We start from the raw sequence: 72,089 nt of genomic DNA, 5'->3' as shown, positions 1-72,089 counted from the left end.
GTAATAGTGTAGATCGTTATACCTCATTACATAATAGTATATAACGTTATACGTTATAAGGCAATACTACATAACGATAAACGTCATATGGTAATACTACATAACGTTATACGTCATTACGTAATAGTATATAACTTTATACGTCATAACGTATTAGTTTATAACGTTATACGTGCTAGCGTAATAGTATATAACGTTATATGTTATAAGGTAATACTACATAATGTTTTACGTTATAATGTAATAGTATATAACGTTATACGTTAGTACGTAATAGGATATAACGTTGTACGTCATACGGTAATACTATATAACGTTATACGTCAGTACGTAATAACATATGACGTTATTCGTCATAACGTAATAGCTAATAACGTTATACGTCATAACGTAATGGTATATAACGTTATACGTTAGTACGTAGTAGTATATAACGTTATCCGTTAGTACGTAATAGTATATAACGTTAGACGTTATAAGGTAATACTACATAACGTTATACGTCATATGGTAATACTACATAACGTTATAAATCATTACGTAATAGTATATAACGTTATACTTTATAAGGCAATACTACACAACGTTAACGTCATAAGGTAATACTACATTACGTTATACGTCATACGGTAATACTATATAACGTTATACGTCATCACGTAATAGTATGTAACGTTATACGTTAGTACGTAGTAGTATATAACGTTATACGTTATTACGTAATAATGTAGTACGTTATACGTTATAACGTAATAGTATATAACGTTATACGTCATAGCGTAATAGTATATAACGTAATACGTTACTAGGTAATACTACATAATGTTTTACGTTATATCGTAATAGTATATAACGTTATACGTTAGTACGTAATAGGATATAACGTTGTACGTCATACGGTAATACTATATAACGTTATACGTCAGTACGTAGTAGTATATAACGTTATACGTTAGTACGTAATAGTGTAGATCGTTATACGTCATTACGTAATAGTAAATAACGTTATACGTTAGTACGTAGTAGTATATAACATTATACGTTAGTACGTACTAGTGTAGATCGTTATACCTCATTACATAATAGTATATAACGTTATACGTTATAAGGCAATACTACATAACGTTAAACGTCATATGGTAATACTACATAACGTTATACGTCATTACGTAATAGTATATAACGTTATACGTCATAACGTTATAGTATATAACGTTATACGTTATAAGATAATACTACATAACGTTATACGTCATCAGCTAATACTACATAACGTTATACGTCATTACGTAATAGTATATAATGTTATACGTTATAAGGCAATACTACATATCGTTAAACGTCATATGGTAATACTACATAACGGTATACGTCATTACGTAAAAATATATAACGTTATACGTTAGTACGTAGTAGGATATAACGTTGTACGTCATACGGTAATACTATATAACGTTATCCGTCATTACGTAATAGTATATAACGTTATACGTTAGTACGTAGTAGTATATAACGTTATACGTTAGTACGTAATAGTGTAGATCGTTATACGTCATTACGTAATAGTATATAACGTTATACGTTAGTACGTAGTAGTATATAACATTATACGTTAGTACGTAATAGTGTAGATCGATATACCTCATTACATAATAGTATATAACGTTATACGTTATAAGGCAATACTACATAACGTTAAACGTCATATGGTAATACTACATAACGTTATACGTCATTACGTAATAGTATATAACTTTATACGTCATAACGTATTAGTTTATAACGTTATACGTGCTAGCGTAATAGTATATAACGTTATATGTTATAAGGTAATACTACATAATGTTTTACGTTATAACGTAATAGTATATAACGTTATACGTTAGTACGTAATAGGATATAACGTTGTACGTCATACGGTAATACTATATAACGTTATACGTCAGTACGTAATAACATATGACGTTATTCGTCATAACGTAATAGCTAATAACGTTATACGTCATAACGTAATGGTATATAACGTTATACGTTAGTACGTAGTAGTATATAACGTTATCCGTTAGTACGTAATAGTATATAACGTTAGACGTTATAAGGTAATACTACATAACGTTATACCTCATATGGTAATACTACATAACGTTATAAATCATTACGTAATAGTATATAACGTTATACTTTATAAGGCAATACTACACAACGTTAACGTCATAAGGTAATAATACATTACGTTATACGTCATACGGTAATACTATATAACGTTATACGTCATCACGTAATAGTATGTAACGTTATACGTTAGTACGTAGTAGTATATAACGTAATACGTTACTAGGTAATACTACATAATGTTTTACGTTATAACGTAATAGTATATAACGTTATACGATAGTACGTAATAGGATATAACGTTGTACGTCATACGGTAATACTATATAACGTTATACGTCAGTACGTAATAGTATATAACGTTATACGTTAGTACGTAGTAGTCTATAACGTTATACGTTATTACGTAATAATGTAGAACGTTATACGTTATAACGTAATAGTATATAACGTTATACGTCATAGCGTAATAGTATATAACGTAATACGTTACTAGGTAATACTACATAATGTTTTACGTTATAACGTAATAGTATATAACGTTATACGATAGTACGTAATAGGATATAACGTTGTACGTCATACGGTAATACTATATAACGTTATACGTCAGTACGTAATAGTATATAACGTTATACGTTAGTACGTAATAGTATATAACGTTAGACGTTATAAGGTAATACTACATAACGTTATACGTCATATGGTAATACTACATAACGTTCTACGCCATTGCGTAATAGTATATAAGGTTATACGTTAAAAGGCAATACTACATAACGTTAAACGTCATATGGTAATACTACATAACGTTATACGTCATTACGTAATAGTATATAATGTTATACGTTATAAAATAATACTACTTAACGTTATACGTCATAAGGTAATACTACATAACGTTATACGTCATTACGTAATAGTATATAACGTTATACGTCATAACGTAATAGTATATAACGTTATACGTTATAAGATAATACTACATAACGTTATACGTCATCAGCTAATACTACATAACGTTATACGTCATTACGTAATAGTATATAATGTTATACGTTATAAGGCAATACTACATATCGTTAAACGTCATATGGTAATACTACATAACGTTATACGTCATTACGTAAAAATATATAGCGTTATACGTTAGTACGTAGTAGGATATAACGTTGTACGTCATACGGTAATACTATATAACGTTATACGTCAGTACGTAATAGTATATAACGTTATACGTTAGTACGTAATAGTATATAACGTTAGACGTTATAAGGTAATACTACATAACGTTATACGTCATATGGTAATACTAGATAACGTTATAAATCATTACGTAATAGTATATAACGTTATACTTTATAAGGCAATACTACACAACGTTAACGTCATAAGGTAATACTACATTACGTTATACGTCATACGGTAATACTATATAACGTTATACGTCATCACGTAATAGTATGTAACGTTATACGTTAGTACGTAGTAGTATATAACGTTATACGTTATTACGTAATAATGTAGAACGTTATACGTTATAACGTACTAGTATATAACGTTATACGTCATAGCGTAATAGTATATAACGTAATACGTTACTAGGTAATACTACATAATGTTTTACGTTATAACGTAATAGTATATAACGTTATACGTTAGTACGTAATAGGATATAACGTTGTACGTCATACGGTAATACTACATAACGTTATACGTCAGTACGTAATAGTATATAACGTTGTACGTTAGTACGTAATAGTATATAACGTTAGACGTTATAACGTAATACTACATAAAGTTATACGTCATATGGTAATACTACATAACGTTCTACGCCATTGCGTAATAGTATATAAGGTTATACTTTATAAGGCAATACTACATAACGTTATACGTCATAAGGTAATACTACATTACGTTATACGTCATTACGTATTAGAATATAACGTTATCCGTCATTACGTAATAGTATATAACGTTATACGTTAGTACGTAGTAGTATATAACGTTATACGTTAGTACGTAATACTATATAACGTTTTGCGTTATAACGTAATAGTATATAACGTTATTCGTTAGTACGTAGTAGTATATAACATTATATATTAGAACGTAATAGTGTAGATCGTTATACCTCATTACATAATAGTATATAACGTTATACGTTATAAGGCAATACTACATAACGTTATACGTCATTACGTAATAGTATATAACGTTATACGTCATAACGTATTAGTTTATAACGTTATACGTGCTAGCGTAATAGTATATAACGTTATATGTTATAAGGTAATACTACATAATGTTTTACGTTATAACGTAATAGTATATAACGTTATACGTTAGTACGTAATAGGATATAACGTTGTACGTCATACGGTAATACTATATAACGTTATACGTCAGTACGTAATAACATATGACGTTATTCGTCATAACGTAATAGCTAATAACGTTATACGTCATAACGTAATGGTATATAACGTTATACGTTAGTACGTAGTAGTATATAACGTTATCCGTTAGTACGTAATAGTATATAACGTTATACGTTATAAGGTAATACTACATAACGTTATACGTCATAAGGTAATACTACATTACGTTATACGTCATTACGTATTAGAATATAACGTTATCCGTCATTACGTAATAGTATATAACGTTATACGTTAGTACGTAGTAGTATATAACATTATACGTTAGTACGTAATAGTGTAGATCGTTATACCTCATTACATAATAGTATATAACGTTATACGTTATAAGGCAATACTACATAACGTTAAACGTCATATGGTAATACTACATAACGTTATACGTCATTACGTAATAGTATATAACGTTATACGTCATAACGTAATAGTATATAACGTTATACGTTATAAGGTAATACTACATAACGTTATACGTCATATGGTAATACTACATAACGTTCTACGCCATTGCGTAATAGTATATAAGGTTATACTTTATAAGGCAATACTACATAACGTTATACGTCATAAGGTAATACTACATTACGTTATACGTCATTACGTATTAGAATATAACGTTATCCGTCATTACGTAATAGTATATAACGTTATACGTTAGTACGTAGTAGTATATAACGTTATACGTTAGTACGTAATACTATATAATGTTTTGCGTTATAACGTAATAGTATATAACGTTATACGTTAGTACGTAGTAGTATATAACGTTATACGTTAGTACGTAATAGTGAGGATCGTTATACGTCATTACGTAATAGTAAATAACGTTATACGTTAGTACGTAGTAGTATATAACATTATACGTTAGTACGTAATAGTGTAGATCGTTATACCTCATTACATAATAGTATATAACGTTATACGTTATAAGGCAATACTACATAACGTTAAACGTCATATGGTAATACTACATAACGTTATACGTCATTACGTAATAGTATATAACGTTATACGTCATAACGTAATAGTATATAACGTTATACGTTATAAGGTAATACTACATAACGTTATACGTCATATGGTAATACTACATAACGTTCTACGCCATTGCGTAATAGTATATAAGGTTATACTTTATAAGGCAATACTACATAACGTTATACGTCATAAGGTAATACTACATTACGTTATTCGTCATTACGTATTAGAATATAACGTTATCCGTCATTACGTAATAGTATATAACGTTATACGTTAGTACGTAGTAGTATATAACATTATACGTTAGTACGTAATAGTGTAGATCGTTATACCTCATTACATAATAGTATATAACGTTATACGTTATAAGGCAATACTACATAACGTTATACGTCATTACGTAATAGTATATAACGTTATACGTCATAACGTAGTAGTTTATAACGTTATACGTGCTAGCGTAATAGTATATAACGTTATATGTTATAAGGTAATACTACATAATGTTTTACGTTATAACGTAATAGTATATAACGTTATACGTTAGTACGTAATAGGATATAACGTTGTACGTCATACGGTGATACTATATAACGTTATACGTCAGTACGTAATAACATTTGACGTTATTCGTCATAACGTAATAGCTAATAACGTTATACGTCATCACGTAATAGTATATAATGTTATACGTTATAAGATAATACTACATAACGTTATACGTCATAAGGTAATACCACATAACGTTATACGTCATTACGTAATAGTATATAACGTTATACGTCATAACGTAATAGTATATAACGTTATACGTTATAAGATAATACTACATAACGTTATACGTCATCAGCTAATACTACATAACGTTATACGTCATAAGGTAATACTACATTACGTTATACGTCATTACGTATTAGAATATAACGTTATCCGTCATTACGTAATAGTATATAACGTTATACGTTAGTACGTAGTAGTATATAACGTTATACGTTAGTACGTAATACTATATAACGTTTTGCGTTATAACGTAATAGTATATAACGTTATACGTTAGTACGTAATAGTGTAGATCGTTATACGTCATTACGTAATAGTAAATAACGTTATACGTTAGTACGTAGTAGTATATAACATTATACGTTAGTACGTAATAGTGTAGATCGTTATACCTCATTACATAATAGTATATAACGTTATACGTTATAAGGCAATACTACATAACGTTAAACGTCATATGGTAATACTACATAACGTTATACGTCATTACGTAATAGTATATAACGTTATACGTCATAACGTAATAGTATATAACGTTATACGTTATAAGGTAATACTACATAACGTTATACGTCATATGGTAATACTACATAACGTTCTACGCCATTGCGTAATAGTATATAAGGTTATACTTTATAAGGCAATACTACATAACGTTATACGTCATAAGGTAATACTACATTACGTTATACGTCATTACGTATTAGAATATAACGTTATCCGTCATTACGTAATAGTATATAACGTTATACGTTAGTAGGTAGTAGTATATAACGTTATACGTTAGTACGTAATACTATATAACGTTTTGCGTTATAACGTAATAGTATATAACGTTATACGTTAGTACGTAGTAGTATATAACATTATACGTTAGAACGTAATAGTGTAGATCGTTATACCTCATTACATAATAGTATATAACGTTATACGTTATAAGGCAATACTACATAACGTTATACGTCATTACGTAATAGTATATAACGTTATACGTCATAACGTATTAGTTTATAACGTTATACGTGCTAGCGTAATAGTATATAACGTTATATGTTATAAGGTAATACTACATAATGTTTTACGTTATAACGTAATAGTATATAACGTTATATGTTAGTACGTAATAGGATATAACGTTGTACGTCATACGGTAATACTATATAACGTTATACGTTAGTACGTAGTAGTATATAACGTTATCCGTTAGTACGTAATAGTATATAACGTTATACGTTATAAGGTAATACTACATAACGTTATACGGCATATGGTAATAGTATATAACGTTATACGTTATAAGGCAATACTACATATCGTTAAACGTCATATGGTAATACTACATAACGTTATACGTCATCACGTAATAGTATATAATGTTATACGTTATAAGATAATACTACATAACGTTATACGTCATAAGGTAATACCACATAACGTTATACGTCATTACGTAATAGTATATAACGTTATACGTCATAACGTAATAGTATATAACGTTATACGTTATAAGATAATACTACATAACGTTATACGTCATCAGCTAATACTACATAACGTTATACGTCATAAGGTAATACTACATTACGTTATACGTCATTACGTATTAGAATATAACGTTATCCGTCATTACGTAATAGTATATAACGTTATACGTTAGTACGTAGTAGTATATAACGTTATACGTTAGTACGTAATACTATATAACGTTTTGCGTTATAACGTAATAGTATATAACGTTATACGTTAGTACGTAATAGTGTAGATCGTTATACGTCATTACGTAAGAGTAAATAACGTTATACGTTAGTACGTAGTAGGATATAACGTTGTACGTCATACGGTAATACTATATAACGTTATACGTCAGTACGTAATATTATATAACGTTATACGTTAGTACGTAATATTATATAACGTTATACGTTATAAGGCAATACTACATATGGTTATACGTCATATGGTAATACTACATAACGTTATAAATCATTACGTAATAGTATATAACGTTATACTTTATAAGGCAATACTACATAACGTTATACGTCATATGGTAATACTACATAACGTTATAAATCATTACGTAATAGTATATAACGTTATACTATATAAGGCAATACTACATAACGTTATACGTCATATGGTAATACTACATAACGTTATAAATCATTACGTAATAGTATATAATGTTATACGTTATAAGGCAATACTACATATCGTTAAACGTCATATGGTAATACTACATAACGGTATACGTCATTACGTAAAAATATATAACGTTATACGTTAGTACGTAGTAGGATATAACGTTGTACGTCATACGGTAATACTATATAACGTTATACGTCAGTACGTAATAGTATATAACGTTATATGTTATAAGGTAATACTACATAACGTTAAACGTTATAAGGCAACACTACAGAACGTTATACGTCATAAGCTAATACTATATAACGTTATACGTCATTACATAATTCTATATAACGTTATACGTTACAAGGCAATACTACATAACGTTAAACGTCATATGGTAATACTACATAACGTTATACGTCATAACGTAATATTATATAACGTTATACGTTAGTACGTAGTAGTATATAACGTTATACGTTAGTACGTAATACTATATAACGTTTTGCGTTATAACGTAATAGTATATAACGTTATACGTTAGTACGTTATAGTATATAACGTTATACGTTAGTACGTAATAGTGTAGATCGTTATACGTCATTACGTAATAGTATATAATGTTATACGTTAGTACGTAGTAGTATATAACATTATACGTTAGTACGTAATAGTGTAGATCGTTATACGTCATTACATAATAGTATATAACGTTAAACGTTATAAGGCAATACTACATAACGTTAAACGTCATATGGTAATACTACATAATGTTATACGTCATAACGTAATAGTATATAACGTTATACGTCATAACGTATTAGTTTATAACGTTATACGTGCTAGCGTAATAGTGTATAACGTTATATGTTATAAGGTAATACTACATAACGTTAAACGTTATAAGGCAACACTACAGAACGTTATACGTTATAAGATAATACTACATAACGTTATACGTCATAAGGTAATACTACATAACGTTATACGTCATTACGTAATAGTATATAACGTTATACATCATGACGTAATAGTATATAACGTTATACGTTATAAGATAATACTACATAACGTTATACGTCATCAGCTAATACTACATAACGTTATACGTCATTACGTAATAGTATATAATGTTATACGTTATAAGGCAATACTACATATCGTTAAACGTCATATGGTAATACTACATAACGGTATACGTCATTACGTAAAAATATATAACGTTATACGTTAGTACGTAGTAGGATATAACGTTGTACGTCATACGGTAATACTATATAACGTTATACGTCAGTACGTAATAGTATATAACGTTATACGTTAGTACGTAATAGTATATAACCTTAGACGTTATAAGGTAATACTACATAACGTTATACGTCATATGGTAATACTACATAACGTTATAAATCATTACGTAATAGTATATAACGTTATACTTTATAAGGCAATACTACATAACGTTATACGTCATAAGGTAATACTACATTACGTTATACGTCATTACGTATTAGAATATAACGTTATCCGACATTACGTAATAGTATATAACGTTATACGTTAGTACGTAGTAGTATATAACGTTATACGTTAGTACGTATTACTATATAACGTTTTGCGTTATAACGTAATAGTATATAACGTTATACGTTAGTACGTAGTAGTATATAACATTATACGTTAGTACGTAATAGTGTAGATCGTTATACCTCATTACATAATAGTATATAACGTTATACGTTATAAGGCAATACTACATAACGTTAAACGTCATATGGTAATACTACATAACGTTATACGTCATTACGTAATAGTATATAACGTTATACGTCATAACGTATTAGTTTATAACGTTATACGTGCCAGCGTAATAGTATATAACGTTATATGTTATAAGGTAATACTACATAATGTTTTACGTTATAACGTAATAGTATATAACGTTATACGTTAGTACGTAATAGGATATAACGTTGTACGTCATACGGTAATACTATATAACGTTATACGTCATTACGTAATAACATATGACGTTATTCGTCATAACGTAATAGCTAATAACGTTATACGTCATAACGTAATGGTATATAACGTTATACGTTAGTACGTTGTAGTATATAACGTTATCCGTTAGTACGTAATAGTATATAACGTTATACGTTATAAGGTAATACTACATAACGTTATACGTCATAAGGTAATACTACATTACGTTATACGTCATTACGTATTAGAATATAACGTTATCCGTCATTACGTAATAGTATATAACGTTATACGTTAGTACGTAGTAGTATATAACGTTATACGTTAGTACGTAATACTATATAACGTTTTGCGTTATAACGTAATAGTATATAACGTTATACGTTAGTACGTAGTAGTATATAAGGTTATACGTTAGTACGTAATAGTGTAGATCGTTATACGTCAATACGTAATAGTATATAACGTTATACGTTAGTACGTAGTAGTATATAACATTATACGTTAGTACGTAATAGTGTAGATCGTTATACCTCATTACATAATAGTATATAACGTTATACGTTATAAGGCAATACTACATAACGTTAAACGTCATATGGTAATACTACATAACGTTATACGTCATTACGTAATAACGTATGACGTTATTCGTCATAACGTAATAGCTAATAACGTCATTACGTAATAACGTATGACGTTATTCGTCATAACGTAATAGCTAATAACGTTATACGTCATAACGTAATGGTATATAACGTTATACGTTAGTACGTAGTAGTATATAACGTTATCCGTTAGTACGTAATAGTATATAACGTTATACGTTATAAGGTAATACTACATAACGTTATACGTCATCAGATAATACTACATAACGTTATACGTCATAAGGTAATACTACATTACGTTATACGTCATTACGTATTAGAATATAACGTTATCCGTCATTAGGTAATAGTATATAACGTTATACGTTAGTACGTAGTAGTATATAACGTTATACGTTAGTACGTAATACTATATAACGTTTTGCGTTATAACGTAATGGTATATAACGTTATACGTTAGTACGTAGTAGTATATAACGTTATCCGTTAGTACGTAATAGTATATAACGTTATACGTTATAAGGTAATACTACATAACGTTATACGTCTTATGGTAATAGTATATAACGCTATACGTTATAAGGCAATACTACATATTGTTAAACGTCATATGGTAATACTACATAACGTTATACGTCATTACGTAATAGTATATAATGTTATACGTTATAAGATAATACTACATAACGTTATACGTCATAAGGTAATACTACATAATGTTATACGTCATTACGTAATAGTATATAACGTTATACGTCATAACGTAATAGTATATAACGTTATACGTTATAAGATAATACTACATAACGTTATACGTCATCAGCTAATACTACATAACGTTATACGTCATTACGTAATAGTATATAACGTTATACGTTAGTACGTAGTAGTATATAACATTATACGTTAGTACGTAATAGTGTAGATCGTTATACCTCATTACATAATAGTATATAACGTTATATGTTATAAGGCAATACTACATAACGTTAAACGTCATATGGTAATACTACATAACGTTATACGTCATTATGTAATAGTATATAACGTTATACGTCATAACGTATTAGTTTATAACGTTATACGTGCTAGCGTAATAGTATATAACGTTATATGTTATAAGGTAATACTACATAATGTTTTACGTTATAACGTAATAGTATATAACGTTATACGTTAGTACGTAATAGGATATAGCGTTGTACGTGATACGGTAATACTATATAACGTTATACGTCAGTACGTAATAACGTATGACGTTATTCGTCATAACGTAATAGCTAATAACGTTATACGTCATAACGTAATGGTATATAACGTTATACGTTAGTACGTAGTAGTATATAACGTTATCCGTTAGTACGTAATAGTATATAACGTTATACGTTATAAGGTAATACTACATAACGTTATACGTCATATGGTAATAGTATATAACGTTATACGTTATAAGGCAATACTACATATCGTTAAACGTCATATGGTAATACTACATAACGTTATACGTCATTACGTAATAGTATATAATGTTATACGTTATAAGATAATACTACATAACGTTATACGTCATAAGGTAATACCACATAACGTTATACGTCATTACGTAATAGTATATAACGTTATACGTCATAACGTAATAGTATATAACGTTATACGTTATAAGATAATACTACATAACGTTATACGTCATCAGCTAATACTACATAACGTTATACGTCATAAGGTAATACTACATTACGTTATACGTCATTACGTATTAGAATATAACGTTATCCGTCATTACGAAATAGTATATAACGTTATACGTTAGTACGTAGTAGTATATAACGTTATACGTTAGTACGTAGTAGTATATAACGTTATACGTTAGTACGTAATACTATATAACGTTTTGCGTTATAACGTAATAGTATATAACGTTATACGTTAGTACGTAGTAGTATAAAACGTTATACGTTAGTACGTAATAGTGTAGATCGTTATACGTCATTACGTAATAGTAAATAACGTTATACGTTAGTACGTAGTAGTATATAACATTATACGTTAGTACGTAATAGTGTAGATCGTTATACCTCATTACATAATAGTATATAACGTTATACGTTATACGGCAATACTACATAACGTTAAGCGTCATATGGTAATACTACATAACGTTATACCTCATTACATAATAGTATATAACGTTATACGTTATAAGGCAATACTACATAACGTTAAACGTCATATGGTAATACTACATAACGTTATACGTCATTACGTAATAGTATATAACGTTATACGTCATAACGTATTAGTTTATAACGTTATACGTGCTAGCGTTATAGTATATAACGTTATATGTTATAAGGTAATACTACATAATGTTTTACGTTATAACGTAATAGTATAAAATGTTATACGTTAGTACGTAATAGGATATAACGTTGTACGTCATACGGTAATACTATATGACGTTATACGTCAGTACGTAATAACATATGACGTTATTCGTCATAACGTAATAGCTAATAACGTTATACGTCATAACGTAATGGTATATAACGTTATACGTTAGTACGTAGTAGTATATAACGTTATCCGTTAGTACGTAATAGTATATAACGTTATACGTTATAAGGTAATACTACATAACGTTATACGTCATATGGTAATAGTATATAACGTTATACGTCAGTACGTAATAGTATATAACGTTATACGTTAGTACGTAGTAGTATATAACGTTATATGTTAGTACGTAATAGGATATAACGTTGTACGTCATACGGTAATACTATATAACGTTATATGTCAGTACGTATTAGTATATAACGTTATACGTTAGTACGTAATAGTATATAACGTTAGACGTTATAAGGTAATACTACATAACGTTATACGACATATGGTAATACTACATAACGTTATACGTCATTGCGTAATAGTATATAAGGTTATACTTTATAAGGCAATACTACATAACGTTATACGTCATAAGGTAATACTACATTACGTTATACGTCATTACGTACTAGAATATAACGTTATACGGCATAACGTAATAGTCAATAACGTTATACGTTATAAGATAACACTACATAACGTTATGCGTCATCAGCTAATACTACATAACGTTATACATCATTACGTAATAGTATATGACGTTATACGTTATAAGATTATACTACATAACGTTATACGTCATCAGCTAATATTACATAACGTTATACGTCATAAGGTAATACTACATTACGTTATACGTCATTACGTATTAGAATATAACGTTATCCGTCATTACGTAATAGTATATAACGTTATACGTTAGTACGTAGTAGTATATAACGTTATACGTTAGTACGTAATAGTGTAGATCGTTATACGTCATTACGTAATAGTAAATAACGTTATACGTTAGTACGTAGTAGTATATAACATTATACGTTAGTACGTAATAGTGTAGATCGTTATACCTCATTACATAATAGTATATAACGTTATACGTTATAAGGCAATACTACATAACGTTAAACGTCATATGGTAATACTACATAACGTTTTACGTCATTACGTAATAGTATATAACGTTATACGTCATAACGTAATAGTATATAACGTTATACGTTATAAGATAATACTACATAACGTTATACGTCATCAGCTAATACTACATAACGTTATACGTCATTACGTAATAGTATATAATGTTATACGCTATAAGGCAATACTACATATCGTTAAACGACATATGGTAATACTACATAACGGTATACGTCATTACGTAAAAATATATAACGTTATACGTTAGTACGTAGTAGGATATAACGTTGTACGTCATACGGTAATACTATATAACGTTATACGTCAGTACGTAATAGTATATAACGTTATACGTTAGTACGTAGTAGTATATAACGTTATATGTTAGTACGTAATAGTGTAGATCGTTATACGTCATTACGTAATAGTATATAACGTTATACGTTAGTACGTAGTAGTATATAACGTTATACGTTAGTACGTAATAGTGTAGATCGTTATACCTCATTACATAATAGTATATAACGTTATACGTTATAAGGCAATATTACATAACGTTAAACGTCATATGGTAATACTACATAACGTTATGCGTCATTACGTAATAGTATATAACGTTATACGTCATAACGTATTAGTTTCTAACGTTATACGTGCTAGCGTAATAGTATATAACGTTATATATTATAAGGTAATACTACATAATGTTTTACGTTATAACGTAATAGTATATAACGTTATACGTTAGTACGTAATAGGATATAACGTTTTACGTCATACGGTAATACTATACAACGTTATACGTCAGTACGTAATAACATATGACGTTATTCGTCATAACGTAATAGCTAATAGCGTTATACGTCATAACGTAATGGTATATAACGTTATACGTTAGTACGTAGTAGTATATAACGTTATCCGTTAGTACGTAATAGCTAATAACGTTATACGTCATAACGTAATGGTATATAACGTTATACGTTAGTACGTAGTAGTATATAACGTTATCCGTTAGTACGTAATAGTATATAACGTTATACGTTATAAGGTAATACTACATAACGTTATACGTCATATGGTAATAGTATATAACGTAATACGTTATAAGGCAATACTACATATCGTTAAACGTTATATGGTAATACTACATAACGTTATACGTCATTACGTAATAGTATATAATGTTATACGTTATAAGATAATACTACATAACGTTATACGTCATAAGGTAATACTACATATCGTTATACGTCATTACGTAATAGTATATAACGTTATACGTCATAACGTAATAGTATATAACGTTATACGTTATAAGATAATACTACATAACGTTATACGTCATCAGCTAATACTACATAACGTTATACGTCATTACGTAATAGTATATAATGTTATACGTTATAAGGCAATACTACATATCGTTAAACGTCATATGGTAATACTACATAACGGTATACGTCATTACGTAAAAATATATAACGTTATACGTTAGTACGTAGTAGGATATAACGTTGTACGTCATACGGTAATACTATATAACGTTATACGTCAGTACGTAATAGTATATAACGTTTTACGTTAGTACGTAATAGTATATAACGTTATACGTTATAAGGTAATACTACATAACGTTATACGTCATATGGTAATACTACATAACGTTATAAATCATTACGTAATAGTATATAACGTTATACTTTATACGGCAATACTACACAACGTTATACGTCATAAGGTAATACTACATTACGTTATACGTCATACGGTAATACTATATAACGTTATACGTCATCACGTAATAGTATGTAACGTTATACGTTAGTACGTAGTAGTATATAACGTTATACGTTATTACGTAATAGTGTAGAACGTTATACGTCATTACGTAATAGTATGTAACGTTATACGTTAGTACGTAGTAGTATATAACATTATACGTTATTACGTAATAGTGTAGAACGTTATACGTTATAACGTAATAGTACATAACGTTATACGTCATAGCGTAATAGTATATAACGTTATACGTTACTAGGTAATACTACATAATGTTTTACGTTATAACGTAATAGTATATAACGTTATACGTTAGTACGTAATAGGATATAACGTTGTACGTCATACGGTAATACTATATAACGTTATACGTCAGTACGTAATAGTATATAACGTTATACGTTAGTACGTAATAGTATATAACGTTAGACGTTATAAGGTAATACTACATAACGTTATACGTCATATGGTAATACTACATAACGTTATACGTCATTGCGTAATAGTATATAAGGTTATACTTTATAAGGCAATACTACATAACGTTATACGTCATAAGGTAATAGTACATTACGTTATACGTCATTACGTACTAGAATATAACGTTATACGGCATAACGTAATAGTCAATAACGTTATACGTTATAAGATAACACTACATAACGTTATGCGTCATCAGCTAATACTACATAACGTTATACATCATTACGTAATAGTATATAATGTTATACGTTAGTACGTAATAGGATATAACGTTGTACGTCATACGGTAATACTATATAACGTTATACGTCAGTACGTAATGGTATATAACGTTATACGTCATAACGTAATAGTATATAACGTTATACGTCATTACGTAATAGTATATAATGTTATACGTTATAAGGCAATACTACATATCGTTATTCGTCATATGGTAATACTACATAACGTTATACGTCATTACGTAATAGTATATAATGTTATACGTTATAAGATAATACTACATAACGTTATACGTCATAAGGTAATAGTACATAACGTTATACGTCATATGGTAATACTACATAACGTTATACGTCATTACGTAATAGTATATAACGTTATACGTCATTACGTAATAGTATATAATGTTATACGTTATAAGGCAATACTACATATCGTTAAACGTCATATGGTAATACTACATAACGGTATACGTCATTACGTAAAAATATATAACGTTATACGTTAGTACGTAGTAGGATATAACGTTGTAAGTCATACGGTAATACTATATAACGTTATACGTCATCACGTAATAGTATGTAACGTTATACGTTAGTACGTAGTAGCATATAACGTTATACGTTATTACGTCATAGTGTAGAACGTTATACGTCATTACGTAATAGTATGTAACGTTATACGTTAGAACGTAGTAGTATATAACGTTATACGTTATTACGTAATAGTGTAGAACGTTATACGTTATTACGTAATAGTACATAACGTTATAGGTCATAGCGTAATAGTATATAACGTTATACGTTACTAGGTAATACTACATATCGTTAAACGTCATGTGGTAATACTACATAACGGTATACGTCATTACGTAAAAATATATAACGTTATACGTTAGTACGTAGTAGGATATAACGTTGTACGTCATACGGTAATACTATATAACGTTATACGTCAGTACGTAATAGTATATAACGTTATACGTTAGTACGTAATAGTATATAATGTTACATGTTATAAGGCAATACTACATATCGTTAAACGTCATATGGTAATACTACATAACGTTATACGTTATTCCGTAATAGTATATAATGTTATTCGTTATAAGATAATACTACATAACGTTATACGTCAGAAGGTAATACTACATAACGTTACACGTCATATGGTAATACTACATAACGTTATACGTAGGTACGTAATAGTATATAACGTTATACGTTAGTACGTAATAGTATATAACGTTATACGTTACTAGGTAATACTACATATCGTTAAACGTCATATGGTACAACTACATAACGGTATACGTCATTACGTAAAAATATATAACGTTATACGTTAGTACGTAGTAGGATATAACGTTGCACGTCATACGGTAATACTATATAACGTAATACGTCAGTACGTAATAGTATATAACGTTATACGATAGTACGTAGTAGTATATAACGTTATATGTTAGTACGTAATAGTGCAGATCGTTATACGTCATTACGTAATAGTATATAACGTTATACGTTAGTACGTAGTAGTATATAACATTATACGTTAGTACGTAATAGTGTAGATCGTTATACCTCATTACATAATAGTATATAACGTTATACGTTATAAGGCAATACTACATAACGTTAAACGTCATACGGTAATACTACATAACGTTATGCGTCATTACGTAATAGTATATAACGTTATACGTCATAACGTATTAGTTTATAACGTTATACGTGCTAACGTAATAGTATATAACGTTATATATTATAAGGTAATACTACATAATGTTTTACGCTATAACGTAATAGTATATAACGTTATACGTTAGTACGTAATAGGAAATAACGTTGTACGTCATACGGTAATACTATATAACGTTATACGTCAGTACGTAATAACATATGACGTTATTCGTCATAACGTAATAGCTAATAACGTTATACGTCATAACGTAATGGTATATAACGTTATACGTTAGTACGTAGTAGTATATAACGTTATCCGTTAGTACGTAATAGTATATAACGTTATACGTTATAAGGTAATACTACATAACGTTATACGTCATATGGTAATACTACATAACGTTATAAATCATTACGTAATAGTATATAACGTTATACTTTATAAGGCAATACTACACAACGTTATACGTCATAAGGTAATACTACAATACGTTATATGTCATACGGTAATACTATATAACGTTATACGTCATCACGTAATAGTATGTAACGTTATACGTTAGTACGTAGTAGTATATAACGTTATACGTTATTACGTAATAGTGTAGAACGTTATACGTTATAACGTAATAGTACATAACGTTATACGTCATAGCGTAATAGTATATAACGTTATACGTTACTAGGTAATACTACATAATGTTTTACGTTATAACGTAATAGTATATAACGTTATACGTTAGTACGTAATAATATATAACGTTGTACGTCATACGGTAATACTATATAACGTTATACGTCAGTACGTAATAGTATATAAGGTTATACTTTATAAGGCAATACTACATAACGTTATACGTCGTAAGGTAATACTACATTACGTTATATGTCATTACGTACTAGAATATAACGTTATACGTCATAACGTAATAGTATATAACGTTATACGTTATAAGATAACACTACATAACGTTATGCGTCATCAGCTAATACTGCATAACGTTATACATCATTACGTAATAGTATATAATGTTATACGTTAGTACGTAATAGGATATAACGTTGTACGTCATACGGTAATACTATATAACGTTATACGTCAGTACGTAATGGTATATAACGTTATACGTCATAACGTAATAGTATATAACGTTATACGTTATAAGATAATACTACATAACGTTATACGTCATCAGCTAATACTACATAACGTTATACGTCATTACGTAATAGTATATAATGTTATACGTTATAAGGCAATACTACATATCGTTAAACGTCATATGGTAATACTACATAACGGTATACGTCATTACGTAAAAATATATAACGTTATACGTTAGTACGTAGTAGGATATAACGTTGTACGTCATACGTTAATACTATATAACGTTATACGTCAGTACGTAATAGTATATAACGTTATACGTTAGTACGTAATAGTATATAACGTTATACGTTATAAGGTAACACTACATAACGTTAAGCGTCATCAGCTAATACTACATAACGTTATACGTCATTACGTAATAGTATATAACGTTATACGTCATAACGTATTAGTTTATAACGTTATACGTGCTAGCGTAATAGTATATAACGTTATATGTTATAAGGTAATACTACATCATGTTTTACGTTAAAACGTAATAGTATATAACGTTATACGTTAGTACGTAATAGGATATAACGTTGTACGTCATACGGTAATACTATATAACGTTATACGTTAGTACGTAGTAGTATATAACGTTATCCGTTAGTACGTAATAGTATATAACGTTATACGTTATAAGGTAATACTACATAACGTTATACGTCATATGGTAATAGTATATAACGTTATACGTCATAACGTAATAGTATATAACGTTATACGTTATAAGATAATACTACATAACGTTATACGTCAACAGCTAATACTACATAACGTTATACGTCATTACGTAATAGTATATAACGTTATACTTTATAAGGCAATACTACACAACGTTATACGTCATAAGGTAATACTACATTACGTTATACGTCATGCGGTAATACTATATAACGTTATACGTCATCACGTAATAGTATGTAACGTTATACGATAGTACGTAGTAGTATATAACGTTATGCGTTATTACGTAATAGTGTAGAACGTTATACGTCATTACGTAATAGTATGTAACGTTATACGTTAGTACGTAGTAGTATATAACATTATACGTTATTACGTAATAGTGTAGAACCTTATACGTTATAACGTAATAGTACATAACGTTATACGTCATAGCGTAATAGTATATAACGTTATACGTTACTAGGTAATACTACATAATGTTTTACGTTATAACGTAATAGTATATAACGTTATACGTTAGTACGTAATAGGATATAACGTTGTACGTCATACGGTAATACTATATAACGTTATACGTCAGTACGTAATAGTATATAACGTTATACGTTAGTACGTAATAGTATATAACGTTAGACGTTATAAGGTAATACTACTTAACGTTATACGTCATATGGTAATACTACATAACGTTATACGTCATTGCGTAATAGTATATAAGGTTATACTTTATAAGGCAATACTACATAACGTTATACGTCATAAGGTAATACTACATTACGTTATACGTCATTACGTACTAGAATATAACGTTATACGTCATAACGTAATAGTATATAACGTTATACGTTATAAGATAACACTACATAACGTTATGCGTCATCAGCTAATACTACATAACGTTATACATCATTACGTAATACTATATAATGTTATACGTTAGTACGTAATAGGATATAACGTTGTACGTCATACGGTAATACTATATAACGTTATACGTCAGTACGTAATGGTATATAACGTTATACGTCATTACGTAATAGTATATAACGTTATACGTCATAACGTATTAGTTTATAACGTTATACGTGCTAGCGTAATAGTATATAACGTTATACGTTAGTACGTAATAGGATATAAGGTTGTACGTCATACGGTAATACTACATAACGTTATACGTCAGTACGTAATAACATATGACGTTATACGTCATAACGTAATAGCTAATAACGTTATACGTTATAACGTAATGGTATATAACGTTATACGTTAGAACGTAGTAGTATATAACGTTATACGTCATAACGTAATAGTATATAACGTTATACGTTATAAGATAATACTACATAACGTTATACGTCATCAGCTAATACTACATAACGTTATACGTCATTACGTAATAGTATATAATGTTATACGTTATAAGGCAATACTACATATCGTTAAACGTCATATGGTAATACTACATAACGGTATACGTCATTACGTAAAAATATATAACGTTATACGTTAGTACGTAGTAGGATATAACGTTGTACGTCATACGCTAATACTATATAACGTTATACGTCAGTACGTAATAGTATATAACGTTATACGTTAGTACGTAATAGTATATAACGTTATACGTTAGTACGTAATAGTATATAACGTTATACGTTATAAGGTAACACTACATAACGTTATGCGTCATCAGCTAATACTACATAACGTTATACGTCATTACGTAATAGTATATAACGTTATACGTCATAACGTATTAGTTTATAACGTTATACGTGCTAGCGTAATAGTATATAACGTTATATGTTATAAGGTAATAGGATATAACGTTGTACGTTATACGGTAATACTATATAACGTTATACGTCAGTACGTAATAACATATGACGTTATACGTCATAACGTAATAGCTAATAACGTTATACGTTATAACGTAATGGTATATAACGTTATACGTTAGAAGGTAGTAGTATATAACGTTATACGTTAGTACGTAATAGTATATAACGTTATACGTTATAAGGTGATGCAACATAACGTTATACGTCATGTGGTAATAGTATATAACGTTATACGTTATAAGGTAATACTACATATCGTTAAACGTCATATGGTAATACTACATAACGTTATACGCCATTACGTAATAGTATATAACGTTATACGTCATTACGTAATAGTATATAATGTTATACGTTATAAGGCAATACTACATATCGTTAAACGTCATATGGTAATACTACATAACGTTATACGTCATTACGTAATAGTATATAATGTTATACGTTATAAGATAATACTACATAACGTTATACGTCATAAGGTAATAGTATATAACGTTATACGTTATAAGATAACACTACATAACGTTATGCGTCATCAGCTAATACTACATAACGTTATACATCATTACGTAATAGTATATAATGTTATACGTTAGTACGTAATAGGATATAACGTTGTACGTCATACGGTAATACTATATAACGTTATACGTTAGTACGTAATAGGATATAACGTTGTACGTCATACGGTAATACTATATAACGTTATACGTCAGTACGTAATAACATATGACGTTATACGTCATAACGTAATAGCTAATAACGTTATACGTTATAACGTAATGGTATATAACGTTATACGTTAGAACGTAGTAGTATATAACGTTATACGTTAGTATCTAATAGTATATAACGTTATACGTTATAAGGTAATACTACATAACGTTATACGTCATATGGTAATAGTATATAACCTTATACGTTACTAGGTAATACTACATATCGTTAAACGTCATATGGTAATACTACATAACGGTATACGTCATTACGTAAAAATATATAACGTTATACGTTAGTACGTAGTAGGATATAACGTTGTACGTCATACGGTAATACTATATAACGTTATACGTCAGTACGTAATAGTATATTACGTTATACGTTAGTACGTAATAGTATATAACATTATACGTTATAAGGTAATACTACATAACGTTATACGTCATATGGTAATACTACATAACGTTATAAATCATTACGTAATAGTATATAACGTTATACTTTATAAGGCAATACTACACAACGTTATACGTCATAAGGTAATACTACATTACGTTATACGTCATACGGTAATACTATATAACGTTATACGTCATCACGTAATAGTATGCAACGTTATACGTTAGTACGTAGTAGTATATAACGTTATATGTTATTACGTAATAGTGTAGAACGTTATACGTCATTACGTAATAGTATATAACGTTATACGTTATAAGATAATACTACATAACGTTATACGTCATCAGCTAATACTACATAACGTTATACGTCATTACGTAATAGTATATAACGTTATACGTTAGTACGTAATAGTATATAACGTTAGACGTTATAAGGTAATACTACATAACGTTATACGTCATATGGTAATACTACATAACGTTATACGTCATTGCGTAATAGTATATAATGTTATACGTTAGTACGTAATAGGATATAACGTTGTACGTCATACGGTAATACTATATAACGTTATACGTCAGTACGTAATGGTATATAACGTTATACGTTAGTACGTAATAGTATATAACGTTATACGTTACAAGGCAATACTACATAACGTTAAACGTCATATGGTAATACTACATAACGTTATACGTCATTACGTAATAGTATATAACGTTATACGTCATAACGTATTAGTTTATAACGTTATACGTGCTAGCGTAATAGTATATAACGTTATATGATATAAGGCAATACTACATAATGTTTTACGTTATAACGTAATAGTATATAACGTTATACATTAGTACGTAATAGGATATAACGTTGTACGTCATACGGTAATACTATATAACGTTATACGTCAGTACGTAATAACATATGACGTTATACGTCATAACGTAATAGCTAATAACGTTATACGTCATAACGTAATGGTATATAACGTTATACGTTAGAACGTAGTAGTATATAACGTTATACGTTAGTACGTAATAGTATATAACGTTATACGTTATAAGGTAATACTACATAACGTTATACGTCATATGGTAATAGTATACAACGTTATACGTTATAAGGTAATACTACATATCGTTAAACGTCATATGGTAATACTACATAACGTTATACGCCATTACGTAGTAGTATATAACGTTATACGTCATTACGTAATAGTATATAATGTTATACGTTATAAGGCAATACTACATATCGTTAAACGTCATATGGTAATACTACATAACGTTATACGTCATTACGTAATAGTATATAATGTTATACGTTACAAGATAATACTACATAACGTTATACGTCATAAGGTAATACTACATTACGTTATACGTCATTACGTACTAGAATATAACGTTATACGTCATAACGTAATAGTATATAACGTTATACGTTATAAGATAACACTACATAACGTTATGCGTCATCAGCTAATACTACATAACGTTATACATCATTACGTAATACTATATAATGTTATACGTTAGTACGTAATAGGATATAACGTTGTACGTCATACGGTAATACTATATAACGTTATACGTCAGTACGTAATGGTATATAACGTTATACGTCATTACGTAATAGTATATAACGTTATACGTCATAACGTATTAGTTTATAACGTTATACGTGCTAGCGTAATAGTATATAACGTTATACGTTAGTACGTAATAGGATATAAGGTTGTACGTCATACGGTAATACTACATAACGTTATACGTCAGTACGTAATAACATATGACGTTATACGTCATAACGTAATAGCTAATAACGTTATACGTTATAACGTAATGGTATATAACGTTATACGTTAGAACGTAGTAGTATATAACGTTATACGTCATAACGTAATAGTATATAACGTTATACGTTATAAGATAATACTACATAACGTTATACGTCATCAGCTACTACTACATAACGTTATACGTCATTACGTAATAGTATATAATGTTATACGTTATAAGGCAATACTACATATCGTTAAACGTCATATGGTAATACTACATAACGGTATACGTCATTACGTAAAAATATATAACGTTATACGTTAGTACGTAGTAGGATATAACGTTGTACGTCATACGCTAATACTATATAACGTTATACGTCAGTACGTAATAGTATATAACGTTATACGTTAGTACGTAATAGTATATAACGTTATACGTTAGTACGTAATAGTATATAACGTTATACGTTATAAGGTAACACTACATAACGTTATGCGTCATCAGCTAATACTACATAACGTTATACGTCATTACGTAATAGTATATAACGTTATACGTCATAACGTATTAGTTTATAACGTTATACGTGCTAGCGTAATAGTATATAACGTTATATGTTATAAGGTAATACTACATCATGTTTTACGTTATAACGTAATAGTATATAACGTTATACGTTAGTACGTAATAGTGTAGAACCTTATACGTTATAACGTAATAGTACATAACGTTATACGTCATAGCGTAATAGTATATAACGTTATACGTTACTAGGTAATACTACATAATGTTTTACGTTATAACGTAGTAGTATATAACGTTATACGTTAGTACGTAATAGGATATAACGTTGTACGTCATACGGTAATACTATATAACGTTATACGTCAGTACGTAATGGTATATAACGTTATACGTCATAACGTAATAGTATATAACGTTATACGTTATAAGATAACACTACATAACGTTATGCATCATCAGCTAATACTACATAACGTTATACATCATTACGTAATAGTATATAATGTTATACGTTAGTACGTAATAGGATATAACGTTGTACGTCATACGGTAATACTATATAACGTTATACGTCAGAACGTAATGGTATATAACGTTATACGTCATAACGTAATAGTATATAACGTTATACGTTATAAGATAACACTACATAACGTTATGCGTCATCAGCTAATACTACATAACGTTATACATCATTACGTAATAGTATATAATGTTATACGTTAGTACGTAATAGGATATAACGTTGTACGTCATACGGTAATACTATATAACGTCATACGTCAGTACGTAATGGTATATAACGTTATACATCATTACGTAATAGTATATAACGTTATACGTCATAACGTATTAGTTTATAACGTTATACGTGCTAGCGTAATAGTATATAACGTTATACGTTAGTACGTAATAGGATATAACGTTGTACGTCATACGGTAATACTATATAACGTTATACGTCAGTACGTAATAACATATGACGTTATACGTCATAACGTAATAGCTAATAACGTTATACGTTATAACGTAATGGTATATAACGTTATACGTTAGAAGGTAGTAGTATATAACGTTATACGTTAGTACGTAATAGTATATAACGTTATACGTTATAAGGTAATGCAACATAACGTTATACGTCATGTGGAAATAGTATATAACGTTATACGTTATAAGGTAATACTACATATCGTTAAACGTCATATGGTAATACTACATAACGTTATACGCCATTACGTAATAGTATATAACGTTATACGTCATTACGTAATAGTATATAATGTTATACGTTATAAGGCAATACTACATATCGTTAAACGTCATATGGTAATACTACATAACGTTATACGTCATTACGTAATAGTATATAATGTTATACGTTATAAGATAATACTACATAACGTTATACGTCATAAGGTAATAGTATATAACGTTATACGTTATAAGATAACACTACATAACGTTATGCGTCATCAGCTAATACTACATAACGTTATACATCATTACGTAATAGTATATAATGTTATACGTTAGTACGTAATAGGATATAACGTTGTACGTCATACGGTAATACTATATAACGTTATACGTTAGTACGTAATAGGATATAACGTTGTACGTCATACGGTAATACTATATAACGTTATACGTCAGTACGTAATAACATATGACGTTATACGTCATAACGTAATAGCTAATAACGTTATACGTTATAACGTAATGGTATATAACGTTATACGTTAGAACGTAGTAGTATATAACGTTATACGTTAGTATCTAATAGTATATAACGTTATACGTTATAAGGTAATACTACATAACGTTATACGTCATATGGTAATAGTATATAACCTTATACGTTACTAGGTAATACTACATATCGTTAAACGTCATATGGTAATACTACATAACGGTATACGTCATTACGTAAAAATATATAACGTTATACGTTAGTACGTAGTAGGATATAACGTTGTACGTCATACGGTAATACTATATAACGTTATACGTCAGTACGTAATAGTATATTACGTTATACGTTAGTACGTAATAGTATATAACATTATACGTTATAAGGTAATACTACATAACGTTATACGTCATATGGTAATACTACATAACGTTATAAATCATTACGTAATAGTATATAACGTTATACTTTATAAGGCAATACTACACAACGTTATACGTCATAAGGTAATACTACATTACGTTATACGTCATACGGTAATACTATATAACGTTATACGTCATCACGTAATAGTATGCAACGTTATACGTTAGTACGTAGTAGTATATAACGTTATATGTTATTACGTAATAGTGTAGAACGTTATACGTCATTACGTAATAGTATATAACGTTATACGTTATAAGATAATACTACATAACGTTATACGTCATCAGCTAATACTACATAACGTTATACGTCATTACGTAATAGTATATAACGTTATACGTTAGTACGTAATAGTATATAACGTTAGACGTTATAAGGTAATACTACATAACGTTATACGTCATATGGTAATACTACATAACGTTATACGTCATTGCGTAATAGTATATAATGTTATACGTTAGTACGTAATAGGATATAACGTTGTACGTCATACGGTAATACTATATAACGTTATACGTCAGTACGTAATGGTATATAACGTTATACGTTAGTACGTAATAGTATATAACGTTATACGTTACAAGGCAATACTACATAACGTTAAACGTCATATGGTAATACTACATAACGTTATACGTCATTACGTAATAGTATATAACGTTATACGTCATAACGTATTAGTTTATAACGTTATACGTGCTAGCGTAATAGTATATAACGTTATATGATATAAGGCAATACTACATAATGTTTTACGTTATAACGTAATAGTATATAACGTTATACATTAGTACGTAATAGGATATAACGTTGTACGTCATACGGTAATACTATATAACGTTATACGTCAGTACGTAATAACATATGACGTTATACGTCATAACGTAATAGCTAATAACGTTATACGTCATAACGTAATGGTATATAACGTTATACGTTAGAACGTAGTAGTATATAACGTTATACGTTAGTACGTAATAGTATATAACGTTATACGTTATAAGGTAATACTACATAACGTTATACGTCATATGGTAATAGTATACAACGTTATACGTTATAAGGTAATACTACATATCGTTAAACGTCATATGGTAATACTACATAACGTTATACGCCATTACGTAGTAGTATATAACGTTATACGTCATTACGTAATAGTATATAATGTTATACGTTATAAGGCAATACTACATATCGTTAAACGTCATATGGTAATACTACATAACGTTATACGTCATTACGTAATAGTATATAATGTTATACGTTACAAGATAATACTACATAACGTTATACGTCATAAGGTAATACTACATAACGTTATACGTCATAAGGTAATACTACATAACGTTATACATCATTACGTAATAGTATATAACGTTATACGTCATAACGTAATAGTATATAACGTTATACGTTATAAGATAATACTACATAACGTTATACGTCAACAGCTAATACTACATAACGTTATACGTCATTACGTAATAGTATATAATGTTATAGGTAATAAGGCAATACTACATATCGTTCAACGTCATATAGTAATACTACATAACGGTATACGTCATTACGTAAAAATATATAACGTTATACGTTAGTACGTAGTAGGATATAACGTTGTACGCCATACGGTAATACTATATAACGTTATACGTCATCACGTAATAGTATGTAACGTTATACGTTAGTACGTAGTAGTATATAACGTTATACGTCATAACGTAATAGTGTATAACGTTATACGTTATAAGATGACACTACATAACGTTATGCGTCATCAGCTAATACTACATAACGTTATACATCATTACGTAATAGTATATAATGTTATACGTTAGTACGTAATAGGATATAACGTTGTACCTCATACGGTAATACTATATAACGTTATACGTCAGTACGTAATTGTATATAACGTTATACGTCATAACGTAATAGTATATAACGTTATACGTTATAAGATAATACTACATAACGTTATACGTCATCAGCTAATACTACATAACGTTATACGTCATTACGTAATAGTATATAACGTTATACGTTAGTACGTAATAGTATATAACGTTATACGTTATAAGGTAACACTACATAACGTTATACGTCATTACGTAATAGTATACAATGTTATACGTTATAAGATAATACTACATAACGTTATACGTCATAAGGTAATACTACATAACGTTATACGTCATTACGTAATAGTATATAACGTTATACTTTATAAGGCAATACTACACAACGTTATACGTCATAAGGTAATACTACATAACGTTATACGTCATTACGTAATAGTATATAATGTTATACGTAATAAGGCAATACAACATATCGTTAAACGTCATATGGTAATACTACATAACGGTATACGTCATTACGTAAAAATATATAACGTTATACGTTAGTACGTAGTAGGATATAACGTTGTACGTCATACGGTAATACTATATAACGTTATACGTCAGTACGTAATAGTATATAACGTTATACGTTAGTACGTAGTAGTGTATAACGTTATATGTTAGTACGTAATAGTGTAGATCGTTATACGTCATTACGTAATAGTATATAACGTTATACGTTAGTACGTAGTAGTATATAACATTATACGTTAGTACGTAATAGTGTAGATCGTTATACCTCATTACATAATAGTATATAACGTTATACGTTATAAGGCAATACTACATAACGTTAAATGTCATATGGTAATACTACATATCGTTATGCGTCATTACGTAATAGTATATAACGTTATACGTCATAACGTATTAGTTTATAACGTTATACGTGCTAGCGTAATAGTATATAACGTTATATATTATAAGGTAATACTACATAATGTTTTACGCTATAACGTAATAGTATATAACGTTATACGTTAGTACGTAATAGTGTAGATCGTTATACGTCATTACGTAATAGTATATTACGTTATACGTTAGTACGTAGTAGTATATAACGTTATATGTTAGTACGTAATAGTGTAGATCGTTATACCTCATTACATAATACTATATAACGTTATACGTTATAAGGCAATACTACATAACGTTAAACGTCATAAGGTAATGCTACATTACGTAGTACGTCATACGGTAATACTATATAACGTTATACGTCAGTACGTAATAGTATATAACGTTATACGTTAGTACGTAATAGTATATAACGTTAGACGTTATAAGGTAATACTACATAACGTTATACGTCATATGGTAATACTACATAACGTTATACGTCATTGCGTAATAGTATATAAGGTTATACTTTATAAGGCAATACTACATAACGTTATACGTCATAAGGTAATACAAGTCACGTTATACGTCATACGGTAATACTATATAACGTTATACGTCATCACGTAATAGTATGTAACGTTATACGTTAGTACGTAGTAGCATATAACGTTATACGTTATTACGTCATAGTGTAGAACGTTATACGTCATTACGTAATAGTATGTAACGTTATACGTTAGTACGTAGTAGTATATAACGTTATACGTTATTACGTAATAGTGTAGAACGTTATACGTTATTACGTAATAGTACATAACGTTATACGTCATAGCGTAATAGTATATAACGTTATACGTTACTAGGTAATACTACATATCGTTAAACGTCATATGGTAATACTACATAACGGTATACGTCATTACGTAAAAATATATAACGTTATACGTTAGTACGTAGTATGATATAACGTTGTACGTCATACGGTAATGCTATATAACGTTATACGTCAGTACGTAATAGTATATAACGTTATACGTTAGTACGTAATAGTGTAGATCGTTATACATCATTACGTAATAGTATATAACGTTATACGTTAGTACGTAGTAGTATATAACGTTATATGTTAGTACGTAATAGTGTAGATCGTTATACCTCATTACATAATGGTATATAACGTTATACGTTATAAGGCAATACTACATAACGTTAAACGTCATAAGGTAATACTACATTACGTTATACGTCATACGGTAATACAAATAACGTTATACGTCATCACTTAATAGTATGTAACGTTATACGTTAGTACGTAGTAGTATATAACATTATACGTTATTACGTAATAGTGTAGAACGTTATACGTTATAACGTAATAGTACATAACGTTATACGTCATAGCGTAATAGTATATAACGTTATACGTTACTAGGTAATACTACATAATGTTTTACGTTATAACGTAATAGTATATAACGTTATACGTTAGTACGTAGTAGTATATAACGTTATACGTTAGTACGTAATAGTGTAGATCGTTATACGTTATTACGTAATAATATATAACGTTATACGTTAGTACGTAGTAGTATATAACGCTATATGTTAGTACGTAATAGTGTAGATCGTTATACCTCATTACATAATAGTATATAACGTTATACGTTATAAGGCAATACTACATAACGTTAAACGTCATAAGGTAATACTACATTACGTTATACGTCATACGGTAATACTATATAACGTTATACGTCATCACGTAATAGTATGTAACGTTATACGTTAGTACGTAGTAGTATATAACATTATACGTTATTACGTAATAGTGTAGAACGTTATACGTTATAACGTAATAGTACATAACGTTATACGTCATAGCGTAATAGTATATAACGTTATACGTTACTAGGTAATACTACATAATGTTTTACGTTATAACGTAATAGTATATAACGTTATACGTTAGTACGTAATAGGATATAACGTTGTACGTCATGCGGTAATACTATATAACGTTATACGTCAGTACGTAATAGTATATAACGTTATATGTTAGTACGTAATAGTGTAGATCGTTATACGTCATCACGTAATAGTATGTAACGTTATACGTTAGTACGTAGTAGTATATAACGTGATACGTTATTACGTAATAGTGTAGAACGTTATACGTCATTACGTAATAGCATGTAAATTTACGTTAGTACGTAGTAGTATACAACATTATACGTTATTACGTAATAGTGTAGAACGTTATACGTTATAACGTAATAGTACATAACGTTATACGTCATAGCGTAATAGTATACAACGTTATACGTTACTAGGTAATACTACATAATGTTTTACGTTATAACGTAATAGTATATAACGTTATACGTTAGTACGTAATAGGATATAACGTTGTACGTCATACGGTAATACTATATAACGTTATACGTCAGTACGTAATAGTATATAACGTTATACGTTAGTACGTAATAGTATATAACGTTAGACGTTATAAGGTAATAGTGCATAACGTTATACGTCATATGGTAATACTACATAACGTTATACGTCATTGCGTAATAGTATATAAGGTTATACGTTATAAGATAACACTACATAACGTTATGCGGCATCAGCTAATACTACATAACGTTATACATCATTACGTAAAAGTATATAATGTTATACGTTAGTACGTAATAGGATATAACGTTGTACGTCATACGGTAATACTATATAACGTTATACGTCAGTACGTAATGGTATATAACGTTATACGTTAGTACGTAATAGTATATAACGTTATACGTTACAAGGCAATACTACATAACGTTAAACGTCATATGGTAATACTACATAACGTTATACGTCATTACGTAATAGTATATAACGTTATACGTCATAACGTATTAGTTTATAACGTTATACGTGCTAGCGTAATAGTATATAACGTTATATGATATAAGGTAATACTACATAATGTTTTACGTTATAACGTAATAGTATATAACGTTATACGTTAGTACGTAATAGGATATAACGTTGTACGTCATACGGTAATACTATATAACGTTATACGTCAGTACGTAATAACATATGACGTTATACGTCATAACGTAATAGCTAATAACGTTATACGTCATAACGTAATGGTATATAACGTTATACGTTAGAACGTAGTAGTATATAACGTTATACGTTAGTACGTAATAGTATATAACGTGATACGTTATAAGGTAATACTACATAACGTTATACGTCATATGGTAATAGTATATAACGTTATACGTGATAAGGTAATACTACATATCGTTAAACGTCATATGGTAATACTACATAACGTTATACGCCATTACGTAATAGTATATAACGTTATACGTCATTACGTAATAGTATATAATGTTATACGTTATAAGGCAATACTACATATCGTTAAACGTCATATGGTAATACTACATAACGGTGTACGTCATTACGTAAAAATATATAACGTTATACGTTAGTACGTCGTAGGATATAACGTTGTACGTCATACGGTAATACTATATAACGTTATACGTCAGTACGTAATATTATATAACGTTATACGTTAGTACGTAATATTATATAACGTTATACGTTATAAGGTAATACTATATAACGTTATACGTCATATGGTAATATTACATAACGTTATAAATCATTAAGTAATAGTATATAACGTTATACTTTATAAGGCAATACTACATAACGTTATACGTCATAAGGTAATACAAGTCACGTTATACGTCATACGGTAATACTATATAACGTTATACGTCATCACGTAATAGTATGTAACGTTATACGTTAGTACGTAGTAGCATATAACGTTATACGTTATTACGTCATAGTGTAGAACGTTATACGTCATTACGTAATAGTATGTAACGTTATACGTTAGTACGTAGTAGTATATAACGTTATACGTTATTACGTAATAGTGTAGAACGTTATACGTTATTACGTAATAGTACATAACGTTATACGTCATAGCGTAATAGTATATAACGTTATACGTTACTAGGTAATACTACATATCGTTAAACGTCATATGGTAATACTACATAACGGTATACGTCATTACGTAAAAATATATAACGTTATACGTTAGTACGTAGTAGGATATAACGTTGTACGTCATACGGTAATACTATATAACGTTATACGTCAGTACGTAATAGTATATAACGTTATACGTTAGTACGTAATAGTATATAATGTTATACGTTATAAGGCAATACTACATATCGTTAAACGTCATATGGTAATACTACATAACGTTATACGTCATTACGTAATAGTATATAATGTTATTCGCTATAAGATAATACTACATAACGTTATACGTCTTAAGGTAATACTACATAACGTTACACGTCATATGGTAATACTACATAACGTTATACGTCATTACGTAATAGTATATAACGTTATACGTTAGTACGTAGTAGTATATAACATTATACGTTAGTACGTAATAGTGTAGATCGTTATACCTCATTATAATAGTATATAACGTTATACGTTATAAGGTAATACTACATAATGTTTTACGTTATAACGTAATAGTATGTAACGTTACACGTTAGTACGTAATAGGATATAACGTTGTACGTCATACGGTAATACTATATAACGTTATACGTCAGTACGTAATAACATATGACGTTATACGTCATAACGTAATAGTTTATAACGTTACACGTCATAACGTAATGGTATATAACGTTATACGTTATTACGTAAGAGTGTAGAATGATATACGTTATTACGTAATAGTACATAACGTTATACGTCATAGCGTAATAGTATATAGCGTTATACGTTATAAGGTAATACTACATAATGTTTTACGTTATAACGTAATAGTATATAACGTTACACGTTAGTACGTAATAGGATATAACGTTGTACGTCATACGGTAATACTATATAACGTTATACGTCAGTACGTAATAACATATGACGTTATACGTCATAACGTAATAGTTTATAACGTTATACCTCATAACGTAATGGTATATAACGTTATACGTTATTACGTAAGAGTGTAGAATGATATACGTTATTACGTAATAGTACATAACGTTATACGTCATAGCGTAATAGGATATAACGATGTACGTCATACGGTAATACTATACAACGTTATACGTCAGTACGTAATAGTATATAACGTTATACGTTATTACGTAATAGGATATAACGTTGTACGTCATACGGTAATACTATATAACGTTATACGTCAGTACGTAATAACATATGACGTTATACGTCATAACGTAATAGTTTATAACGTTATACCTCATAACGTAATGGTATATAACGTTATACGTCAGTACGTAATAGTATATAACGTTATACGTTAGTACGTAATAGTATATAATGTTATACGTTATAAGGCAATACTACATAACGTTAAACGTCATATGGTAATACTACATATCGTTATGCGTCATTACGTAATAGTATATAACGTTATACGTCATAACGTATTAGTTTATAACGTTATACGTGCTAGCGTAATAGTATATAACGTTATATATTATAAGGTAATACTACATAATGTTTTACGCTATAACGTAATAGTATATAACGTTATACGTTAGTACGTAATAGTATATAACGTTATACGTCATAACGTAATATTATATAACGTTATACGTTCGTACGTAGTAGTATATAACGTTATACGTTAGTTCGTAATACTATATAACGTTTTACGTTATAACGTAATAGTATATAACGTTACACGTTAGTACGTAATAGGATATAACGTTGTACGTCATACGGTAATACTATATAACGTTATACCTCAGTACGTAATAGTATATAACGTTATACGTTAGTACGTAATAGTATATAACGTTATACGTTATAAGGTAATACTACATAACGTTATACGTCATATGGTAATACTACATAACGTTATAAATCATTACGTAATAGTATATAACGTTATACTTTATAAGGCAATACTACACAACGTTATACGTCATAAGGTAATACTACATTACGTTATACGTCATACGGTAATACTATATAACGTTATACGTCATCACGTAATAGTATGTAACGTTATACGTTAGTACGTAGTAGTATATAACATTATACGTTATTACGTAATAGTGTAGAACGTTATACGTTATAACGTAATAGTACATAACGTTATACGTCATAGCGTAATAGTAAATAACGTTATACGTTACTAGGTAATACTACATAATGTTTTACGTTATAACGTAATAGTATATAACGTTATACGTTAGTACGTAATAGGATATAACGTTGTACGTCATACGGTAATACTATATAACGTTATACGTCAGTACGTAATAGTATATAACGTTATACGTTAGTACGTAATGGTATATAACGTTATACGTTATAAGGTAATACTACATAACGTTATACGCTATTACGTAATAGTACATAAAGTTATACGTCATAGCGTAATAGTATATAACGTTATACGTTATAAGGTATTACTACATAATGTTTTACGTTATAACGTAATAGTATATAACGTTACACGTTAGTACGTAATAGGATATAACGTTATACGTCATACGGTAATACTATATAACGTTCTACGTCAGTACGCAATATTATATAACGTTATACGTTATTACGTGTAGTTTATAACGTTATACATTAGTACGTAGTAGTATATAATGTTATACGTCAGTACGTAATAGTATATAACGTTAAACGTTATAAGGCAAACACTTCATAACGTTATACGTCATAAGCTAATACTATATAACGTTATACGTCATTTCATAATAGTATATAACGTTATACGTTATAAGGCAATACTACATAACCTTAAACGTCATATGGTAATACTACATAACGTTATACGTCATTACGTAATAGTATATAACGTTATACGTCATAACGTAATATTATATAACGTTATACGTTCGTACGTAGTAGTATATAACGTTATACGTTAGTACGTAATACTATATAACGTTTTACGTTATAACGTAAAAGTATATAACGTTACACGTTAGTACGTAATAGGATATAACGTTTTACGTCATACGGTAATACTATACAACGTTATACGTCAGTACGTAATAGTATATAAGGTTATACGTTAGTACGTAATAGGATATAACGTTGTTCGTCATACGGTAATACTACATAACGTTACACGTCAGTAGGTAATAGTATATAACGTTATACGTTAGTACGTAATAGTATATAACGTTATACGTCATAACGTAATTGTATATAACGTTATACGTTATAAGATAATACTACATAACGATATACGTCATAAGGTAATACTACATAACGTTATACGTCATTAGGTAGTAGTATATAACGTTATTCGTTAGTACGTAATAGTATATAACGTTATACGTCATAACGTAATTGTATATAACGTTATACGTTATAAGGTAATACTACATAATGTTTTACGTTTTAACGTAATAGTATATAACGTTATACGTTAGTACGTAGTAGTATATAACGTTATACGTCAGTAGGTAGTAGTATATAACGTTATACGTTAGTACGTAATAGTATATAACGTTATACGTCATAACGTAATTGTATATAACGTTATACGTTATAAGGTAATACTACATAATGTTTTACGTTTTAACGTAATAGTATATAACGTTACACGTTAGTACGTAATAGGATATAACGTTGTACGTCATACGGTAATACTATATAACGTTATACGTCAGTACGTAATAACATATGACGTTATACGTCATAACGTAATAGTTTATAACGTTATACGTCATAACGTAATGGTTTATAATGTTATACGTTAGTACGTAGTAGTATATAACGTTATACGTTAGTACGTAATAGTATATAACGTTATACGTTATAAGGTAATACTACATGACGTTATACGTCATATGGTAATACTACATAACGGTATACGTCATTGCGTAATAGTATATAACGTTATACTTTATAAGGCAATACTACATAACGTTATACGTCATAAGGTAATACTACATTACGTTATACGTCATTACGTATTAGAATATAACGTTATCCGTCATTACGTAATAGTATACAGGGTGCGCCGTTAGAATTCGGACAGAATTCAATTTGTAGTTCCCACCATATTAGAATTCAGATGTTTGTGCTGATTGACTCTGAAGTTAGTTAAATATGTCAATAAGTCTTCTATAACCTCAAAATGACAGAACTCGTTAAGCAAAACCCGGAATACGATAGAAGAGCGGCGATTATAGAAAGTCTTCGCGCCGGGAGAACGCCGGTCGAAATTATAAAATTCTTTAGCTACCCAAGATCGACGGTATACGACATTGCTAAGAGATACGCAGCCTCAGAGTGGTTCGAGAAGGGTTCTCCTTCTCCGGCGAGAAAAGTTCAGGTTAGGGAAAAATCAACAAGGACGCCAGAAATTATTCAAAGGGCCCAAGACATGATTTTGGAAGATCCGGGAACTTCTCTCCGAAAATTAGCCTCCGTCTTGGGGGTGAGTGAAACGATTGTCCGTCGAATAGCTCAAGAGGATCTTAGATATGCCTCCTACGTTCTCAAAGTCCGTCAGATGCTCTCCGAGGCCGCCAAGCTTAAAAGATTTGCCCGTTGTCATTTGATTCTGTGTTCGTTAAAACACGAAGCTGCTACTAACAGTCCCGACCTAAACCCATTGGACTATTACGTGTGGGGCGTTATCGAGAGACAAACTAATAAATGCAGGCACCCCAACGTCAACTCCCTACGAGCTGCTATCGAGTCAGAATTCGCGACAATTAAACGCGACCAGTTGAAGTCAGCGTGCTCGCGCTTTAGAGCAAGAATAGAGCAGGTCATAGAGGCAGAGGGTGGTTACATGGAATAAAAGTTCTCAGCAAGGACCCTTTAAATGAGATATAACAACATTTTCATGTGTTTTTGTGTATTGACTTAAATAAACAACTTTCTGCACAAAACTTCTTTTGTCCGGATTCTAACGGCGCACCCTGTATAACGTTATACGTTAGTACCTAGTAGTATATAACGTTATACGTTAGAAGCTAATATTACATAACGTTATACGTCATAAGCTAATACTATATAACGTTCTACTACAGTACGCAATAGTATATAACCTTATACGTTATTACGTGTAGTTTATAACGTTATACATTAGTACGTAGTAGTATATAATGTTAAACGTCAGAACGTAATAGTATATAACGTTATACGTTATAAGGTAATACTACATATCGTTAAACGTCATATGGTAATACTACATAACGTTATACGTCATTACGTAATAGTATATAACGTTATTCGTTAGTACATAATAGTATATAATGTTATACGTTATAAGGCAATACTACATATCGTTAAACGTCATATGGTAATACTCCATAACGTTATACGTCATTACGTAATAGTATATAATGTTATACGTTATAAGATAATACTACATAACGTTATACGTCGTAAGGTAATACTACATAACATTATACGACATTACGTAATAGTATATAACGTTATACGTCATAACGTAATAGTATATAACGTTATACGTTATAAGATAATACTACATAACGTTATACGTCATCAGCTAATACTACATAACGTTATACGTCGTTACGCAATAGTATATAATGTTATACGTTAGTACGTAATAGGATATAACGTTGTACGTCATACGGTAATACTATATAACGTTATACGTCATCAGCTAATACTACATTACGTTATACGTCATTACGTAATAGTATATAATGTTATACGTTATAAGGCAATACTACATATCGTTAAACGTCATATGGTAATACTACATAACGGTATACGTCATTACGTAAAAATATATAACGTTTTACGTTAGTACGTAATAGGATATAACGTTGTACGTCATACGGTAATACTATATAACGTTATACGTCAGTACGTAATAGTATATAACGTTATACGTTAGTACGTAATAGTATATAACGTTACGCGTTATAATGTAATACTACATAACGTTATACGTCATATGGTAATACTACATAACGTTAATCGTCATTGCGTAATAGTATATAACGTTATACTTTATAAGGCAATACTACATAACGTTATACGTCATAACGTAATATTATATAACGTTATACGTTAGTACGTAGTAGTTTATAACGTTATACGTTAGTACGTAATAGGATATTACGTTGTACGTCATACGGCAATAGTATATATCGTTATACGTCAGTACGAAATAGTATATAACGTTATACGTCATAACGTAATAGTTTATAACGTTATACGTCATAACGAAATAGTATATAACGTTATACGTTATAAGGTAATACTACATAATGTTTTACGTTATAACGTAATAGTATATAACGTTATACGTTAGTACGTAATAGGATATAACGTTGTACGTCATACGGTAATACTAAATAACGTTATACCTCAGTACGAAATAGTATATAACGTTATACGTCATAACGTAATAGTTTATAACGTTATACGTTATAACGAAATAGTATATAACGTTATACGTTATTACGTAATAGTGTAGAACGTTATACGCTAGTACGTAAAAGTACATAACGTTATACGTCATAGCGTAATAGTATATAACGTTAAACGTTATAAGGTAATACTACATAATGTTTTACGTTATAACGTAATAGTATATAACGTTATACGTTAGTATGTAATAGTATATAACGTTATACGTCATAACGTAATAGTTTATAACGTTATACGTCATAACGTAATAATATATAACGTTATACGTTATTACGTAGTAGTATATAACGTTATACGTTAGTACGTAATAGAATATAACGTTATACGTTAGTACGTAGTAGTATATAACGTTATACGTTAGTACGTAATACTATATTACGTTTTACGTTATAACGTAATAGTATATAACGTTATACGTTAGTACGTTGTAGTATATAACGTTATACGCTAGTACGTAATAGTATATAACGTTATACTTCATAAGGCAATACAACATAACGTTATACGTCATAAGGTAATACTACATTACGTTATACGTCATTACGTAATAGTATATAACGTTATACGTTAGTACCTAGTAGTATATAACGATATACGTTATAAGGTAATACTACATAACGTTATACTTCATATGGTAATACTACATAACGTTATACGTCATTACGTAATAGTATATAACGTTATACGTTAGTACGTAATAGGATATAACGTTGTACGTCATACGGTAATACTAAATAACGTTATACGTCAGTACGAAATAGTATATAACGTTATACGTCATAACGTAATAGTTTATAACGTTATACGTTATAACGAAATAGTATATAACGTTATACGTTATTACGTAATAGTGTAGAACGTTATACGCTAGTACGTAAAAGTACATAACGTTATACGTCATAGCGTAATAGTATATAACGTTATACGTTATAAGGTAATACTACATAATGTTTTACGTTATAACGTAATAGTATATAACGTTATACGTTAGTATGTAATAGTATATAACGTTATACGTCATAACGTAATAGTTTATAACGTTATACGTCATAACGTAATAATATATAACGTCATACGTTATTACGTAGTAGTATATAACGTTATACGTTAGTACGTAATAGAATATAACGTTATACGTTAGTACGTAGTAGTATATAACGTTATACGTTAGTACGTAATACTATATAACGTTTTACGTTATAACGTAATAGTATATAACGTTATACGTTAGTACGTTGTATTATATAACGTTATACGCTAGTACGTAATAGTATATAACGTTATACTTCATAAGGCAATACAACATAACGTTATACGTCATAAGGTAATACTACATTACGTTATACGTCATTACGTAATAGTATATAACGTTATACGTTAGTACGTAATAGAATATAACGTTATACGTTAGTACGTAGTAGTATATAACGTTATACGTTAGTACGTAATACTATATAACGTTTTACGTTATAACGTAATAGTATATAACGTTATACGTTAGTACGTAGTAGTATATAACATTATACGTTATTACGTAATAGTGTAGAACGTTATACGTTATTACGTAATAGTACATAACGTTATGCGTCATATCGTAATAGTTTATAACGTTATACGTTAGTACGTAATAGTATATAACGTTATACGTTATAAGGTAATACTACATAACATTATACGTCATATGGTAATACTACATACTATTATACGTCATAACGTAATAGTATATAACGTTATACGTTATTACGTGTAGTTTATAACGTTATACATTTGTACGTAGTAGTATATAATGTTATACGTCAGTACGTAATAGTATATAACGTTATACGTTAGTACGTAATAGTATATAACGTTATATGTTATAAGGTAATACTACATAATGTTTTACGTTATAACGTAATAGTATATAACGTTATACGTTAGTACGTAATAGGATATAACGTTGTCCGTCATACGGTAATACTATATAACGTTGTAGAGGTATCTCCAACGATTTCCAATACAGGAGAATTGTTTTCCTACCCTCCACAACGTTGTAGAAGTATCTCCAACGATTTCCAACCCCGTAGAATGGTTTTCCAACCCTCCAGATCGTAGTGGCAGGCTCTCCAACGATTTCCAATCCCGTGGAATGGTTTCCCAAACCTGTAGATCGATTTGGAAGGCTCACCACCGATTTCCAACCCCGTAGAATGGTTTATGAACCCTCCAGATCGTTGTGCAATGCTCTCCAACGATTCCTAATACCGGAGAATTGTTTTGTAACCCTCCACAACGTTGTGGAAGTATCTCCATCGATATCCAACCCCGTAGAATGGTTTTCCAACACTCCAGATCGTAGTGGAAGGCTCTCCAACGATTTCCAATAGAGGAGAATTGTTTTCCTACCCTCCACAACGTTGTAGAAGTATCTCCAAAGATTTCCAACCCCGTAGAATAGTTTTCCAACCCCCCAGATCGTAGTGGAAGGCTCTCCAGCGATTTCCAATACAGGAGAATTGTTTTCCTACCCTCCACAACGTTGTAGAAGTATCTCCAAAGATTTCCAACCCCGTAGAATAGTTTTCCAACCCCCCAGATCGTAGTGGAAGGCTCTCCAGCGATTTCCAATACAGGAGAATTGTTTTCCTACCCTCCACAACGTTGTGGAAGTATCTCCAACGATTTACAACCCCGTAGAATGGTTTTCCAACCCTCCAGATCGTTGTGGTAGTCTCTCCAACGAATTCCAATACAGGAGAATTGTATTCCTACCCTCCACAACGTTGTAGAAGTATCTCCAACGATTTCCAACCCCGTAGAATGGTTTTCCAACACTCCGGATCATAGTGGAAGGCTCTCCAACGATTTCCAATAGAGGAGAATTGTTTTCCTACCCTCCACAACGTTGTAGAAGTATCTCCAAAGATTTCCAACCCCGTAGAATAGTTTTCCAACCCCCCAGATCGTAGTGGAAGGCTCTCCAGCGATTTCCAATACAGGAGAATTGTTTTCCTACCCTCCACAACGTTGTGGAAGTATCTCCAACGATTTACAACCCCGTAGAATGGTTTTCCAACCCTCCAGATCGTTGTGGTAGTCTCTCCAACGAATTCCAATACAGGAGAATTGTTTTCCTACCCTCCACAACGTTGTAGAAGTATCTCCAACGATTTCCAACCCCGTAGAATGGTTTTCCAACAATCCAGATCATAGTGGAAGGCTCTCCAGCGATTTCCAATACAGGAGAATTGTTTTCCTACCCTCCACAACGTTGTGGAAGTATCTCCAACGATTTACAACCCCGTAGAATGGTTTTCCAACCCTCCAGATCGTTGTGGTGGTCTCTCCAACGATTTCCAATCCCGTGGAATGGTTTCCCAAACCTGTAGATCGATTTGGAAGGCTCACCACCGATTGCCAACCCCGTAGAATGGTTTATGAACCCTCCAGATCGTTGTGGAATGCTCTCCAACGATTCCTAATACCGGAGAACTGTTTTCCAACCCTACACAACGTTGTGGAAGTATCTCCAACGATTCCTAATACCGGAGAATGGTTTTGCAACCCTCCACAACGGTGTCGAAGTATCTCCAACGATTTCCAACCCGGAAGAATGGTTTTCCAACACTCCAGATCGTAGTGGAAGGCTCTCCAACGATTTCCAATACAGGAGAATTGTTTTCCTACCCTCCACAACGTTGTAGAAGTATCTCCAACGATTTCCAACCCCGTAGAATGGTTTTCCAACACTCCAGATCATAGTGGAAGGCTCTCCAGCGATTTGCAATACAGGAGAATTGTTTTCCTACCCTCCACAACGTTGTGGAAGTATCTCCAACGATTTACAACCCCGTAGAATGGTTTTCCAACCCTCCAGATCGTTGTGGTAGTCTCTCCAACGATTTCCAATCCCGTGGAATGGTTTCCCAAACCTGTAGATCGATTTGGAAGGCTCACCGCCGATTTCCAACCCCGTAGAATGGTTTATGAACCCTCCAGATCGTTGTGGAATGCTCTCCAACGATTCCTAATACCGGAGAACTGTTTTCCAACCCTACACAACGTTGTGGAAGTATCTCCAACGATTCCTAATACCGGAGAATGGTTTTGCAACCCTCCACAACGGTGTCGAAGTATCTCCAACGATTTCCAACCCGGAAGAATGGTTTTCCAACACTCCAGATCGTAGTCGAAGGCTCTCCAAACGATTTCCAATACAGGAGAATTGTTTTCCTACCCTCCACAACGTTGTAGAAGTATCTCCAACGATTTCCAACCCCGTAGAATGGTTTTCAACACTCCAGATCATAGTGGAAGGCTCTCCAGCGATTTCCAATACAGGAGAATTGTTTTCCTACCCTCCACAACGTTGTGGAAGTATCTCCAACGATTTACAACCCCGTAGAATGGTTTTCCAACCCTCCAGATCGTTGTGGTAGTCTCTCCAACGAATTCCAATACAGGAGAATTGTTTTCCTACCCTCCACAACGTTGTAGAAGTATCTCCAACGATTTCCAACCCCGTAGAATGGTTTTCCAACACTCCAGATCATAGTGGAAGGCTCTCCAGCGATTTCCAATACAGGAGAATTGTTTTCCAACCCTCCACAACGTTGTGGAAGGCTATCCAACTATTTCGAATAACGTAGAATGGTTTTCCAACCCTCCAGAACGTTGTGGAAGGCTCTCCAACGATTCCTAATACCGGAGAATTGTTTTCCAACCATCCACAACGATGTGGAAGTATCTCCAACGATTTCCAACTCCGTAGAATGGTTTTCCAACCCTCCAGATCGTTGTGGAAGTATCTCCAACGATTTCCAACCCCGTAGAATAGTTTTCCAACCGTCCAGATCGTAGCGGAAGGCTCTCCAACGATTTCCAATACAGGAGAATCGTTTTCCTACCCTCCACAACGTTGTGGAAGTATCTCCAACGATTTCCAACCCCGTAGAATGGCTTCCCCACCCTCCAGATCATTGTGGAAGTCTCTCCAACGATTCCTAATATCGCAGAATTGTTTTCCAACCCTCCCCAACGTTGTGGAAGCCTCTCCAACGATTTCCAACCCTCCCCAACGTTGTGGAATCCTCTCCAACGATTTCCAACACCGTGAAATGGTTTCCCAACCCTGCAGATCGATTTGGAATGCTCACCACCAATTTCCAACCCCGTAGAATGGTTTTCGAACCCTCCAGATCGTTGTGGAATGCTCTCCAACGATTCCTAATAACGGAGAACTGTTTTCCATCCCTACACAACGTTGTGGAAGTATTTCCAACGATTTCCAACCCCGTAGAATGGTTGTCCAACACGCCATATCGTTGTGGAAGTATCTCCAACGATTTCCAACCTCGAAGAATGGTTTTCGAACACTCCAGATCGTTGTGGAAGGCTCTCCAACGATTCCTAATACCGGAGAATTGTTTTCCAACCCTCCACAACGTTGTGGAAGTATCTCCAACGATTTCCAACTCCGTTGAATGGTTTTCCAAGCCTCCAGATCGTTGTGGAAGGCTCTCCAACGATTCCTAATACCGGAGAATTGTTTTCCAACCCTCCGCAACGTTGTGGAAGTATCTAAAACGATTTCCAACCCCGTAGAATGGTTGTCCAACACGCCATATCGTTGTGGAAGTATCTCCAACGATTTCCAACCTCGAAGAATGGTTTTCGAACCCTCCAGATCGTTGTGGAAGGCTCTCCAACGATTCCTAATACCGGAGAATTGTTTTCCAACCCTCCACAACGTTGTGGAAGTATCTCCAACGATTTCCAACTCCGTTGAATGGTTTTCCAAGCCTCCAGATCGTTGTGGAAGGCTCTCCAACGATTCCTAATACCGGAGAATTGTTTTCCAACCCTCCGCAACGTTGTGGAAGTATCTAAAACGATTTCCAACCCCGTTGAATGGTTTTCCAACACTCCAGATCGTAGTGGAAGGGTCTCGAACGATTTCCAATAGAGGAGAATTGTTTTCCTACCCTCCACAACGTTGTAGAAGTATCTCCAAAGATTTCCAACCCCGTAGAATAGTTTTCCAACCCCCCAGATCGTAGTGGAAGGCTCTCCAGCGATTTCCAATACAGGAGAATTGTTTTCCTACCCTCCACAACGTTGTAGAAGTATCTCCAAAGATTTCCAACCCCGTAGAATAGTTTTCCAACCCCCCAGATCGTAGTGGAAGGCTCTCCAGCGATTTCCAATACAGGAGAATTGTTTTCCTACCCTCCACAACGTTGTGGAAGTATCTCCAACGATTTACAACCCCGTAGAATGGTTTTCCAACCCTCCAGATCGTTGTGGTAGTCTCTCCAACGAATTCCAATACAGGAGAATTGTTTTCCTACCCTCTACAACGTTGTAGAAGTATCTCCAACGATTTCCAACCCCGTAGAATGGTTTTCCAACACTCCGGATCATAGTGGAAGGCTCTCCAACGATTTCCAATAGAGGAGAATTGTTTTCCTACCCTCCACAACGTTGTAGAAGTATCTCCAAAGATTTCCAACCCCGTAGAATAGTTTTCCAACCCCCCAGATCGTAGTGGAAGGCTCTCCAGCGATTTCCAATACAGGAGAATTGTTTTCCTACCCTCCACAACGTTGTGGAAGTATCTCCAACGATTTACAACCCCGTAGAATGGTTTTCCAACCCTCCAGATCGTTGTGGTAGTCTCTCCAACGAATTCCAATACAGGAGAATTGTTTTCCTACCCTCCACAACGTTGTAGAAGTATCTCCAACGATTTCCAACCCCGTAGAATGGTTTTCCAACAATCCAGATCATAGTGGAAGGCTCTCCAGCGATTTCCAATACAGGAGAATTGTTTTCCTACCCTCCACAACGTTGTGGAAGTATCTCCAATGATTTACAACCCCGTAGAATGGTTTTCCAACCCTCCAGATCGTTGTGGTGGTCTCTCCAACGATTTCCAATCCCGTGGAATGGTTTCCCAAACCTGTAGATCGATTTGGAAGGCTCACCACCGATTGCCAACCCCGTAGAATGGTTTATGAACCCTCCAGATCGTTGTGGAATGCTCTCCAACGATTCCTAATACCGGAGAACTGTTTTCCAACCCTACACAACGTTGTGGAAGTATCTCCAACGATTCCTAATACCGGAGAATGGTTTTGCAACCCTCCACAACGGTGTCGAAGTATCTCCAACGATTTCCAACCCGGAAGAATGGTTTTCCAACACTCCAGATCGTAGTGGAAGGCTCTCCAACGATTTCCAATACAGGAGAATTGTTTTCCTACCCTCCACAACGTTGTAGAAGTATCTCCAACGATTTCCAACCCCGTAGAATGGTTTTCCAACACTCCAGATCATAGTGGAAGGCTCTCCAGCGATTTGCAATACAGGAGAATTGTTTTCCTACCCTCCACAACGTTGTGGAAGTATCTCCAACGATTTACAACCCCGTAGAATGGTTTTCCAACCCTCCAGATCGTTGTGGTAGTCTCTCCAACGATTTCCAATCCCGTGGAATGGTTTCCCAAACCTGTAGATCGATTTGGAAGGCTCACCGCCGATTTCCAACCCCGTAGAATGGTTTATGAACCCTCCAGATCGTTGTGGAATGCTCTCCAACGATTCCTAATACCGGAGAACTGTTTTCCAACCCTACACAACGTTGTGGAAGTATCTCCAACGATTCCTAATACCGGAGAATGGTTTTGCAACCCTCCACAACGGTGTCGAAGTATCTCCAACGATTTCCAACCCGGAAGAATGGTTTTCCAACACTCCAGATCGTAGTCGAAGGCTCTCCAAACGATTTCCAATACAGGAGAATTGTTTTCCTACCCTCCACAACGTTGTAGAAGTATCTCCAACGATTTCCAACCCCGTAGAATGGTTTTCAACACTCCAGATCATAGTGGAAGGCTCTCCAGCGATTTCCAATACAGGAGAATTGTTTTCCTACCCTCCACAACGTTGTGGAAGTATCTCCAACGATTTACAACCCCGTAGAATGGTTTTCCAACCCTCCAGATCGTTGTGGTAGTCTCTCCAACGAATTCCAATACAGGAGAATTGTTTTCCTACCCTCCACAACGTTGTAGAAGTATCTCCAACGATTTCCAACCCCGTAGAATGGTTTTCCAACACTCCAGATCATAGTGGAAGGCTCTCCAGCGATTTCCAATACAGGAGAATTGTTTTCCAACCCTCCACAACGTTGTGGAAGGCTATCCAACTATTTCGAATAACGTAGAATGGTTTTCCAACCCTCCAGAACGTTGTGGAAGGCTCTCCAACGATTCCTAATACCGGAGAATTGTTTTCCAACCATCCACAACGATGTGGAAGTATCTCCAACGATTTCCAACTCCGTAGAATGGTTTTCCAACCCTCCAGATCGTTGTGGAAGTATCTCCAACGATTTCCAACCCCGTAGAATAGTTTTCCAACCGTCCAGATCGTAGCGGAAGGCTCTCCAACGATTTCCAATACAGGAGAATCGTTTTCCTACCCTCCACAACGTTGTGGAAGTATCTCCAACGATTTCCAACCCCGTAAAATGGCTTCCCCACCCTCCAGATCATTGTGGAAGTCTCTCCAACGATTCCTAATATCGCAGAATTGTTTTCCAACCCTCCCCAACGTTGTGGAAGCCTCTCCAACGATTTCCAACCCTCCCCAACGTTGTGGAATCCTCTCCAACGATTTCCAACACCGTGAAATGGTTTCCCAACCCTGCAGATCGATTTGGAATGCTCACCACCAATTTCCAACCCCGTAGAATGGTTTTCGAACCCTCCAGATCGTTGTGGAATGCTCTCCAACGATTCCTAATAACGGAGAACTGTTTTCCATCCCTACACAACGTTGTGGAAGTATTTCCAACGATTTCCAACCCCGTAGAATGGTTGTCCAACACGCCATATCGTTGTGGAAGTATCTCCAACGATTTCCAACCTCGAAGAATGGTTTTCGAACACTCCAGATCGTTGTGGAAGGCTCTCCAACGATTCCTAATACCGGAGAATTGTTTTCCAACCCTCCACAACGTTGTGGAAGTATCTCCAACGATTTCCAACTCCGTTGAATGGTTTTCCAAGCCTCCAGATCGTTGTGGAAGGCTCTCCAACGATTCCTAATACCGGAGAATTGTTTTCCAACCCTCCGCAACGTTGTGGAAGTATCTAAAACGATTTCCAACCCCGTAGAATGGTTGTCCAACACGCCATATCGTTGTGGAAGTATCTCCAACGATTTCCAACCTCGAAGAATGGTTTTCGAACCCTCCAGATCGTTGTGGAAGGCTCTCCAACGATTCCTAATACCGGAGAATTGTTTTCCAACCCTCCACAACGTTGTGGAAGTATCTCCAACGATTTCCAACTCCGTTGAATGGTTTTCCAAGCCTCCAGATCGTTGTGGAAGGCTCTCCAACGATTCCTAATACCGGAGAATTGTTTTCCAACCCTCCGCAACGTTGTGGAAGTATCTAAAACGATTTCCAACCCCGTTGAATGGTTTTCCAACACTCCAGATCGTAGTGGAAGGGTCTCGAACGATTTCCAATACAGGAAAATTGTTTTCAGACCCTCCACAACGTTGTGGAAGTATCTCCAACGATTTCCAACCCCGTAGAATAGTTTTCCAACCCTCCACAACGTTGTGGAAGTATCTCCAACGATTTTCAACCCCGTAGAATGGTTTTCCAACTCTCCACAACGTTGTTGAACGCTGTCCCACGGAGCCCAACCCTGTAAAATGTGGTCCCACGTTGCAGTCCAGTCTAGATCATGCAAAATTCTTTTCGCGGCTTTTGGTGACCCAAACTGGCCTGGTGCGTAGTTCTTAGCTTGGTATCGTTTTCCAAAGATTAATCAACTGATTAATTTTTGGAAAACGATGCCAATTACCAGGTCTCACCACGTGGAGGTGACTACGCACGAGACCCGCCCATGATTTATTTGACATTATGCATCGGTCTCGACGTTCAACCTGTTGGCAGGAAAGTCGAGTTCTGACTCTACGTGATCATGGGCCTGCGTAAAGAGAAAGCTGTTTCGTAGCCTAACTGCGAAACATATATCTCCAACGCAGCGGTTACACGAATCTTTACAAACGTAAAACAAAGCTTACACGTCGCAATATCTATCTCCCACACAACGCAACATGTATCTCACACACAAAGGTTACATCGATCGGTACAACATCGTACAATAATTCGCAACCCTATCGGCAACATTCCGTATCAAAGATACATTTGTCTAACTTGGAACGAAAGAAAAGAAATGAGGCTACTATGGAAAAGGAGCTCCAACAATCAGACTATGAAAGAAAACGCGATCTCTCGAAAGAACTAACAAACCTACGCGACGTACCCCCGTGCACCAGATAACCCTAAGGTTCAGCCTAACCCAAGCATTGACCTTCGCCCGATTCCTGTCACGCCGTTTGGATCTTATCACGGTCGATGGCACTTACCGATAATATCAGTGACCAGCAAATGGGCCTGCGATTTATCATATCCCAACGGAACATGTTGAACTCGGGGAGGGACCGCTGAACAGTATTACATAGGCAAGGCCCCAACAGCACAGTGGGGTCCACCCCCACGGGTTCGATCAGAATTACGGACGACGTGAAATGCAGGTCCCTGTCCAAGTACCGAAGTACCAATCGGACAGCATTGCGGAGCCGCGTCTCAATCGTCAACAGATTTACAGGTATCACCAGCGTGATCACGGTCGATGGCACTTACCGATGATACCAGTGACCAGCAAATGGGCCTGCGATTTAACACACTACAACGGAACATGTTGGACTCGGGGAGGGACCGCTGAACAGTATTACATAGGCAAGGCCCCAACAGCACAGTGGGGTCCACCCCCACGGGTTCGATCAGAATTACGGAGGACGTGAAATGCAGGTCCCTGTCCAAGTACCGAAGTACCAATCGGACAGCATTGCGGAGCCGCGACTCAATCGTCAACAGATTTACAGGTATCACCAGCGTGATCACGGTCGATGGCACTTACCGATGACACCAGTGACCAGCAAATGGGCCTGCGATTTAACACACTCGAACGGAACATGTTGGACTCGGGGAGGGACCGCTGAAGAGTATTACAAAGGCAAGGCCCCAACAGCACAGTGGGATCCACCCCCACGGGTTCGATCAGAATTACGGAGGACGCGAAATGCAGGTCCCCGTCCAAGTACCGAAGTACCAATCGGACAGGATTGCGGACTTGCGACTCGATCGTCAACAGATTCACAGGTATCACCAGCGTGATGACAACACCCGCGATTCGAGGCAAACGACGAGCAGTCGTCGAGTAGTCACCAAGACAAGAGGTATCCTTCGGCGACCTATGAATCCAAAGAGTTGTCCAGTGCACGTTGACCCGCACGTACCCGGGATACGCGCGAGCGAGTACGCCACGCCGCAGTTTGAAAGAACTGAGCGATCGCGAACCGATAAATCGCGGGAACAATTTTTCCAATGTGGTAAGCGAGGGGATCAAGAGAGACTAGATTTATATTTTTCGTTCCAAAATTGATAAGTATCTTTGTACGGAATGAGCTTACAATGCACATAACATAGATATCTATCTTATGATTAATTAAGGCTAAAACGCACGCATTCCACGTCGTCCCACGTCGTCCCACGTCGTCCCACGTCGTCCCGCGTCGTCCCGCGTCGTCCCGCGTCGTCCCGCGTCGTCCCACGTCGTCCCGCGTCGTCCCGCGTCGTCCCGCGTCGTCCCGCGTCGTCCCGCGTCGTCCCGCGTCGTCCCGCGTCGTCCCGCGTCGTCCCGCGTCGTCCCGCGTCGTCCCGCGTCGTCCCGCGTCGTCCCGCGTCGTCCCGCGTCGTCCCGCGTCGTCCCGCGTCGTCCCGCGTCGTCCCGCGTCGTCCCGCGTCGTCCCGCGTCGTCCCGCGTCGTCCCGCGTCGTCCCGCGTCGTCCCGCGTCGTCCCGCGTCGTCCCGCTTCGTCCCGCGTCGTCCCGCGTCGTCCCGCGTTGTCCCCCGTCGTCCCGCGTCGTCCCGCGTCGTCCCACGTCGTCCCACGTCGTCCCACGTCGTCCCGCGTCGTCCCCCGTCGTCCCACGTCGTCTCACGTCGTCCCACGTCGTCCCACGTCGTCCCACGTCGTCCCCCGTCGTCCCGCGTCGTCCCACGTCGTCCCACGTCGTCCCACGTCGTCCCGCGTCGTCCCCCGTCGTCCCACGTCGTCTCACGTCGTCCCACGTCGTCCCACGTCGTCCCACGTCGTCCCACGTCGTCCCACGTTGCAGTCTAATCTAGATCATCCAAAATTCTTTTCGCGGCTTTTGGTGACCCACACTGGACCGACGTTGTCCAGCGTTGTCCACCGCTGTCCAGCGTTGTCCAGCGTTGTCTAGCGTTGTCCACCGTTGTCCAGCGTTGTCCACCGTTGTCCACCGTTGTCCAGCGGTGTCCTACGGTGTCTGACGGTGTCCCATGGCGCAGTCCAGATTAGATTACCCAATATTCTCTTCGTAGCTTTTGGTGATCCAAACTGCACTGTATTGGCGTAGTTCTTAGCTTGGTATCGATTTATAGTACAATCTTTGTGTTGATCGATGTAATCGTTTCCCAAAAATTAATCAACTGATTAATCTGCGAAAGTTATTACATCGATCAGTACAAATATTGTACAATAATTCGCAACCATACTGGCAGCATTCGGTAACAACGATACATTTGTCTAACTTGGATCGAGAGAAGGAAAATGAAAATACCGATACTGTATATACAATTGAGAATCTTGCAAAATGGACATACAACTCGTTGTGCTAAACTTTTGAAGATATCGAAAGTTATAAATTGTGACGATGCCGTAATATACTTCTCTTAATAATGTGATATCAAGAACAATCAGACTATGAAAGAAAAATCATCTGGACCTCTAGCATATATATTTAATATGCTATGAAACGTTGAAATATGTAACTGAAATGTATTTTCTGTAAATTAATAAATCTGAAACAAACTCATTTACTGAATTTGATACATATAAAAGAAACAGGCATCTTTAAAACGAGAACATTTTATATATGAAAAATAAACTACTAATAATGGTCAATTATAGATCAAATTACTATTGATTAAATTTTAGCAAATATAGAGAATCATTTGTATCTTTTTAAACGAAAGTAGGGTTACGTCGAAAACAAGAATTTTAAGTAATTGAATTTAAACTGAATTAAAACTTGAAAATTTCATATGCAATAACTAAGATGAGAGAAAATCCGATTATTATAAAATCACTTGTTTTGTCTTTTAACTTTCAACGGTATCTGTTATTTCCTACAACAACATAGTGACTTGCAACATAGTGAACCGAAAGATATGCGCATAAATCATATTTTGCAGAATTTTTGCTACAAACGTGACGATAATCGCGAATGAACTCTTGTTTCATGCAAATGAAATTCGAATATTTATAAAAATACTGTTACTCTTATGTTACTGTGAAAAGATAGAAAATATTGCGGCCGAAAGGATTCTAACAGCTATGGTTCTAAGAACGAACAATCATCAGCATTAATTCTAATAGCAATGAATTAAATTTTTTAAAATATTTCAAGCCTTCGTAGCAATATTAAGATATTTCATTATAATACTTTGTTACGTGTTGAAATCGTTCACAATTTCATACATGTATATATATATTACATTCGTAATAAAGTACTATATTTTAACAGTCATGGTAACGTTAACGCTGATACAGAAATAAGTCTTTTAGCAGTATTTTCAGTAATAAACGTACTAATAAGGGGCGCTGAAAGAAAAACAAAGCTGTAGCCAGAAGGGCTACAAAGATTCGATCGTCTTCCACTCTATATAAACCCGATCAACACGCTGAGAGTGGAACTGAATGTTCTTGTTTCGCAACGCTAATTTACTACTAATATTTATGAAGCAGAAAATTCTCAAAATCAAACGCGAAGAGTGCTTTGTTATATCTGCAATATCAATTAATCTATCATTAAAATAAAAAAAAGAAAAGTCTGAAAATTCCCGAAACTTGAGACGCAACAATAATAAATTTAAATCTACGCACTCGTATTTAAACAATACGCAACACTAATAGCGAGGGATCGTACTGCAACCATTTTGGAGGTTGCTGATGAACGATCACACTTGCACAGCTCTTGCAGCTGTACGTGTGATCCATGAACAGTGTCCGACAAATGCAGTCGGAGGGTTTGGGTATTTTGTAAACGCAACTCTACTTAACAAAACGCGTTCATTCGTTGTCGCAACGCTAAAGGGAAAAATAAGTAGAACTCGCGATGGAACAATATCGCAACGCTAACTCTTAAAGTGAATTTAATGAAAATAATTATTTAATATATGAAAAAGCTTTTTTAAATGTTCTGGTATTGCTACTTGCAATACTATAAAATAAAGTGAACACTTTTATAATCTAATTTTAAACAATAGAAAACAGGAAAAATTCTAAAATTTGCAAAAGGCAATCGCGATATCGTAATTCGCAACTCTAAAGCAAACGCGATTATCATTTTATCGCAACTCTAATTCAAACCGTAATCATTTTCTCGCCACACTAATGCAAAGCCGCGATGTTATTTCGCAACTCTAATACAACCCGCAATTAATTTATCGCAACACTAATAAGAAAAATCACGAGTGGAGGGCTGACATATCGCAGTGCAACCATTTAGGAGGTTGCCGATGAACGATCACACTTGCACAGCTCTTGCAGCTGTATCGTGTGATCCAGGAAAAGTGTCCGACAAATGCAGTCGGAGGGTTTGGGCATTTTATAAACGCAACTCTACTTAAGAAAACGCGATCATTCGTTATCGCAACGCTAACAGGAAAAATTAGTAGAACTCGCGATGAAACAATATCGCAACGCTAACTTTTAAACTGAATTTAATGAAAATTACTACTTAAAATATGAAAAATATTCTGGTATTGCTACTTGCAATACTATAAAAATAATTGAAAAATAACATTTTTATAATCTCATTCTAAACAATAGAAAACAGGATAAATTCTGATACGTATAGTTCTATAGGAAATTCTAAAAATTCATAATAAAAATTGCAAAAGGCAATCGCGATATCGTAATTCGCAACTCTAAAACAAACGCGATTATCATTTTATCGCAACTCTAATTCAAACCGTAAACATTCTCTCGCGACACTAATAAAAAGCCGCGATGTTATTTCGCTACTCTAATACAACCCGTAATTAATCTGTCGCGACACTAATAAGAGAAATCGCGATTTGCCCAATAGGACGATGGACCGATATATACATCGGTCAAAAAAACAAAAACTACTACTATGACTAAAAATACTAAAAGCGAGCATAGTGACAAAGTAGTAACAATAATGACTTCCCATGCTCTGGATGACTCAGAGGATGGGCAGCCATCAGTAGTTGCCCTCTTGAGTGGCAGTTTGCCGGGCCTCTTCGGCTTATAGCCTCTTCTTTCTTCGGGCGCAATGCCCGCTGAAACTTAAATCTAAGCTCGAGACTTCTAAATCGCAAACAAAAAAAAAATTTGAAAATAAAAATATAAACCGCGGAAGCTGATTGAAGTGCACATGGACTGACCAACGATCACAGCGGTGATCGTTGCTCACTCGCACGTGCGTGCTCGAGCGATAAACGTTCGTTTCGAGCCCACTCGCGACCGCGACCGCGAAATTCGAAAAATCGAAAGGAAAAACCAGAGACGAGAGCATGCTCTACTCGTGCCAGTTTCACCGTCGATTTTTCAAATAAATTTCCAGAAACAGGTTGGTCACACGAAAAAACGCGCCTACCCGACCAGAGACTGTGCCAACCTGCCCGGCCCTACCTACTTATAATTAACAGACATACCAGAAAGTATACTACCTATCCTACCTAGCGCTATATTTAAAAATGGCAAAACATGCACACCAACACACCCGCTCCACGGTTCTCACACAAACGCCCGGGTGCAAAGGTCCTACACTAGAGAGGACGTCCCGGGACGCCTCCGACACCCGAGCTTAACACAACATGCATACTCTAAGGTACGTACCTTTTTCCTGAAATCGACTGACGAAGGCTAGTGACCATTGCGTAAAACGTGATAAACACGTCTGAGGAAATGATATCGTTAAAATAAATGTAAGTAAACTTGGAATTATAATTGTAATTTACGGCAATATTAAAAGCGTGGTTGCAGTTAATCGCGTGGATGATATTATCAGAAATTGTGATTGTATCGAGACGTAAATTGAATCGATATATGTCTCGACATTTTTAGTATTTGAGATTGTAACGAATGAGAAGAAAACGACGCAATTCCACGGCCTAACAACACACATACATAATGTGGAAAATACGTCGTGCACGATACACTAACGCTTCGTCAATCGCTGAGAAATTATTACATTACTTAATTCTAGATCATCGTGCCCAATGTCTTTCTCCCATTCAAGTAGCACCTGGGCACGTGAATGAGATCCTGACAATGGGCACGGAAGGGGTTAAACCTGAAAATCCTGATCTAAAAAGATGATTAGTTTGTGTAATTTTTATTTAACGGACTAACGTTCTTTGATTTTATATTTTACTACTTCGTTTCTGATTAAATTTACTTTATTAATTTAATAGTAACTAAGTAACTCTACTTTATTAATTTAACAAATTAGAGCAAAATTTTAATATTGCAAAAAAAGTAGCGTTAATTGAAAAGGATTGAGGCTCGATCAAATGGAACTATTAACTCTAAATATATTATTAAAAAAGAAATAATCTCAGGCGATCTTTTTATCAAAGCATATATTGGAAAGTGTAGAAGCAGTGTTCAAAATTATTGCTTTGATTCAAAAATCTGCCTGTCGCGAAGTGCCTTCTTGCACGTAAAATATCACACATTCTTGTACGGAAAAAATGAATTTTAACTCATATTTTAAATTCTTGCCAAAGTGAAATAAACGAACGTGACTTAATATTGTCACGATCGATTCATAGCTAAAAATCAAGTATATTTATGTCATACAGGTATATTCGTGTAGATATTTGCCATTTGCAAATATTCATACGGAATATTAACATGCGTATTTATAAGTAACACGAATATATTTTCAAGTGCATATGTTGAACCTAATTATTAAAAAACTAATTATTATAATCTCGATGTGCAAGAAGACCTATCCTAAACTAATAAATTTGAAAAAAGAATGTTACTACTCACGGGTATGAGGAATACCCGCGGTCACTATGCTCGCAAAAAATTCTACGTAATACAACCAGTCACTCGTGCCGATTCGGACCTTTCATCCTACGACATGATTGAGTGACCGGAGGAACAGAAACGCATGCGACTCACCGTTCGAAGCGGAGAAACAGAGGATGAATATCATCAGGAACTGTGTAGGGTCCAGTGGTGGAAATGGAGGTTGCGAAGAATCTGTTACAGAACAAAACACGATGAGTGATTGCTGATTATTTAAAAGGTTGGAGATAATGAAAAATAAAAGTTTATTAACTGTAGTAACTTTAGTAATAATAAAGATTGAAATACTAATAAACTTTAGTTAGTATAAAAACTGAAACTCTAATATGAAAGTAAAAAATCTAGAAATTAAGAATCTAATGATTTCTGAAATACGTTAGTCATTTGTTTCATAATTCGGTATTAAGACTTCAACACTTATTTTATTTTAATGAAAGAATTACCCCAGAAGATTCTAATCTGTCAAATTTTCAATCAAATTGTATTTCTTAATTAATAGTGATCAAAAAAAATATACAGAATAGACATAATTGAAATACGATATGTAAAGATACTTACATTCCTGGCTTTTGAGCCACTGTTAGAAGATTCCCAAAGAAGGTAAAGAAGTTGAAGCAGTGGTATGTCTATAACCAAACATAAGATATCATTAATATCGTTAATACATAATAACAAACTCGAAACTTTACCAATAATTAAGAATATACTCTAATAAGTATGTAAATTGGAACTCTAATATAAAAGTTTGAGAACAAAATATTCAGTGATTTTTTATACGTATCAGACAGTTTTATTGTACTTTAATGCTAAGATTTTAAGACTTTATTTCAATTAAAAAGGACATTTACAGCTTTTTGAATTATCAATCATTTTTATTTTATAATTAACAGTATTTCAAACAAAATATACTAAATAGAACAAATTGAAATACAATATATAAAATTACTTACATTCTTGAGCTCCTGAAGAGGCTTTATCCTCTTGAGGGAGGCACTGACTCTAATACCGAAAACGAAAATTCAACAAAATAAATATATAAAAAAAAAAAAAAATAAAAGACTACGTTACCGCGACCGCTTAAATTATGATCGGCGAACAAGAAATCTAATAGCGCGTACAAATTTGATTGATAAAATTTTATTATTTTCGCGTATGATTATTCGATCAAATTTGATCAAGACTATCGTGATTTTAAAATATTGAAAAGAAGCTATTACGTAGCAAACACTGACTCTACAACCGCATTGCGCGCGGTCACAAATATTCCCTGAAAATAAAGCAGTTTAGGGGCGGGTTGGGGGGGTGGAAAAGAAGCGAAACGTTGTTTCGACAATTTTCTTCTTTTTCCTATCGAACGTTTATTTAGAAAATACTGCTATTTCTTTATACTTAAAAATTATTATTAAGAAATTGGAACAAGTATGAAAATGTAAGTTGAAAATTGTGAGATATTTCTCGATAGCTAACAAATGCTTATGAATATCGTGAATGCAATGCAATCACTTGCAAGAATTATACTGTTCGCAATTAGAATATATACTGTGAATTTTCGTTATTAGAATAAGAAATATACATTCCACTAATACACTATACTCGCGAGTTATAAATATTGGAAAATATTTGTAAGAATTCAAAAGTTCGCCACTAAATATACTTAAGGAATACTTGACAAACGCACGCGAAACCTTGTTTCGAATTATTTAAATCTAACTGTTACCAAGTTGCAAGTTTATGACGTTAGCAGTAGCAAATTCACATAATACAACAAAAGAAATTGAATTTCATAAGTGATTTATTGAGATATAACTCAATTTGAAACAATAAGACAATTCGTTAAAAATTCGTTTGAAATAAGAGAATGATTTCATAAATCGGAAATAAAACAATAATTTATTTAATCGAAGCTATTGACACAGCATATACAATTTCGCGTCTTGCGAAAGGAACATTTGAGTCATTGTACTAAACTGTTTAATATTCTCCAACATCACCACAATAATCTTCCCTTAAAAATGGGAAAATAAAAAGAAGCTCGGACAAACAGACAATGAAAGACAAATCGCGGCGCGAACGAACGAGTTCGCGATCTTTTGAAAGAATCAATGGATTCACGCGACGCACTCCAGTGCACAAAATAATCGCAAGACTCAATGGCAAAGAAGAATCGATTTTTATATTTCATTCCAAGTCAGATAAGTATCATTGTACAGAATGGACTCAGAATGGATTTGAGAGTCAAGACATATCCCACGTTGTCCCACGTTGTCCCACGTTGTCCCACGTTGTCCCACGTTGTCCCACGTTGTCCCACGTTGTCCAACGACGTCCCTCGGTGTCCCACGGTGCAGTCCAGTCTAGATCATCCAAAATTCTTTTCGCGGCTTTTAGTGACCCAAACTGGACTGGTGCGTAGTTCTTAGCTTGGTATCGTTTTCCAAAGATTAATCAACTGATTAATCTTTGGAAAACGATGCCAATTACCAGGTCTCACCACGAGGAGGTGACTACGCACGAGACCCGCCCATGAGTTATTTAACATTATGCATCGGTCTCGACATTCAACCTGTTGGCAAGAATGTCGAGTTCTGACTCTACGTGATCATGGGCCTGCGTAAAAAGATATAAGAGTATGCCACGCGACAGTTTGAAAGAACTGAGCGATCGCGAACCGATAAATCGCGAGAGCAATTTTTTCTGTGTAGTAAGCGAAGGGATGAAAAGAGAAGAGATTTTTATTTTTCGTTCCAAGATGGATAAGTATCATTGTACAGAATGGAATTACAATGCACTTAACATCTGTATTTACCTTATGAATAATTAAGGCAAAAGCGCACGCACCCCACGGTGGCCCACAACATCCCGCGGTGCCCCCATAGGGAGGTATTAGTCCAGTCTAGATCACTAAAATAGTTTTGGATGATCTAGACTAGACTATATTAAAGTAGTTTTTAGCATGATAGCGTTTTTCAAATTGTAATAACCAGAAATATTAATGTAGGTACTTTCCCAGTAGCAATTTAAATCTAATATTAAAATTAATGTTAAATAAATTTTCTAATATTCAGAATAGTACTTCATGTACCATTATTTGGAAAACGATACCAATTACCGAGATTCACCACGGAGAGGTAGCTATGCTCGTACCCCATTTAAGTAATGAATTTTTAAGCATCGGCAGGTGAAACGTAAAATTATTCGAAAACAAAGAAATAGCGTGTATTGAAATTTATTAATTACAATAGGTACAGTATAGGTGCATAATAACATTTGAACATTGAACTTATCAGCGAATAAACCAAACCATGCGACTTATCAATTGTAGTACACATAAATGTACAATAAGATCTCGTTGTCTTCGATTAGATCGCACTTGTTTGGCCAATTCCATAAATATGGTGTTGATTCCTTGGCTTTGAGTGGACATGAAGAATTACATTTCATGCATAGACGCTGAATAGTTACTCTTTGCATAGCCACTGATTTTCTACAAATTAATGGTTTAAATATTATAAATAAAAGTTTTGAATGTTGATAATTAATAGTTCAAATTTTATAAATTAGTGGTTTAAATATTATAAATTAATGCTTTAATTATTATTAAGTAATGGTATAAAAGTCGTTAACTAATTGTTTGATTGTTATAAATTAATGGTATAATTGTTATGAAGTAATGGCTTAAATATTGTAAATTAATGCTTTAATTGTTCGTAAGTAATGGTTTAAATGCTGTTAATTAACGGCTTAAATGTCATAAATTAATAGCTTAAACGTTATAAATCAATAGCTTAAAAGTTAGAAATTAATGGCTTAAATGTTATAAATAAATGTCTTAAATGTTATAAATTAATAGTTCAAATGTTAAAAGTTAATAGCTTAATTGTAGAAATGTTGTAAATTAAGAGCTTAAGTGTTATAAATTAATAGCTTAAACATTATAAATCAATAGCTTATATGTTATAAAATAATAGCATAAACGTTATAAATTAATAGCTTAAACGTTATAAATTAATAGCTTAAGTGTTATAAATTAGTGGCTTAAATGTTATAAATTAATAGTTGAAATATTAGAAGTTAATGGCTTAAATGTTATAAATTAATTACTTAAGTGTTGTGAATTAATGGTTTAGACGTTATAAATTACTAGTTTGAATGTTATTATTTGATATTTTTTTTTTATTTACCTTATATTTAAGTTCCTTTTTGATGTTCACTCTCCGGGTGTTCAAGCACAAAAGAGCTCGCGCGCGACTTGCGTGTCCCTTTTATAACTTGACAAGGTGTCGGGATGTCAATAGAACGGTAACGATTATTTGATATAGCAAAATAGGGTTTTCCCATTATAACAAAGTCAAATTGAACAATTTCTTAATTTTTATCGTAAATTGGCGTCTTTAACAATTTAATACGATATCCATTTTTATCAATTTAATAGTTTCTATAAATTAACACTAAACTCACGCTTCTCTGATACTAGTTTTCGACTATCAATTAGTTTGAACAAAAAGGGGAAAAAAGCCTAACGGCAGTCGATGACGTTACTGTGAAATAAGTTAAGGTATTAAATAATCAGACAGATAAAATTCATATTAAGCATTATATTATATTATCGATATTCGTTCATTTACTCCTGCTAATTACAAAATAAAATGTTCTTTTTTCTTGAATAACACCTACATCACTGTGTGCGATATTCAAAATTCTTATTTGATGTTCATTTAAAAGTCAGGTACCTTTCTAATTCCTCTTAAGTTAAACGAATAAATTTACTCGTTATAGTTGTAACATAAGATGGCTTTTCTTCTTCCATACCGCCTACATTGCTGTACGTGATATACATATTAATTATATAGCGAATAATATGAACTAATTGGTTGTAATCGCGGTTAGACATTTCTTCGTTAGATCTATCAAAGGATCTATTAGGCTATTAGCGGGAGATTTATTGATTCGTTGAAGAAATATCAAATTCTATGAAAATTAACTAAATGATTTTATTCAATTAGTATTCGACAATGTCTATCATATTCAGCAACTTTGTTTTATAATTCTAAATAAGATTCTGCTCGGATCAATTATTTTATAATAAATTGCTGATTGTGCCACTGTATATTATAAGATATTTGCCTGTAGCTCTTTTTTTGTAATTCATTGATTTTATTATTAGTCTCGTTGGTTTTACCCGTGAGTATTTGTTGCACGTACATCTTCATCATACTTAGATTTTTAACATCGTCGGATTACTATCTTTTTCATAAAATAGTTCGTACAACCGTAAACTCGTACTATTTTTAAAATCATTCGGTAATTAATCATTACAGAAATGAACTTGTCGGGGATTTCATAGGTGTGAATTTTCGTTGGAAGGTGTTTTTTTAAATAAAAATTTATTTCACGTTATTCCTGGCAAATCACATGGCGCGATTAATAACTATGATACACGTTCAGTATGGACTCCAGGTTGCTGCAATTAGGCCATCGAGAAATTAAACGAAAGACGGAGAAAAAGTAACGATCATTCTCGAATCTGGCGAAAGCCTGACGCATCTTCATCTTCATCTCAAATTGACTAGTTTCCATTCTCATTCCAAGACAAGTACCGCAGAGAGGTTCGAAAAATGATTTTTCGTTGGAAAGTCAGATTTTATTCAATTTTCATTTCTCCAATCTCTGCGGAGACTTTCGTTCTTTCAGAATTTTCTTCTTATTTAACGAGTGCCTTGACGAAGGATTTCTACAGTACTAGCCATAATAGCGAGAACTCGTTTGAAACAATTTATCGCTAAAAAGCAAACACATCGTTGGGCTTTTGCACGCTTAGACTTGATATAACAGATTTTAGCTTATTTTTAAGTTGCAGGTGCTTGGATAGATCTCTTTCTCAATCGAAACAAAAGAACGAAAAAAAAAAAAAAATATATATATATTATATATATATATATATATATTCGTTATCCCGTGGACCGTGGATTCGCTACATCGAACCTAGGGTCATTGTCATTAGCGTCTAGTTACCGCGTCCGCTTGTCAATCTTGTATCAACCATATTTGTGTAATAAACGTCTGTGCGACAACAATGAACAACACCGGTGAAGATTCATTAAACGCCCCTAACGCCAACCCGACTGTTCTATTTATTATATTTTGTTTGAAATATTGTTAATTATTAAATATTAATGATTGATAATTTCGAAAACTGTAAATGTCCTTTTTAATTGAAATAAAGTCTTAAAGTCTTAACATTAAATTACAATAAAACTGTCTGATGCGCGTGATAAATTACTGAATGTTTTGTTCTCAAATTTTTCTAATGGAGTTCCAATTTTCATACTTATTAGAGTTTAATCTTGTTATTATGTATTAACAATATTAATGATATCTTATGTTTTGTTATAGACATGTCACTGCTTCAACTTCTTCATCTTCTTTAAGAATGTTCTAATAGTGGCTCAAAAGCCAAGAACGTAAGTATTTTTACATATTGTACTTCAATTACGTCTATTCTGTATATTTGTCTTTGATTACTGTCAATTAATAAGTACAATTTGATTGAAAAATTTGGAAGGTTAGCAATGTCGGTGGTTATTCTTTCATTAAAATAAAATAAGTGTTAAAGTCTTAATACCCAATTATGAAACAAATGATTAATATATTATACATATATATATTATAACATATGACAGAAATCATTAGATTCTTAATTTTTAGATTTTAAACTTCCGTAATAGAGTTTCAGTTTTCATACTTATCAAAGTTTATTAGTGTTACGCCACGAGACTTACCATAGGCCGTGTTCCTAACCATCGCCCGTGGTACTACAGTATTGCAGACAGATCGTCTTACAGGAACGGCGAAATATACAGAATGTAGCGACAAGCGCATAGTTGTTATCAAACAGCGAGTTCTAGAAACGTCGATTCGCCTTCGGTCCGTTATTTCATCTACACAAAGAAGGTGGTATACGTAATCATAGGCGCGAACGGTGGCGCGATCCGAGCGTAGTGGGGGTCGTCTCCCAGAGAAGACAAAGAAAAAATCGAAGGGCAATCAGTATCATTTAAAGATTCAAACGGAATACATTGGGAGGTTATGACGAATAAAATTAAAATCGCTTAGTCTAACGAATACATTGAGAGATATCCTAAAGTCGGGTCGAATTCCCGTAACAAACTAATTGTATTCATCGCTAAATAATTTGTAACGTGTTCATTACAATATTAAATATTGTTAAATATACAAGTTTTCCTCGCGACCGCGTCTCTCCGTGAACGGTCGTAACAATTAGAATTTCAATCTTTATTATTACTATAGTTACTAAAGTTAATGAACCTTCATTTTTCATTATCTCCAACTTTTCAAATAGTCAGCAATCACTCATCGTGTTTTGTTTTGTAACAGATTTTTCGCAACCTCCATTTCTACCATTAGCCTTTCAACGGTTCCTGCCTGATGTTAGTCTCCCTGATAATATTCGCTGGGATAGTGCAGCATCCATGGTAACGTCCTCTGTTTCTCTGCTTCGAACGGTGAGTCGCATGTGTTTATGTTCCTCCGGTCACTCAATCATGTCGTGGGATGAACGGTCCGAATCGGCACAGGTTACTGGTTGTATTTCGTAAAATTTTTCGCGAGCATAGTAACCGCGGGTATTTTTTATACCCATGAGTAGTAACATTCTTTTTTCAAATTTATTAATTTAGGATAGGTCTTCTTGCACAGCGCGATTATAATAATTAGTTTTTTAATAATTAGATTAAACATATACACTCGAGAATATATTCGTGTTACTTATAAATATGCATGTTAATATTCCGTATGAATATTTGCAAATGGCAAATATCTACACGAATATACCTGTATGACATAAATATACTTGATTTTTAGCAATGAATTGATCGTGACAATATTAAATCACATTCGTTTATTTCACTTCGGCTAAAATTTTAATATGAGTTAAAATTCATTTTTTTCCCGTACAAGAATGTGTGAAATTTTACGTGCAAGAAGATACTTCCCGACAGGCAGATTTTGAATCAAAGCAATAATTTTGAACACTGCTTCTGCATTTTCGAGTATGTGCTTTGATAAAGAGATCGCCTGAGATTATTTCTTTCTTAGTAATATATTTAGAGTCAATTATTCCATTTGATTGAGTCTCGACGATGTGTTAGTGTATCGTGCACGACGTATTTTTCACATTGTGTGTGTACGTGTGTGAGTGTGTTAGGCCGTGGAATTGCGTCGCTTTTTCTCATTCGTTACAACTTCAAATATGAAAAATGTCGAGACAATTTTTGATAATATTATCCGCCAGATTAAGTGTAACCACGCTTTTAATATTGCCGTCAATTACAATTATAATTCCAAGTCTACTTACATTTATTTTAACGATATCATTTCCTCAGATGTGTTTTATTACGCTTTACGCAATGGTCACTAGCCTTCGTCAGTCGATTTTAGGAAAATAGTATGTACCTTAGAATGCGCATGCTGTGTGTTAAGCTCGTGTTCCTTATATACCACTGGTATACACTTGACAGTGTGCTGAAATGCCAGTCGAACGGTAACGGTTTGTTGATTTCTTAAAAGTTGGTTTTTCCATTATAACACAAACGAATCTAATAATTTTTTAATTTTTTTTGTAAATTAACGCTTTCAACAATTTATTTTAATAATTTTCTATAATTTTTATATTTTTTATCAGTTGAAACTAAATTTGCATTTCTATGGTACTACTTTTTGACGTAGAACTGTTTTAATCAATATTCAATATCAGTTTATGACAAACATAATTTTACTATAATAGCCAAAGATGAAGTTGACCAGTGGTCAAGAGTCGAGAAGTGAAAGAATCTACATAATATTTCTATTTGCAATAATTATTGATTTTTCGTCATTCTTTTACAAACATTTTCTACTTTGATGATTCATCATAATATTTTATCAATTTTCATAACTTAATTACAAGCATATACCATTATTCAATAATTAATTATTAAATATATAAATCTAAAATGTTCTTACACGTACAAGTTTGTTTTACTTTCAAATATAAGATCATGTTATAGTAATAAAAATTTTAGAATTTATACATCAATTAATAGCAGAGTAAATTATGATAATAAATTATTTTCAATTAAAGAAATGTCTCTTTTCATGATAGTTCCGCTATTAATTCTCAAAGACCATTGTAAATTGCTAACACTTTTGTCACGTTTTTCTATTTCTATTGTATTGTATTGTATTTATTGAAATGTATTTATTAATAATTGTATGAATAATTAAGCAATATACCGTAATGATATTCTTACTAATATAATATTTTGTTTAATAGCAGCAGCTACACTCATGTAATATAAAAGATTTTCATTAAAAACATAATCTTATTCGTAATTGTTACTGAACATTGTCTTAAATATGTTTTCTATTTCTTAATTTCATCAATTTGACTGTTTGAATACAATAAATTTGCGCGCGCTCGTGTATACGAAAATCGAGCGTTTCTATTGGCGGAATATATTGCGAAGTCAAATCGAGCGTACCTATTGGCGCAGAATACTATCAACTGAAATTGAGCGTTCCTATTGGCGCAATAAATTGTGACGTCATATCAAGCGCTCCGATTGGTCCAGAATATTGGAAAGTCGTAGTTTCAACCTAACCGAGGGGTGACATGTTTCTAAAGGTCATGCAGCGAAAATTCGAGCGTCATCCTGTTGTTTTATTTCGATTTTATCAACGATTCTACACTTCTATCTGGTTCATTCAAATGGTTCGTTCGTATTTAATCATTTATTGATTATAATCTTAGTAAAATTATATTGTATCTCGAAATTTTCTTTTACTTTTATTATTGACTGCGTATTTGTCAATTTACAGTTATTGATCGTTCATATTATCGATCTTTGAAGTAGAATTTGGGTTCTATTATTACTTTATTTCACTATAACTGGTTTCATTGTTGTAAATTATATGATTTATTATACATTTATCCTTGACTGTTTTTCTAATGGTTAAAATTATCGATAATTCACATTACCGGCCTTTATTATAATTTCTTCTGTTATTGCAAATTATTGGTTTTGTCGTACATTTATTTGAAATTGTTGGTGTTCTTTTGTGTAGATTATTGGCTGGTTACATGACTGAAAGAATAGAGGTTCAGATCACAGACGCCACAAGCGATTAACAATCGATAATTCGAACTGAAACAAGATGGACGTCATAGATGATTATTAATAAATCGAGTCGTTGATTTCTCATGCAGATTTGGTAACGATTGAAGTATTATAACAAAGCAGGGTACGTGTACGACTATTTTCTTTTTTTATTGGATCACTAGTAATCGATATTTGCTAAATAATTGCTATACAGCTTACAATTGGCATATAATAACACCATTTTATAAATAGTTGCATAATTTGTTGAAAATATTAAGATGAAAGAAAAAGAGGTGAAATAAATCACATTTAAAACTGTTCACATATAAAAATGTTCCGGGTATATAGATTATCGTTAATAATCGGATATACTATTAAGTAATTAATTAATGTTTTTATATTAATATATAGGAAGTTATGCAAATCATTTAATTGTTATTAGGAAACAATCTATTGCAAAATTATTATATTTTTGTATATTGAAACGAGAAAATATTAATATAATATAATGAGAAAAATTTGTATAGTAATTGGATTTTAAAACAATATCAATTTTTATTTCTTTAATATTTCAAGTTTGAATAGAGTTTTATTTTTCATTACCTTAGACTTTTTTAACAATGAATGATATATTTTTAAGAACAAATTAAATTATAATATTTCATATGTTTTGTTTTAGTTTTTCATAATTTCTACTTTTTCCTGTGTTTCTGGAAGGAAGCAGTGATGCTTCAAAACTAAGCATGTAAGAATTTTTGCATATTGTACTCCAATTAATTTTATTCCTTGTATTTTGCTTTAATTATTCAAAATGAAAAAACAAGTCTGATTTTATACTTTAATATCAGAGTTTCAGTTGTTACAGTTGTTAATTAGAGTTCACTAACAGTTTAACTTTCTTATTGTTATTAAAGTTTAAGGATTTCATAGAATTCCATATTACGTTGTTTAGAAATTTTTTGCTGAATCATTACTTAATTTTCAAAATAAATTATTCGCGCATGTATTATTTATATATGTATAAGAAGACATGTGTTTTGTTAAAGGTTTATCACTCCTTCCTCTTCCTCCTGCTTCCTGAAAAGGACCTAGTGGTGCTTCAAAAGCCAAGAATGTAAGCAATATGTAAATTATTTAATTCTATTGTTTATATTTCAATTTGCTACTCCTAATTTGATTATTGTCATTAAAATTTTAATAGAGATTAATAGACATTAATCTTCCACTGCTTTAAATTTTCCAATTAATTAACGTTATATCTAAGAGCAAATTATAATATTCGATGCATTGTTACAGTTTTTTCCATGATGCGATTGCATGACTCCTCCTTGATAACGGTCTTCACGACGACTTTCCCTGGGCTACCATATCATCGATGACTACGTTCCTCGCATCTTATCGTGAGTCGCATGCATTTTTGTCCCTCTGGTCACTCAATCATGTCGTAGGACGAAAGGTCCGAATCGACACGGGTGACTGGTTGTATTACGTAGAATTTTTTGCGAGCATAGTGACCGCGGGTATTCCTCATACCCGTGAGTAGTAACATTCTTTTTTCAAATTTATTAGTTTAGGATAGGTCTTCTTGCACATCGCGATTATAATAATTAGTTTTTTAATAATTAGGTTCAACATATGCACTTGAAAATATATTCGTGTTACTTATAAATACGCATGTTAATATTCCGTATGAATATTTGCAAATGGCAAATATCTACACGAATATACCTGTATGACATAAATATACTTGATTTTTAGCTATGAATCGATCGTGACAATATTAAGTCACGTTCGTTTATTTCACTTTGGCAAGAATTTAAAATATGAGTTAAAATTCATTTTTTCCGTACAAGAATGTGTGATATTTTACGTGCAAGAAGGCACTTCGCGACAGGCAGATTTTTGAATCAAAGCAATAATTTTGAACACTGCTTCTACACTTTCCAATATATGCTTTGATAAAAAGATCGCCTGAGATTATTTCTTTTTTAATAATATATTTAGAGTTAATAATTCCATTTGATCGAGCCTCAATCCTTTTCAATTAACGCTACTTTTTTTGCAATATTAAAATTTTGCTCTAATTTGTTAAATTAATAAAGTAGAGTTACTTAGTTACTATTAAATTAATAAAGTAAATTTAATCAGAAACGAAGTAGTAAAATATAAAATCAAAGAACGTTAGTCCGTTAAATAAAAATTACACAAACTAATCATCTTTTTAGATCAGGATTTTCAGGTTTAACCCCTTCCGCATTCAATGCCAGGATCTCACTCACGTGCTCAGGTGCTACTTGGGTGAGAGAAAGGCAATGAGTACGATGACCATTGATTTTATAATAATTTGTAAGCGACTGACGATGAGTTAGCGTATCGTGCACGACGCAACTTTCCACATAGTGTGTGTGGTTAGGCTGTGGAATTGCGTCGCTTAGTATTTATTTTATTTACTACAAATCTAAATAATAAAAAATAAATTCAAACAAATATCATATCAATCACAACCTGTAAAAACAAAGATTCATTGAAAAATCAACACACTCTCTGAATTATGAATATTTGTAATTAAAATTGAGATTAACTTTTATCGCGCTTTACGCAATGGTCGCTAGCCTTCGTTGGTTGATTTCAGGAAAATGGTACGTACCTTAGAGTGTGCATGTGATTTGCTAAGCTCGGGTGTCGGAGGCGTCCCGGGACGTCCTCTCTAGTGTAGGACCTTTGCGCCCGAGCGTTTGAGAGAGAACCGTGGAGTGAGTGTGTTGGTGTGCATGTTTTGCAATTTTTTAAATATAGCGCTAGGTAGGATAGGTAGTATACTTTCTGGTGTGTCTGATAATTATAAGTAGGTAGGGCCGGGCAGGTTGGCACAGTCTCGGGTCGGGTAGGCGCGTTTTTTCGTGTGACCAACCTGTTTCTGGAAATTTATTTGAAAAATCGACGGTGAAACTGGCACGAGTAGAGCATGCTCTCGTCTCTGGTTTCGCCTTTCGATTTTTCGAATTTCGCGGTCGCGGTCGCGAGTGGGCTCGAAACGAACGTTTATTGCTCGAGCACGCAGATGCGAGTGTGCAACGATCACCACTGTGATCGTTGGTCAGTCCATGTGCACTTCAATCAGCTGCCGCGGTTTATATTTTTATTTCACCTTTATAAGTTCTTTTTTTGTTTGCGATTTAGAAGACTCGAGCTTAGATTTAAGTTTCAGCGGGCATTGCGCCCGAAGAAAGAAGAGGCTATAAGCCGAAGAGGCCCGGCAAACTGCCACTCAAGAGGGCAACTACTAATGGCTCCCCATCCTCTGGGTCATCCAGAGCATGGGAAGTCATTATTGTTACTACTTTGTCACTATGCTCGCTTTTAGTATTTGTAGTAGTAGTAGTAGTAGTTTTTGCTTTTTTGGCCGATGTATATATCGGTCCATCGTCCCATTGGGCAAATCGTGATTTTTCTTATTAGTGTTGCGATAAATTAATTACGGGTTG

Source organism: Bombus pascuorum, chromosome 17 (genome assembly GCF_905332965.1).
Source record: "Bombus pascuorum chromosome 17, iyBomPasc1.1, whole genome shotgun sequence".
NCBI classification, from domain to species: Eukaryota; Metazoa; Arthropoda; class Insecta; order Hymenoptera; family Apidae; genus Bombus; species Bombus pascuorum.
Note: the sequence above shows the minus strand (reverse complement) of the source record.